The sequence below is a fragment of the Pseudochaenichthys georgianus genome, chromosome 14, assembly GCF_902827115.2.
Source record: "Pseudochaenichthys georgianus chromosome 14, fPseGeo1.2, whole genome shotgun sequence".
NCBI classification, from domain to species: Eukaryota; Metazoa; Chordata; class Actinopteri; order Perciformes; family Channichthyidae; genus Pseudochaenichthys; species Pseudochaenichthys georgianus.
In genome coordinates, this window is record NC_047516.1 from 26275861 (window position 1) to 26347949 (window position 72089).

The 72089-nt window shown below is 40.6% G+C and overlaps 4 protein-coding genes across 7 annotated transcripts in view; 1 reads left to right on the forward strand and 3 right to left on the reverse strand.

Moving 5' to 3' along the window:
- The window catches only part of LOC117458997 (trichohyalin-like), a 5576-nt gene extending 1747 nt beyond the window's left edge, over window positions 1-3829 (reverse strand). For both annotated transcript variants that reach the window (XM_034099807.1, XM_034099806.1), the window contains exons 1-9: window positions 3592-3829; window positions 2983-3141; window positions 2760-2844; window positions 2154-2189; window positions 1930-2001; window positions 1770-1826; window positions 1577-1636; window positions 1447-1493; window positions 1190-1238 (exon numbers count right to left, since the gene is read on the reverse strand). In XM_034099807.1, coding sequence (XP_033955698.1) covers window positions 1190-1238; window positions 1447-1493; window positions 1577-1636; window positions 1770-1826; window positions 1930-2001; window positions 2154-2189; window positions 2760-2844; window positions 2983-3141; window positions 3592-3689 — 663 coding nt within the window. In that variant the 5' untranslated portion in view covers window positions 3690-3829. The remainder of the gene's footprint in view (window positions 1-1189; window positions 1239-1446; window positions 1494-1576; window positions 1637-1769; window positions 1827-1929; window positions 2002-2153; window positions 2190-2759; window positions 2845-2982; window positions 3142-3591) is intronic.
- A 14442-nt stretch (window positions 3830-18271) lies between these two features.
- Window positions 18272-24446, forward strand: rnft1 (ring finger protein, transmembrane 1). The gene is made up of 9 exons (XM_034098414.2): window positions 18272-18444; window positions 19052-19491; window positions 20166-20242; window positions 20334-20434; window positions 20637-20790; window positions 21911-22069; window positions 22153-22218; window positions 22304-22405; window positions 23095-24446. Exons 1-9 carry the CDS (start codon window positions 18419-18421, stop codon window positions 23227-23229), a joined length of 1260 nt encoding a protein of 419 aa, XP_033954305.1. The 5' UTR covers window positions 18272-18418; the 3' UTR covers window positions 23230-24446.
- A 386-nt stretch (window positions 24447-24832) lies between these two features.
- rps6kb1a (ribosomal protein S6 kinase b, polypeptide 1a) lies at window positions 24833-42014 on the reverse strand. Its single transcript, XM_034098412.2, has 15 exons — window positions 41776-42014; window positions 40743-40786; window positions 40404-40524; window positions 39915-39983; window positions 32602-32749; window positions 32378-32435; window positions 31111-31211; window positions 30904-30994; window positions 29445-29535; window positions 29210-29317; window positions 29067-29129; window positions 28836-28913; window positions 28643-28750; window positions 28062-28174; window positions 24833-27422 (listed from the first exon to the last, which is right to left on the reverse strand). Exons 1-15 carry the CDS (start codon window positions 41845-41847, stop codon window positions 27182-27184), a joined length of 1506 nt encoding a protein of 501 aa, XP_033954303.1. The 5' UTR covers window positions 41848-42014; the 3' UTR covers window positions 24833-27181.
- Window positions 42015-53318: 11304 nt separating this feature from the next.
- LOC117458586 (vacuole membrane protein 1-like) overlaps window positions 53319-72089 on the reverse strand; it is a 75950-nt gene continuing 57179 nt past the window's right edge. For 2 of the 3 annotated variants that reach the window (XM_034099171.2, XM_034099170.1), the window contains exons 10-11: window positions 71973-72034; window positions 56152-56606 (exon numbers count right to left, since the gene is read on the reverse strand). In XM_034099171.2, coding sequence (XP_033955062.1) covers window positions 56357-56606; window positions 71973-72034 — 312 coding nt within the window. In that variant the 3' untranslated portion in view covers window positions 56152-56356. Of the gene's footprint in view, window positions 55357-56151; window positions 56607-71972; window positions 72035-72089 lie in introns of those variants that run through there. The other variant, XM_034099172.2, reaches the window with a different exon arrangement.

The following is a 72089-nucleotide window of genomic DNA, read 5'->3' on the forward strand; positions in this document are numbered from 1 at the left end:
ACATGTGTGAGTACATATAAGTGTGTGTTTATATGTTTATAAATGTGTGTGTATATATATATATAAAACAGTATCATTAAATAATGCTGTGTGTGTATAAATGAATGAATACATCTGTGTATATTTATGAATAAATACATGTGTGAGTACATATAAGTGTGTGTGTATATGAATAAATGTATATAAATATATATATATATATAATAGTATCATTAAATAATGCTGTCAGATAAATGAAGTACACAGTAATAGTCAAGGTTATATTCAATATTCTGCACTTACACCAGCTGATAAGATATTTAAAACGTCTTTTGTTTGTCCTGAAAACGACATTTGAGAATACACACAGGCTATTTATAGATGATAAAACACCAGTAATACAATCTCAGGACTCTTCGATATGGCTTTGATTACAGGATCGTTTACTTTCAGTCAACAAATCCTTTGGAAAGACAAAAAACAACTATTCAATATCCTGCTCATCTTGCTTTACTGCGACCGCTATCTGCCGAAGAAGAAGTATATGACGCTATCGCGTAGAGCTACGTTCTTGCGTAATGCGGAAGTGGGCGTGGTTAAATCTAAACTGGGTTGGAATAACGATAGACGCGTCCCGGAGCGGCGTTCTGGTGCTCTCCGTCAGAACTGCACCCCTGTCAGACAAGACATATACCACGTGATGACACGTTAGACTCGTGTTGTGTTCAAGGACCATGACCGTTGTCAGGAAAAACAGGCCCTCGCTTGTTTAATTATTTTGCAGTCTAGATTTCTTTAATTTTTTTCTTTTTTGCGTGTGTTTATAAATTACCTCGAGGGCCATACCAAATGCTCTCGCGAGCCGTATACGGAGGTTCCCCACCCCTGCTTTACACGGAAAGAGTTAGCGTTTCTCTATCCAAACATGACCTGCCTACAACGTACCTATAAAATCCAAATAAAGTCCAAATGAATAAACACATATCTAATTTGTTAAATCAGTACAAAAACTAAGGGGTATAATCGACACATTGTGCTTTAACAATGGATTTGCAATCTTTATGCTATGCTAAGCTTACCGGCTGCTGTCTCCAGTTTCAATCAAACATGGCAGTGATATCAATATTCCAAAATAACTCAACATGAAAATTAATAGCAAGTGAAAATGTTAGCCATGGCTGGTAAAAAATGGTCTGAATATTATATTGACCAGAATTAAATAGCCGAGTCGCAGCATTGTTGATGTCTTCTCTGCAGCTCTATAAAACCAAACAACACAATAATGTTAGAAAAGTCCACAGTCCACAAAGCATTTGGTCATTGTAGTTAGCTTAGCTTGAAATTGGTCAACACAGAAATAATACAATGAAATGCTCTTCAGTCAGGCTAGGTTATCAAAACCTGATGATTAATGATGTACTTAAGACTGTAAACCTGTCAGCAAAACTCTGACACAGTAACACCAACCTTATATCCGCCTGTATGCCCAGCTGCTGTTTGAGTTCTTGTTGTTCCTAAAGAAGAAAGTTAAAATATCAGACAGGTACCTAAGCATGCATCAGCTAAACTAACATCATGTAGTATGTGTTATGTATACCTTGATTGTTTTGTAACAATTCTTGTTTTCTCTGCATCTTTTGTCCAGGGTCATGGATTTCTGCCAGACTCAAAGGCACTCAGATTAAGTGACATTTGTATACCACCAACAACTCGGATGTAAAAAAGAAAATGGAGCCAGTAGACCCCTCACAAAGTGATATCATGAAAATATATGATAAAGGTGTTCATACCTGCTCTATTTCCTCATCTTTTCTACGAATGTCTTCCTCAACCTGTGCCAGTATATGCTGCAAAACATTTGATGAGTCAACATCCAGCCATAACACTATAATATCATTGCCATTTACAATTTACATTTTTTTATAACAATTCATCAATTTAACAGGGTACCTGCAATTCCTGTGCATCTTTTTCCAGCCCTTGTTTTTGATCCTGATGTTTCTCTCCTGAGAATTGTTCCAACTGAAAGAGAAGCAGCTTTTTTTTTATAGTTGTGTTTTGTTCTACAAAGTGGTTTTAAAATGTATCCAACTATGAAATGCTTATAATTGATTTCAAAGACCACATTTTTGCTGTAGAATTGTGAAAGACATAAGCATATGGCGAAGGCATACCTTAATTCCCCTCTTGAGCCTTTTATTCTCCTTTTCCTGCACAAAACAGAGGAGAAATAGGAAATTAGTTAATAGTGTACGCGGAGATGGTTGGTTGATTGGCTAAAGACTATGCCACCCATCATTTTAAAGTCCTGTTTTCTCTTGCTTTAATAATAAATAAATAAATAATCGTTATATTTATTATAGCGCTTTATCAAAGACTCTCAAAGCGCTTTACAAATACACATTACATAATGGTAATGGTCATCTACTGTGGACAATACCCACAGGAGCAAATTCGGGTGAAGTGTCTTGCCCAAGGACACAACGGCTTGACGCAGTGGGGCAGGAGCGGGTTGCGAACTGGAGTTCCCCAACGCCCCCTTGATCTGATGATCAAACGCACAGACCACTGCGCCACCCGTCCCCTTTAGTTGTGTTGTTAACTAAATCGGTTTTCAAATGTTATGCTAATACAGCAGCACTCGGCTAGATGACAATGGTCAATACTCCTGACATTGTCAGCGTATTGCCCCCACCTGTAATTTGATTTAATACATCTATTCTTATCCTATTTCAAGAGGAGTAAATTCCCGTCTTCCTTTTGTGGATCTATTTACTCACAAGCTCAATTGTTTCATCCTCAGCCATAAGCTCCCGCTGCAGATCCTCTTTCCTTATTTTTCTTACATTTTCCAGATGCTGTAACCTGAATACAAAATAATTGTGTTGGTATGAGATTTACAAACTTTATAGACTGTGCATTTTGGAGTTTAGCTGATTCAATGACCAGTCTTTGAGATGATGAAATAAAATAGTTTTTAGTGTGGATATTTAAGTGTCATACTCGTTCCCTTTGTTGGTAAGGGCCTCATTCTCAGCTTCCATCTCTTGTATTGAGGACTGAAGGTGCATTCCCTGCGTTAAATATTGCTCATGGAGCTGCTCCTTCACTTGGAGTCTCAGTTCAGCTTGACGAATGCGTCTCCTCAGATCCTCTCGTTCCCTAAACACAAGTTTTCATATTGACATGTGACTTCAACTCATTATTGCACTAAAAGACTGAGATGGGCAATCTATATTTTGCCTTGAGAAAGTATCTTTACTTAATTTAAGCAGACAAAATATCTTTACATGCTGAGATTTGGCATGCTAAGATTGTTACAGAGTAGAACTAATGCCAAAATATTAATAGAAGAGGTTAAATATGAGACCAAAAGGACTCAAGACATTACCAAGCTGTTTGTGACTTGATGATTTGACTCTGACAACCCTCATTTAAAACTGGCATGGGACCTGTGTTTAAGTCTATCATGCAGGTTATTAATAATACAAAATCATTTTTGCAGTCTCTGTATGCACCTAGATTCAAAGCCTAAATGGATCTAAGATTGTAATTTTTGTATAACCAAAACAAACTTAGAACATATGGTAAGCAGTATTTTGTATATCTTACCACTCTTGCTCCTCAGATTCTTTCATAACTTCTTCCAGATCTATGACTTGCAGAGCCTCTGCCATGTCTCCTCTGAAGTTTTCACGTTGGTCAGACATGATGACCTGCCTAAAATGATGCGTGATCCAATATAGCTATTGTTAAACAAATAAAATGTTTTACCCAACTAGCTGTCACTGAACTAGCAGTAAAGTCAACCTAACCTAACCTAACCATAGCTTGGTTAGTTGTGAACTAAACCAATACCTAGTAACTGTGTGCATCAGGAAACATTCCACTGTCTCTAGGTGATCCATCTGGATTCCATAACAGAATGGTGCCACATTTTGAAATATAAAGCATGACCAATACACTTTGATAAGAGACAATGTTTGCAAGTAGTATTACTTCAATTAAGTCATGTGGCAACATGTGGCAAGCATTCATTTTCACAAACATCTCTCACCTGCGGCTAGAATTGCAAAAAGTATATTAAGGCCTCATGAGAGTTTACTTTAAGATGGCATTAAAGGTGGAGTATGTAATTTTGGAGAAACCAGCTCGAGTGCGCTAGAATTTGAAAATACACAACCGGAAAAAATCTGCCACTTTCTTACAGAGCCCTTCCTCCAACACATACGAATGTGCACATGACCAATGAGGGCACGAGATAAGTTTGTGCACAGATGGAAGGCTGACAGGCAGGTAGGCCATCCAGTTATTTTAGCCGGGTCGGCTGAAATGATTGGTCGTCTTTTTACAGCGCTACGGCTTCCACAGATTACATTTTTGAATGTATATATTGTCAAAGCATTTAATATATTCATTGCTATCGGGATGTTAAGAGCATTCCATGGAATATAACAACAAGTGTTTCTGAAATAAATTACTATTATTAAGTTGTTTTTATATGCTAAAATGGTAGGTATTACCATCTATTGTACACAAAGCCCATATGCCACGCTCATGCAGTCCGCATACAAATATAGGAGCTTTTATGTAGTATATGAGGGGCCCATTTTGCTCATGTTTTTTGTTTGAATGCAATAAAACAAACGTTACAAAGGGGTAAAGCTTGGCAAGATTAAATAATTAGTTTGGTTCCTATGTAAAAGACATATGCATTGATTATGATTTTCTTATTTTAGTTTTTTCAAAGATATGATGTCAGATAATAAAGAATTCCTAAAGTTAATAAGGTTGAACTTCTGCAATACCAACATTTGGCATTCATATTAGACTCTTTCTAACTGAAGACAGACATGGTGACAGAGACTTGGTAGTAGTGTAACTGACCGCTACGTTATTTTAATATGCATGGTTAGGGGCGGGCGTAGGTATGGGTGTGACCCATAGACTGTATATATAAGGTGTGACCTTTATATATACAGTCTATGGGTGTGACGCTGCGAACCCCGGAATCATAACTGATTTAAACTGTTCCCAGGCAACGAGGTCTAGCCTGTGCTACGGACCTCTCAAACATACATGTAAGTTACTGAATTGCCACGAACATTGTGTTATATAATCGGTTTATATAGGTTTTAATTGAAACTGTGTGTGTTGTTCCTTGGCTCAACTGTTCATAGTGCCAAGTGATATATTAAGATAAGGACTGCCATGCCTGACGTCGCACATATTGCACCCTCGGTGAGCGGAGCGAGGTACGTTACAGGGACTGTATTAAAAGTGTTTGTTTGATCCGTGAATATATATTTGTGATTTAATCAATGTTTTGTATTTGTTCTATGTCTGTATATATTTTAGTTTTCACGATGATTGAAAGATCATTAAAGAAACTACATCCGTCGAGACTCTGCTGTGATTATTGCCGAGGGCAGCTACAAGTAGGCCTCCAATTTATTGCAAGTCCACTATCATCAAAACAAGACGCACAGAGGCAAGGTCCAACACATTCATTATATACCACAAAAGTAGACATTTTCTGGGTATAAAGTTTGTACTTTGATAGCCATTTTATCAAACATGATTGTCACAAATCTATTTGGGCGGGAATGTTTCTTGATTCTTTTTCAACATGTTCAACGTCATCATTTTAAGGCCAGGCTTGGTATCCCCAGAACTCATCCACCCATCACAGTCCTTATTTTATGCGTTTTAAAAAGTGCACTCAAATGACATGAAAAATACATTCAGTACAGCATGTGGGAAGTTAAGATGGAAAGATTATTTCTGCTAGTTATACACTTGGACCAACTAGGTGGAGAGAGAGGGTAAAATGGTGTTGCATGAACAACTTGGGCGTCCAAGTCTCAGAAGGGAGTGCAGTTTGTCTATCAGTCAAAATGTATGCAGCATATCTTGCTATGCTGCATAGCAAGATACTTATTTACCATCATGATTATAACATAGGTACATTTGGCTGGTTGAAATAAAAAAAACGTTGTCGTCACAAACTTGAGTGGGTAAATGCTCACCTTTGATGTTGTCTGGCACTTAAGATGTTCCTTCACAGATGAATCCTGTATGTGACCAATAACTGAATATCTGGGGCCCAAGTGATGGAAACTCCTTCAGTGAATGATAAGTGTCTTATTTTGAGATAAAACATTTATATAGTGGCCTTTTTGACAGTAGCCATTTGAACATGTCATTGTAGGGTTAGCACAGGTTCAATTTATTAAAATACCATCGAGTGCGTGACAGCCTTTACTGTGAGTCAGCACGCACATTACCTTAAATGTTTGAATAGAGTTTTTTCTCCAATAAGTACTCTTAGTCCTAATACTTTAGGAGTAAAAGTACTAATTATACTTAATCAGAAACAGGTTTATTACCAGGTAGGTTTACACGTACGAGGAATTTGACTTGGTGTCGTGGTGCATAAAAAGCGAGTAAAACTCTAACACAGAAAATAGCTCCCCAAAATGCCTCGTTGGATATACGTCATTGTCCATTTGATTCTTCCGGGTACGCATGATGTCATCCGTACTCGGAACGAAATGGACCAATCCGTGGAGCCGTTACGTTACGTCCGCGGAGCTGTTACGTTAAGCCCCCGCTGATTGGTCCAAATTGACCAATCCACGGACTTCCTCACACACTCAGTGCAGGCAGCTCTGCTGATTTCTCCTCCCTGGCTGCAGGCTGATAACAGACAGTTGGGATCGCGGCGGAATTCTCTCTGCAGACCCATTCTCACAGAGTTTATCAACCTTTTTCTTACTCAATATCAAGCCACACTTATTGTTTTTACTTCGGCTGTGACTTTGTGTGTGCTCAGGATGAGTTTGGCTGTGTTTGGCTGTGTATCGCTAAACAAGGAAATCACACCTCCACGGAGCTCAGCGCGATTCACAACGTCCCGACCAATCGGAGCACACTGGGCTCACAGGGAGGGGGGGGGCAAGAGCTGCAACGAGCCGTTTACAGATATGCTGAATGCGAAACCAATGTGAGTTTGGAAAATTGCACAGTATAAATCTATTCTATCCTCAACAATGGAATTATGATCAGTGGAAATGGCCTCTCACAGATGACAGAGCTGATTATTGTCATGCCCTTAAGTGATTTATTTTGTATTTTAAAGGTGGGGTAGGTAATTTTGGAGAAACCAGCTCGAGTGCGCTATTATTTGAAAATACACAGCCAGAAAAAATCTGCCACTTCCTTACAGAGCCCCTCCTCCAACACACACACATGACATGCACATGACCAATGAGGGCACGAGATAAGTTTGTGCAGAGATGGAAGGCTGACAGGCAGGTAGGCCATCCAGTTATTTTAACCGGGCCGGCTAAAATGATTGGTCGTGCTTTTTACAGTACTACGGCTTCCACAGATGACATTTTTGTATGGATTTGTTGTCAAAGCACACCTGTTAAACCCCGAGCCTATTTTTCAGGTTTCAGGCTCGAAAATGACATTCCCAGAATAAATGACCATATCTTCCCTTCTAAAAAGGGTTAAATTAATAATCTTTTTTCTCAAAGTAATGATAAACCTGTGAGTTGGATGTAGAAAAGTCAGAATCAATATAGATGTTTTTTATTTTAGATAAATGCACGTTTTGTTCAGCCGGATAATATCCACGTCTACCCTACTTTTATTATTTTCGAATCATAAATCTAATCGATAGATTTATGATTGATAGATTTATGATTAGCATAAGTTCGTTCATGATGGCTCACTTCAGTGATAGTGATGACATCGTTGCGAAATTATTAACCGAGTCATTTTCAAGATTGAGTTACAATGATAAACTGGACTGGCAAAGGATCAGCTGCTGTGAAGTGTCTCTACTGTAGGCTATTTTTTATTATATGTAGCCTACAGCAATTTGGCTCGACCAAAAATCGTTTATAATGGCGCGTTTCCACTGCTCGCTTTAAGCGTGCCGAGCCGTGCAGGGCCCGTTTTTGGTTGCGCTTCCACTTGGCCTAGTTTTGGCCCGGGGCGACTTTTTCACCTTTTTTCTGGCCCGACTAAATCGTGGTTCTAGGGCCAGGAACAACCAGGCTGAGTCGGGCTGAGTATGCTAAACTAGAGAGAGAATCGCTGGCAAGGGGGCTACAACTACAACAAGATGAACATATTTGACCGTGATTTAATTGTAATACACGTTTCAAAATGATGCCGAAGTAACAACATACTGATACCGGTTAGTAAAAACCATGAATTAATGCTTTGACAAGTCTGCAGACAGACGGCAGGCGAAAAACCCTTTTAAAATGCGTGTTTTCTAAATGGAGCTTGGCTAAGCTAACGTTATATATGCTCCGACCGTCCACACTCACAACTAGGGTTGCCAACCGTCCCGTATTAGCCGGGACGCCCCGTATTTGAGCCAAAAGGGGCGTGTCCCGTACGGCACTTCATTTGTCCCGGACTCCCGTGTAAAGGGAAAAATAAAAAATATGTTTCTGTTTGCGTGCAATGCAGTGTGTCTGGCTGCGTGCCTTTGTGTGTGTGTGCTGTATGCGAAGGGCGCTAGGACCGCTCAGTTGACAGGGCAGGCACAATGCTCGCGTGTGTGAGATTTTCTCCGGTGGGCGTGTGTGTGTGTGTGTGTGTGTGTGTGTGTGTGTGTGTGTGTGTGTGTGTGTGTGTGTGTGTGTGTGTGTGTGTGTGTGTGTGTGTGTGTGTGTGTGTGTGTGTGTGTGTGTGTGTGTGTGTGTGTGTGTGTGTGAGTGAGTCAGCTGATTGATGGGGAAATGCTGGGGAAATGGTTGGTTGAAGGATAACATTAAGTCTAATAATGATGTACGGTGCAAGTTCACATCATGTATACTTTGCATTACACTTAATAACATTTTTCAAATATTTTATTTTTTAACATTTTGGACAAAATAGCCAATTGTACATCGAGGTGCCCAGATGTCCCTAGTGCCCACCTATCCGATTTGAACATGCTGATGTGCAATGTGATGTCGTAGCTTAATGCAGGTGTAAGACCATTGTGTTTGTATTTTGTTGTAGGTATGCATAGTTTTCTATGCATTTTGAGGGTTTTGGGGGGTTTGACCCCCAAAAACATTTTCGAACCCTAGGGGCTGGCTCCCCCAAAATAATTAAATAACATAACCCTAACCTAACCCTAACCCTAAAACCGAAATAAAGTAACACAAAAATGGCCTAGGTATAAAAGTCACGGCTCGCCACTGTTTGTACTTATAGTGGAAAACTAACCTTGGATGATGGGTTAGTAGATTAAAAGCTTTAGGAATCCAAAGTACAATAAGTACCCTGTATCAAGATTGATGCAAAACAAGTGATATTTGACCTTTTTAGACAGATTTAGCAAAAAAAAAACCTCTTCTGGGGCCATTTGGGTGGATTTTCCATATCTCTGGCCCCCCTTGCTGGATTTTGACATATCTTTCTAACCGTCAGAGCCAATGGAATCGAGGGGAACTCACACATAGTCCTTATTTGGTAATGTGTGTGTGTTAGACTGCCGCATAGCCAAGACCGGAAGCAGCAGCCACTCTGGTTGGTGGCTACCATTAGCAGCTAACTTTTGCTCTGCGATTTTTACATAAAAATGGAATTATGGATTATAAATGAAATAATTTTTTTATACAGAGACATTAAAAACCTATGGATTAACCGATTCAGCCGCGTTTGTTCTCGTTTTAATGCCAGTGAACACGTCTTTTGATCAGATTGACAGCTATGGTGAGACGATCGCCCTAGAAGCTCCGTAAAGGTACGTGTTGTGATCATAGACTGTATAATATAAATGGACGTAGGGTCCGTGACGTCACTGTTACGACCCGCCTCCCTACTCAATAGTAGTGGCTCGTGAGGCAGTCCGCAACATAAAACAAAAATACACAACACGTAGGCACTAAACTGTGATCGTACATTTATTGCCACAATCATAAAACATTACACTGGAGGACAGGTAAAACAAACAAAAAGACGGAGGGGACTTGGGCCAACCACACCACGGGCCGTAAGATCCAGAGCCTTCCTCCGCTACCCAAAATCACACAGAACCTAACGGGAGAAATAAAGCCGCGAAAACCTAACTCTAACACGTCCTCCAGGAAACCCAACAAAATGCAAAAGAGCTCTGCCACAGCAGAGACATCCGGAGTAGTGATCGGCCTCCTCCTTCTCCTTCAGTCTCCTCTTTTATGCTCGGCTGATTGGCAACTGGGAACACCTGCACCAAGCTCGGCTGAGTGACAACTGGGAACACCTGGGGAAGGCGGAGCCAGGTGTACCTGCACAGCAGCGAGAACAAAGAGGACAACAAAAGGGGGGGAGTACGTAACACCCCCACCATGAGTTAGTGATTTTTATTTTTTTAAAACAAAACAATCACAACAATCAACCTTAGTTGACAGACGTGCTCACCACCACTCATTCCACACACCAGACAGGTTAACAACACACAATAACTGCTATATTATAAGCGCGACAATGCATCAGCCAACACATTATCCTTGCCACGAATGTGTTTGACCTCAACATTGAAGGCTTGCATGAAAATACTCCACCGCATCACCCTTTGATTTGTGTCACGCATTCTCCGCAGAAACACAAGGGGGTTGTGATCGGTGAAAATAGTGACAGGAATGTTTGATGACCCCACGTATACCTCAAAATGGTTCAAAGCCAGAACCATAGCCAGTGCCTCCTTTTCGATGGTGGAATACACCCGCTGGTGTCGATCAAATCTCCCGGAGCGGTACGACACAGAGCGATCCACCTCACGATCAACTCCAGTACATCTGCCCGCTGCGCGTCAGGCAAGTGTGCCAAATAAGACTCAACCTTCACCAGAGTCTCCGCAGCGATCGGGGCCTCCGAGGTGACAGGGGGGTCACTTTCAGCACTGGACCGCGCCACCACACCGGCAGCGACAGATTTACGAACAGCCCCGGGGCTTATCGTACCTGTTTTCCCACCCTCACACCATAATGGCGGGTCCCTGATCGGTCCGTCCAACTCCGTAGCCGTAAAACTGTCAGACAGATCACCATCACTAACGTCAACTCCACTCTTTGACTTTGCGCGGGTGACTGCAGCCGTATTCACCCCCGGTTTAACGAGCACTCTGCCACCGGCTAAGTCATTCCCCAAGATCAAATCTACCCCCTCAATAGGAAAACATGACCGAACCCCGACAATCACCGGCCCTGTAACCAGATCTGACTCGAGGTGAATATAATGCAACGGTGAATCTACATACTGCATCCCAAACCCCCTCACAAGAACACCAGAATTAACAGCCGACTCATCCGAGAGGGGCAACACACCAGTCACGATAAAAGATTGTGATGCCGCTGTATCCCTCAAAATTGTCACTGGAATCCTGTTGTCCTTCCCAAGCGAAGACACTACTCCCTGCATAAGAAACGGAGCAAACACTTCCAGTTCTGACTTGAGTGGTCCCGGTCGAGAAGTATTCACCAAAGCGACCGTCTTTACAGGCTTCTCCTCATCCCGCAAAGAATAACAATTCGCAGCAATATGACCTCTTTTCTTGCAGTAATGACACACTGGCCTATCCGTAGATCCCCAATTCACCTCTCCCGGTTTTTCCTCAGCAACTCTTGGCCTACTGGACTGCCATGGCACTTTAGTGAAGACTGGGGTTTCTCTGATATTATTGTCCACAAACCCGGCCTGTGCCCTAGGATCCAGAGCCTTCCTCCGCTACCCAAAATCACACAGAACCTAACGGGAGAAATAAAGCCGCGAAAACCTAACTCTAACACGTCCTCCAGGAAACCCAACAAAAAGCAAAAGAGCTCTGCCACAGCAGAGACATCCGGAGTAGTGATCGGCCTCCTCCTTCTCCCTCAGTCTCCTCTTTTATGCTCGGCTGATTGGCAACTGGGAACACCTGCGCCAAGCTCGGCTGAGTGACAACTGGGAACACCTGGGGAAGGCGGAGCCAGGTGTACCTGCACAGCAGAGAGAACAAAGAGGACAACAAAAGGGGGGGAGTACGTAACAGTCACCCATAGGATTCTGCAGAGTTGCCGAGAAGCCCTTAGTAGGCGGAGTCGGCCACTAACGGCTCGACAGTGACGTCAGAGTTCAACTCCCGCCTGCTCCAAATAAGGGCAAAGAGGCGGAGCCGAGGCGGGACCTCCTGCCACCGAGCTGGAAGTTCCAGAGCTAGCTGAAGCTAACAAGCTAAGCTAACATGCTCCCCGACCCCATCTGCACACTGCCGTCGCATTTTACGTTTCTAAGGTAAGCGGACATGAAACTATTCAGCAAAACTATAAATAATAATCTAAGTTATTGAGTTTTTAGCATAATAATCTTCAGAATCTTAAAACCCCTTAACGTTTGTATGCAATTGTACTAAATTCAACAAATATTAATATGTTTGCATGACATTAGTTATTTATATTTTGATATCACTTAATTACACGTTTAATACATTTAAGTCAAGCTAAGTTACATGTGATGGTAGCTAGTTAGTGCTCTTACATGTGATGCCTCCTACTAACAGCATAATAACCAGACTGTATCATTAAAACTAAGTACCAGTTCTAGATCCTTGACTTTAGACAAACAATTCAAAAGACAAAATATATTTAAAGACCAATCTTTATTTGAATGTGCCTCCTGAGATATTAGTTATACAGTAATAGTATTGACAATCTAAAAAAACTGAGCAACTCAACAGTCAGCTTTATATTTCTTATTGTCCAAAGCATTTATTATTTTCATTTTTCCCCTCTCATATTCAGTGTGGACGGATTGAGACAGCCTGGCGTCCAGAGAGCTGCAGAGACTTCAGGGAGAAACCTCCATGTGATGGACGTCCAGTCTGTTGGTTTGGAGAGGACTGAGGGTCTTTCCTCAGCGAGGAGGACCAGGCCTGATGGAGGAGCCCATGCTGGGCATAGCTGATACCAACTGCACAGGCCTAGTCGGTCACTTTATTTGACTAAATGTGTTTACTTATACATTTAATAGGTTTACACCTTCTGTCCATATGTGCTTTTTATTTAAAACATTTGATTAACTTTTGGTTCACATTTCAATACATTGTATTTGTATTTGCAATCCTTTTGTCCATTATTCTTACTGAAAATGTTAGATTACACATTCACATCTGACTGAAGATTGGCCCCATTTATTTGTGACGTTGCAAACTCTGCGGTTCAAGGCACAAGCGATGTGAAGCTCATAAAGTGAGGCGAATAGAAATAATCAGCTGATGGAGTGTAGATGTGGAAATAGCTGCATTCGATCAGCTGACTGTTTTCACAATAAAAGTAGTTTCTTAGTGAATGTCCTGTACTGGTCTTAAAATCTCATAGCATCAGCTTTTAATGTTCCTCTTGGATGTTCTTCTTGACCCTCAGAGAAGGAGAAAATGTTGTGTCTTTCAGGCATGTCCTTTCCTAACAAAAATGACAGGAAACATAAAACATATTATTGCAGAACAAGTGTGTTATTTATGAAAGTGGTGTGTTTGTGTGTTTAGGGGCTGTAGATAAAATTATTTTGTAATTGTAATGATTTTTTTTATTTCAACAGTGAGCTACAAAGACGGTCAGATTATGAATGAACAGTATGAAGCTCATCAACATTGAAATATATGTTATTATCAAAATAATATTTAACTGTTATCAAAACGTAGTGCAACTGTAGAAGCTTGCTCTGTTGTCTCACTGAAATAATCACTTTTACAACGTTTTTTACAGACAATATTGAGAGATAAATAGTAGCAGTTCTCACTATGTGTTAAATATCTTTGCCTTCAATACATTAAATTAGAAAGCTGACAAAATCATAGTGCTTGTTAACATCTAAATGTAACTTTTTGCATGGAAAAACCCCTCAACTTAACTGATGTGTAGGTGATCTAGTATTTAGTATTGTTTAATGGAATGTATATCAGTGTATTCAAGTCAATACTTCATTTATTTAAACAAATATCTTTCTTGATTCTTTGTACAGTATGAAAAATAGAGTCTTTGTACCTGTGCTGAAGTTTGCTGTGAGGAGTCCAGTTCTGTCTCTCACTCTCTGGTCCAGCCTGTCTGCTGCATCACCTGGACACCTTAAACAAACAGATATATATATGTAAAGAACCATGTGTACAAACAATATAACTGATTCTCTTCTGTTGAACATGTTGGATTGTGTATTGTCCGAGTTAGGGTCCTTTTTATTTTACTGTAACTTTGGAAGTTGTGTTACCAATGCTTACTGTTTATTTGATACCCATTTAGTAATGCAATTAATAAAAACAACAAGGTTTGGGTTCGTTCTTCAGATGACTGTGATGTTAACGTGTAAGCTCGATAATGAACTCCAGCTCAACCAACCATATCTAACCTAATCATCTTGAAATATGACATTATTATTTGTAATATACACACATCTTATTGTGAGGTTGATTTCACATACACTACTTCGACATGAGCTTGTCTACATACTTGAGCATAGCCAATTTAAATTAACCTTAGCGATGCATACAGTTCCTACCTACATAATAAAATATCTCTAAGTTACAAGGATGACCTTATTTTATCAACCTCAAACAGAAGCCGTTTGTTCTACAGTATGAGTAAGAGATAACCACAAAGCGATATTTAACTGAAAATACTAGGGAAATGTTTATTCAGAATTTTTCTTCCACACTTGCCCCTGCTAACATCTCAGTAAATGAGCTAGTAGATCATTTTAATTCAAAAATTAAAAATTGTATAGATGCCATTGCTCCAACTAAGGTAAAGTTAGTGTCTGGCAAGAAAATATCTCCATGGAGAAAGGCCATGACCGTGAAAACAGAAAAAAGAGAATGTCGAAAAGCTGAACGCAGGTGGCGAAAAACAAATCTCCAGGTTCACTTTGAAATCTATAAAGAGAGACTTGGCCTTTATAATTTGGAATTGAAAAACGCACGACAATCGTTATTCTCTGACATCATTACCAAAAACAAAAACAACGCACGTGCCTTGTTTGCTACCGTCGACAGACTAACTAACCCCCCAGTGTCAGTAGCCTCTGAATTTCTATCCAGCAGGGTGTGCAATGATTTTGCCTCCTTTTTCACTGACAAAATTCAGAAAATCAGACAAGCAGTCAGTGCCTCTGCATCAGGAACAGCAAATGTGTTGTCTCTGTGTCCACTTAACATCAATTCAAACACCATGACACAATTCCATCAGATTAATGATAAAAACCTAGAGGACATTATACAACTCCTGAAATCCTCCTCCTGCTGCCTTGATATTATTCCAACAGGATTTTTCAAAGATGTTTTGCCTTGCATGGCCTCAGATCTACTTCACATAGTAAACAAATCTCTTCACTCAGGTATTTTTCCAGAGGCCCTGAAAACTGCAGTCATTAAACCGCTCTTAAAAAAGAATAAACTAGATGCTTCAGTAATGAACAATTACAGGCCCATATCAAACCTCCCATTTCTAGGTAAAATCATTGAAAAAGTTGTTTTTCAACAGTTGAGTAATTTCTTGCATTTAAATAACTGTTTCGATGTGTTCCAGTCAGGCTTTCGTCCAAACCACAGCACTGAGACTGCTCTTGTAAAGGTCTTTAATGACATCCACTTAAACACAGACAGTGGCAGAACTTCAGTGTTAGTATTATTAGATCTCAGTGCTGCGTTTGACACTGTTGACCACAGCATATTACTAGACCGACTGGAAAACTGGGTGGGACTTTCGGAAACAGTTCTAAATTGGTTTGAATCCTACTTAAAGGACAGAAACAACTTTGTTTCTATAGGTAAATAGACATCTGAGTTGACAAATATGACATGTGGGGTTCCTCAAGGCTCCATCTTGGGGCCTCTTCTCTTTAACATCTATATGCTACCACTGGCTCAGATAATGAAAAACAACAAAATAAGTTACCATAGCTATGCAGATGACACACAAATTTACGTAACAATTTCACCAGGAGACTATGCTCTAATTCAAACACTGAGTAAGTGCATTGAACAAATCAATGACTGGATGTGTCAGAACTTTCTCCAATTAAACAAAGATAAAACTGAGGTAATGGTTTTTGGAGCCAAGTCAGAACGTATAAAAGTTAGCACTGAGCTTCAGCCTGCAATGTTCAAAACAACAGATAAAGCCAGAAATCTAGGTGTAGTCATGGACTCTGATCTGAGTTTCAACAGTCACATTAAAACAGTTACTAAATCAGCCTAGTATCACCTAAAGAATATATCTAGGATTAAAAGACTAATGTCACAGCAGGATTTGGAAAAACTTGTCCATGCTTTTATCTTCAGTAGACTGGACTACTGCAATGGTGTCTTCACAGGTCTCACTAAAAAATCTATTAGAAGGCTGCAGCTGATTCAGAACGCTGCTGCTCGAGTCCTCACTAACACTAAGAAAGTGGATCACATCACTCCTGTTCTGAAGTCTTTACACTGGCTTCCTGTGTGTCAAAGAATAGATTTCAAAATACTGCTGCTGGTTTATAAAGCACTGAATGGTTTAGGCCCAAAATACATTTCTGACCTCCTGCTAAATTATGAACCATCCAGATCTCTCAGGTCAGAACTAAACATGGTAAAGCAGCGTTCAGTTATTATGCTCCAAATATCTGGAACAAACTCCCAGAAACCTGCAGGTCCGCTGCAACTCTGACTACTTTTAAATCCAGGCTGAAGACTTTTCTTTTTGTCGCTGCTTTTAATTGAACTATTCATATCTTAGACTGCACTGTAACTTTTAGCCATGTATTTTTTCTTTTAATGTTTATTTTATTAGCTTTTCTTTTTAATGACTGATTTTAAATGCCTTTTTCTTAATGTCTTTCATTTTTTGTAAAGCACTTTGAATTGCCTTGTGTTGAAAAGTGCTATATAAATAAACTTGCCTTGCCTTGCCCCACTTAACGCTTGTCTATTTCGTTTTAACCTTTATATATACAGTCTATGATTTTAACTTGGAGACTACGATTAGCATCGTTAGCACCGATGTAGCTACCACTCACTTACATGCTAACCCAAGCATTAACATTAATTACATAGCTGATTAAAATCATTAACACACAAATAAAGCACTCGAATTTCACTTACCGCAAAAACCGCATTCATACATCGTCTGTTTCAACCACAGAGCGAGTCACAATAGTCCGATATATATAGCATGAAGAACAAACAAACACGGCCGGCTTCAAGTTGTGTTCCCTGGATGAGCTGAGCAGGCAGAGTCCCTGTAGCTAGCTTCATGGAGCAGCTAGCAGAGAGACAAGAAGCTAGCAGCAGCAGTCACTTGACAGAGCTGTCACTCAATGTGACCACGCCCTAATATATGCATAACTTTAAGGCTTAATATTAATTAAACAGATGAGTTGAGAAAAAAATGCACCCCCCACACAGTAGTCATGAAAGGGGAATCTAACTATACAGAGAATATGGTTTTTTTGAACCACGATGTAAACATGTTTATTTCTGCTGTAAAGTTCGGCATTTTAACATGGGGGTCTATGGAAATTGCTCCCTTCTGCAGACTGCTCCTACTGGCCACTAGATGAACTGCAGTGTGTGGCACTTCCGTATTGGCGTCCCGGCTCTTCCCCAGAGTTTGCCGCTTGGTTGTGATGTCTGTGTTTGCTTCCCCTGTCGCGAGTTCGGATCACTCAGTGATGATACTATATACCTAAATAATCTGTGGAACCTCAGCTTTAATCGGATATCTTGTATGTGTAGCTACGATAAGTAATAAGGGTACTTTTATCTTGAGTTCTGTGCCAATGTCCGTTAGCATTTTTCGCTAAGGGGGCATTTAGATGCTTCTTATGAGACTTGTGTTTTGTTTTGGTAAAAATGGTTTGTGTCGTCAGTTAGCTGAGATTATTCCCATTAATCTGGTATAACACATTAATAGGTTCTTAAATATTAAGATCCCCTGAGACACAGTGTCGTGAAAAAAACAAACAGGGGTTGGGGTTTAACAGGTTAAGATATTCATTGTTATCGGGATGTTAAGAGCATTCCATGGAATATAACAACAAGTGTATCTCGAGCCGGTTTCTCAAACTTACCTACCCCACCTTTAAGTACCATTATTGATGCAGTACTTTTAATTTAAATTGAATATTTGTACTGTGTGGTATTAGTACCACTGGTCATGTATGTATTAAGTTCATTTCTATACTGATTTAAACTTGTTGAGGGTAGTTGAACCATGTTCCAGTAGGTGGCGGCATTGCAGCATTCTACATCCGACACGCCGCAAAAACTTCAGAAGAAGAAGTTTGCGACGTCGGCTGTCGTAAACAGCGTCAATATGTCTGAACGAGCAGCGTATGGCTTAGCCTGAAAGATAACAGCTTAGTTTTCCTTTTGGTTTATTTTGCTTTTGTTTCGTTTGGCGACTTGGACTTTATATTAAATGGAGACCAATAGCTTACTATGAAACTCCGGGATCAGAATGACAGGTGAGCTGAAGCTTTTAACAGTAGCCTGATGGATACATCTGTTAGCTGCTAATGCTAACGGCACAGCAGGATACGGTCAGCTGTCTATTTATCTGTCTGTCACTACATTTGGTTTGATTGTCTGTGAATTAATAATGAATAGTTCTGCTGACGTTACTCAGCTTTCAAAAACATTTAGCTTATAGCCCTGGGGAGACGTTCAATGCAACACTGACTGCTAGCCAATGTAAGTTAGCAACTAAACTCTTGCTAACTTGATGATTACCACTTACACAAAATACTGACGTCTTCTTGTTTTGGTGTGTCAGCTTTTAGAAATTACACAATACATGTTAATTGTTACTGCTTCCACAATTTAACCCTATTCCTATCATAACAAACTTAACTTATTTACACTCTAACCTAGTCGTTTTTGAACAGAGAGCCCTCTGTTCAAAGATAAATGCAGGAGCTTGCAGAAAATCATTATGCTAAACAGTAATATCTTAGATTAACTGACAACTGTGGAATTTATGAAGTATTATACAAGTTGTCAATACAGCAGTGATCTCAGTTAATGCCACACATTGTGACTGTTGCTATAAAAGTTTTTTTTTTAATGTGTTAGGCCTGATTCCAGAAGAGCACTGAAACTGAGGTATTCCCCTGCTGTAATGCAGCCTAATTCAAGTGAAGGAAATGGTTTATCCTTGAACCTGCAGCCAGAGCCCACCAGGCCTCCAGCCCCCGGGGCGGCTGCTGCCAGCCCTGAGAGCAACGAGGTGCGGGTAAATATGACCAGCAAGCCGGGAGAGAGCGGTGGAGGCGCGTCATCCAGGAGGTCTAGGGTCAACTCCTACAGCCACACACACTCTCAGCCGCACTCACACAACCGGGGACCGCACCACTCCAATCCAGAGTCCGAGTTGGACCCGCCGGACTCTGATTTGGACTCAGGAGAACCCAGCTCCTCCTTTTCTGAGCTCCGGTGTCTCTTCCGCTGGCTTCAAAAGAGTCTTCCTTTTCTCGTCATCATTTGTGCTAAACTGGTCGTCCAACATGCTCTTGGTGAGTTTGAGTTAAGGCTACTGTTGGTTACTTTTTTCAACAATAACTTTGTCAGATTCACTATATCCTGGAAATATTATATTAGACAGTTGAAGTGCAAAATAGCATCCTGTTCCTCCCTCTCCCACATGCTATTTGAAAGATTCCACTATGCCAAAGGGAAACAACCAATAAGATCCAAGGAATTTCCTATGAACTGTCAAACTAGGCAGCACTGATCAAATAGGAATCAAGATGCTCTTACTTTATTGCCTATTTCTTGCTTCAAAAGGTTACGATTTAGCTATGAAAAGAGGAGGTTTGGAGCAGAGAGGTGGCGCTTGAATTTGGCTCTCAACATGACGGCCTCATTTTACAGCCTAATAGGCAAAACGGTCATAAAAACTTGATTCACATTTGATCAGCGCTGCCTAGATTGTCAGTTTGATTGGACTGACACCTCAGCTCTGAATGTTTTGTTATAATTCAGGTGAGGTTGCCATTAGAAACACTGGGCAGATGCAGAGAAACATTATCTTTTCCAGAGTTTATCCATCTCGGGCACTACTGTCAGGATATAGTGGCCGTTTTTAGCAAACATGACAAAGTTATATTAAATATTATCACAAACTGTAAGCCATTATCGCAACTGTTGGCACAAAACATCATATTAAACTATGTTCTCCATTTCACAGGGCTAGCAGTTGGGGTTGGACTCTTCACAACTTTTCTATATGTGAATAAAAACATTCAAACTCAAGTATTTCTTCAGGTAAGTTCAGAACAGAAAAACACATTTTTTAATTCCTTATACTTTTTTGTCAATACATCCATAACCATGTGTTTTCTGTGTGTTCCCTCAGGATCGCCACTCCAAGCTGCAGTGTGTCTGGCTGCTAGTGTTCCTGACCTCCTCCACCCTCCTGCTTTACTACACCTTTCTCAGTGAGACACTCCACTATTGGTAAGAGTGAATGCATCACTTCAAAATACTCAGATTGCTTTATTGTCCATTGGATTTGTATAAAATGAGTAATGTAAAATGGACCGCACATTACGGTACACAACAATTATGCGTAATAAAAACTTAACATGCCAAAGTTGGAGGAATAAAAGTGTGTGCATTGAACTGAAAAGATTTGACCTGAATGTCCTCCTCCCTCCAGCCTCATCTTCCTCAGCCCCACCATCGAGCCGCTGGGTTTCTGGGAGGTTCTGTGGACCGTCGGCATCACCAACTTCATAATAAAGTTTCTCTTTATGGGGATGAAGTGCCTTATCCTGCTGATACCGTCCTCACTGGTGAACTATAAAACCCAGGTGAGTGCAGCGAAGGTTTTATCCCTAAAGTATTATCACTAAATGTGAGTGCCAGATGGAAGAATATTTAATACATTTCTGTCAAAAATAAAAAAGGTAATTGAAATAAACAGATGGAGGGATAGCGGCGGTGACCTAGCTATGGAAGGTACACAAATACACTAATAATCCATTTGTTATCATAGTAAAATATCTGTATTTGAACCAAAATTCGAATCAATACATCACAAAACAGTTTAAATTGTGTAAGGAGGAAGAGAAAACTTAGCTGAGGGTCCAAGAAGGCCCGGGGAAGATCACAGGTGGTGTTGGAGAGGAGTTGTTTTACCCCACCAGCTCCTAGGTTCAGTGATGGTCAAAAGAAAGCCCGGATGATCAGAAAAGGTCACAAAATAACTGGGTCAGACTTCCATTCCTGTTGTCTTTCTGCAGTTGAGTGAGATGCCCTTCCTCCTAACCTCACAGGTGTGACTCATCATCTTGATTGGCTTCCTCCAGCTCTCAGGTGTGGCTCCTTTAGCCACTCCCCTTTTAATCAGGGAGGAATATATTTTCTGGAATGGCCCCTTGGATTGTTGGTTAATTAAAAAAAAATACCACTCAAATGTTATGTCTTGGCTATGAGGGCTTGTTAAACTCAATGCAGTTAAAAAATAAATAATAATAAGTAATGGAAACAAGGGATATTGTGAGAAGAAAACTCAGAGAATGAAGTCTCAAATTTCCGAGATTCAGTCATACAATTCGTACATTTGCAAGATAAATAACTTTTTTGAAGGAACCAAATCACACCACGGACACCTAACAGGGAATCCATATGCACATCAGTAAGGAGCTGCCCCAATATAAAACATTGATGTCTCAATTGAGTTGCAGTTCCTGATTGACAAAAGCTACTGCCTCACAACAATGTATCTTCCAAGTCTGTTAGCTTATAATAAAATGGTTAGTCTGGGCAGAAATCAGCAGTGTTTCCTTAATGCTGAATCTGATTGCAATGTAGAATTTGATCAGCTCATCCATTGCAGGCATAATGGTATACACCATGCGGTGGCCCCGCAGATGTTGTACATGGCGGCTCTTGTTCAGAAGTTCTTATTCAGCGTGTGTGCGTCTGCAGGGCCGGTGGGTGATGCTGAGCGAGGAGCTGGGTCAGGCCCACCAGGCCACGGCTCCTGTCCCGCTGTGGTTCCGCTACCTGGTCACCTACCAGGAGGTGGACGGCACCCCCGGCCTCACACTGGGAGTCCTGCTGGCTTTGCTCTACCTCATAATGAAGGTGTGATCCGTCAAACTAACCAGATATACTTGTTTTTATTATTAATGTTTCTGAACTGAAAGCCATTTTTCTCCCTACTTTAGCTTTTAGGATTGTACGGACAGTGGACGTCCATACTGAAAACTGTGAGGGTCTTTCTAAATGGCGAGGTCAGTGGGGAATCCTCTTAGTTAAATATTGAAAGGTCACATTGAGTAACCAGCTGTGTTGAGGTGTTGGGTTTTTGTGTCTCAGCATACAGGCACAGCAGCCACTAGGAGTCAGTGCAGCGAGACCGGAGACGTGTGTCCCATCTGTCAGGGCGAGTACCGGGACCCCCGGGTGCTGCTCTGTCAGGTAATACTTCTGCTTAGGATCTAGCATTATACTTGTAAAATGTTAAATTTGAGTTATTGATGAGCTTTTTCTGCTTAAACAGACAGATATATATCGTTTAGGCATCTGTCACATACTGTATATCCTTCTATGTTATTATTACTTCACTTTTATAAACTTTACAGCAGTTGTGGAATTCATGTGCTTTAGATCACAAATGTATAATCAATGAGCAGGCGCAGAATTACTTAGGAACTAATTATTTAAAAAATATAAACTTATATCAGACATTGGTCATTTTAATAATAACTAAGGCTGTCAATTTGAACCCTCGATATTAATCTGGACACCTAAACACTTCCAAAAAAATAAAGTGAATTGACTCAAACTTCCTCCTGTAATTCCAGCGCAGATTTTGTGGTTACATGGCAAACAAAGTTAACACAATGACGGTGGAGATATGCCCCCCCCCTGTGTGTAGAACAGAAAAGTCTGTTTTAAAAAGCTTCCAGATGAAAGAAAAAAAATCATGATTAATGACATTATAATTGTCATTACATTAATGACATTCTTAAGTGATTACCACTAATAAGGACCCATGTTGTTCTTTTGAAATGATTCTAATCCCATCCTGTGTTCCTGAACAAGCTGTGTATCTTAAGTCATGCATAATGAGTGCAGGACATGCTGACGTGTGTTTCTGTGTGCAGCACATCTTCTGTGATGACTGCATCGCGCTGTGGTTCAACCGGGAGAAGAGCTGCCCTCTGTGCCGCACCGTCATCACTGAGAAGGTCTACAAGTGGAGGGACGGAGCCACATCTCCACACCTGCAGATTTATTAAGTATTAAGGTATAGGTGGGGGGGGATCTAGGGTTTTGGGCTTGTATTTATAATGTGATTTTGTTTTTCTCCATAACCCTCTGTCCAGTGAAGTTAACACACTGTTTCTTTAACGGGCTAAGGGCCACCAGTTGCACCTACAGTTATTATGTTTCTGATCTATTCCTCACTCTCACAGATGACAGAGCTGATTATTGTCATGCCCTTAAGTGATTCATTTTGTATTTTAAAGGTGGGATATGTAATTTTGGAGAAACCAGCTCGAGTGCGCTAGAATTTGAAAATACACTGCCGGAAAAAATCTGCCACTTCCTGACAGAGCCCCTCCTCCAACAAACACGAATGCGCACATGACCAATGAGGGCACGAGATAAGTTCGTGCCCAGATGGAAGGCTGACAGACAGGTAGGCCATCCAGTTATTTTAGCCGGGCCGGCTCAGATGATTGGTCGTTCTTTTTACAGTACTACGGCTTCCACAGATGCATTTTTTTTATGGATTTGTTGTCAAAGCACTTAAGATATTCATTGCTATCGGGATGTTAAGAGCATTCCATGGAATATAACAAAGTGTATCTCGAGCCGGTTTCTCAAACTTACCTACCCCACCTTTAAGTTGTTTCCTTTTGTGATGTGTTGCTTTTATTCACCTTAAATCTCAATATAATCGTTCCTATTGTAGCAGGAAATTATTCTACTTTGACAGTTTCTTCTACTTGTAAATACGACAGAGAAAAATATATAAAGTATTTTAAAGATCTTTTTTCCTCAACAACGCGTTTGAACAAACATGCAACACATGGGACCCTCCGTTTCTGAATTTGTAGCAGACGTGTTATTTGTAACAGCTCAGGAGGGCCTGCTGAATTCTGCTTTATCTCTGAGCTCCTACGGCACTGTGAAGGCTTTGAGGAAGCCCGGTGCATCACATGGTCCGAGAGTGACCCGTCATCCTGCATCCTGGCACTGAAAACATACATGGCAGGCTTAAACATTTCTTTACGTGATGGATAAACAGTTTGCCTTTTGCTTTCAGCGATTATTTTTTCCACAAATGATAAAAAGGATGCAACTGAGATTTATTTACAAACTATTTTTCTATAGAGGCTACAGAGCCTCGTTTTTGTAAAAACATCTATTTTATTATGTACACAAATCATTTCACTGAGTTGTTATTTTATCCATTTAGATGATTCTGAATAAAGATCTACAATTTAAATGTTTGACTTGTCTTATGTTGCAAAAAGACTAAACATTTGCTGATGCTTTAAACTAAAGCAATTGTCAATTAGTGCATGAGTCCACTCTGATTGGTCAACTGCTTAGAGATGTCCCACCCCTTATCACGTACAATGTGTTGGAGCGCTAGTTACATAGTGAAGTTACTATGTCGAGGAATTTAATAAAAGACTAAGTTCTAGCAGTGTGTGGGAGAGAAACTCGCTTTGGAAGGAACTTTGGGATTTTAGCTTTTGCAGACCACATGCACACAAACCTACCTTGCCACGGCTCAGACCATTTATTTTATTTGACTTCATGTACATATTACAACTTATCAATCCCCATGTGAAGCGGCAGATCTAGAGAAGAACAAGCAACATCATGTTATTTCATTCCCACTGGTGATTTTATTCAAAATGTGTGTTTCCCACCTGAAGTAAGCCGTTACATCATCTGTGTGGAGGACACTCGGGTATACCTGCACAGCAACAGTGCATCCTTGTTCATTTCCCAAACTCTTTCATACAATCTACTCGCACACACAAACGATCCCACTCAGGTGAACATCCTCGGTTTTGCATCAGTGTTTTTCTTGCTTTAAGCACTGCAAAAATAAAAAGTTCAAGTCTTCAGCAGGAAAGTTTTAAGACATTGTGTCCCCCCTATTATACAATAAATACCTATAGGAATAGGTCACTGTCCTATATGTTGGAATGAAAATAAAACAGTTTTAAGCATGTTCTGTGGAAATAAAATCGACAGCTTTAAGCGTGTTCTGTGGAAATAAAATCGACAGCTTTAAGCATGTTCTGTGGAAATAAAATCATACTTTACATGCTTATGGGTAAAGTATAAAGCCAGAAGTCAAATGTCTGACAAAATGCCAAATCAATCACACAATCTGCTGCCTTATCTAAATACTACTACATAATAAATACATAGTTTGCATAGTGTGAACAATGCAGTGGAAACAACATGGCACTTAAAAATAAATATCACAAGTAAAGGAAGTTAGTAGAGTTAAAAGTGGAGTGACTGGTGAAAGAATAAAAACCAATAGACACTGAATGACCCAATCTAGAAACTGGATCTATGCTATCATCAGCGAGGTTACACACTCGCATACAAATACAAAATAAACTGCTTTTGTGAGCATCAACATGGAAATAAATCTGATCCAATATGAGTGTGAGCTTTGATCTCATTTCAAAATCATTTGGTTCATTGTAACAGTGCTTTTGGTCAATCACTAAAGTATTTGGATAACACAGGGAGCCATTCAAACACAGGGAGCCATTCAAAAACTGAAGCCAGTGTTCATCCACTACATCTTCCTCTTGGGAATCTGCAGAGAAGCTTTGAACAGCAAGAAGCTCTACTCTAGCAGATATTACACCTCAGGGGTTAATAGATGGTCTGCTCCCTAAATCAGAGTTAATCCCCCTACCACCAAAGAATAGGGCTGTACCGAATGTTGTTGATAGGAAGCAATTTTTTCGACAGACGAGTGTCAAGCGAATGCAATTACATAATATGACCCTTTACAGTAATCTAGTATAATAGTGTTTGGGCAGAAATCAATTTGTTATTGTGGTTATATAAATGCAATGTTAGACAACATGTTTTATAGATACTGCAATACATTTTGACTTGTGTAGTTATTTGGAATGTTTAGATCAGTCAAGATACATCCGACCCAGCCACAACTGGCATCTGCCAATGGTACAATACTAATAACATTAATTTAGTCTAATCTTTATGTGCAAAACTACTGTTTTTAAACAGGATGAATGGAATAAAAAATACAAAAGATACTGAATGTTGCTTTTTCATGCCTACGTTTTCAATGCTTCGGTACAGCCCTAACAGAAAGCAAACATTTAACACCCGGAGCACATGAACATGAAGACAGCCTGAATCGATAAAACTCGGTGATATCAGTTTGCCTTCGCCTATTTCTGGGTCCAACTGACGGAATAGATCAATTAAAACATAATGCTGCAGGCGTCATTCGAACTAAGGGCAGGTCATTAATGCAGAAAGGCATTTAGAGTTTGTTAACATTCAAAACAACAGAAACTGAACCGTGCTTCTGGTCAGGCCTCAGCGGAAAGCTTTCCAGTCAGAGGACTAAAGCAGCGCCAGCATTGATTGGGGTGGAAGTGATGTTTCCAGCTGACATTTCACTCGTCTTTTTATAGCTGCTTTTCTGTTATACGTGCTCCGCCTACTGCTGACCACATGCTCCAGAGCAAAGGCATTGTGATTGTTTTCCTCAAACAAAAGGAATAGTGTGTTCAGTGAGGAATCGGTATCTGAAGATTACTCTACCTACAGATAGTGCAACCTGCAAGTGATGACTGCTAAAAAAAAAGAAGCCTATTAAGGGAGAGAAAAAGCCCCTTCTTACTAAATTCTCTAGAGACAATGAGTCGTTAACACTAAGAGTAACTTTGTCCAGACTTAAGGATAAAAGAGTACCAGTAAATCATATGATAACGCCCCCTCAGCACTCATCAGCAGGCATTACCCAGCCAACTCTCACACAACTTCCCCGACTGACCACTCATCTTCAGCTGTAGATGATCAGGCGGAGGCAGGAGGACAGGAAGGCGCTAGTGGAAGAGCTGGTGATCAGCACAGACAGTGTCAGTCAATTAAAAAAAGAAATTCTACAAGTCTCTCTGAACAAATCAACAAAAGGGAAGAGGAAGTCCGTAGGAGAGCCGTGCGTCATAGGTTCATCCGTAGGTGTTCGGGCCGTTTGGAGTTCATGGGGTAGGTCTGCTTTTTGTATGGCCCTGCGTTGAGGCCTGAAGGCTGCCTGATGGGAAGCGGCGCAGACACCTCGGAGGAGCCACCGCTGCACGTGTCCATCTGCTCCGCTGCTGACTCCTCCATGGGCTGCTCCACAGGGCGGCCGCTCAGCGGGGGGTCCCGGGGCCAGCAGTCCCCTCCCACAAACTTCAACGGACTGTGGAAGAGGTGAGAAATCATGGTCTGTGGTGCAGCAGCTCTTATATGTAAGGTTAGAGGTCAAGCCATCTGTGTTAGGGCTGCACGATTAAGAAAAAAATAACAGGATTATTTTTAAGTGATACTGCATTTGCGATATGATTCATAATACTGTAGTGAATTATCATTTGTAATCAAAATTCAAAGATATTTTGTAAAAGAGTTTGTGGAATACACGTTTGAAATCATACCTAGAAAAAAAAAGGGAGGCCAAACATTTAGTTGTAGGTGAAATAAATGGTAATCCTGACGTTATTCTCTTTTTTTCATATATTAAATCGCTGTTTAGAAGTGTAGTAGTATTGATAAAATCCTAACGCATCCCTAAGTAGGTTTTCTTCTCTAAACAAACCCCATTAAATAAAGTTCAACTGAAGATATAATAAACCGATCCCTACTTATGGACAAACTGTTTACTGCTGCGTATTTGGAAAGAAACTGTTATTTAACCGTCTAATGAGGGCTCTATTTGGATAAAGCTGGCTGCGTTTACAAAGTCAGAAAATGAGTAATCAATGTGAGAAAGAATTTCTGCTGGTAAAGTCTGAAAATACAGATTCAATGCAACCAGAAAGATTTGTTTTTAAAACGCCGTTACCTCACAGGTGTTCGGGGGCTTCCTGGGAACTTCCTTGGCGAGCGCACCTTTGGCTCGAAAGAGAACTTCTCTTTGACATGTTCCAGCACAGATGGAGCTACGTACGTGAAACCCTGGGGAGGGGGACAAAAAAAGAGAGGTCTGAGCCCACCTCTTCAAAGAACAGCTTTCCAAAAAAACAACCCACAGCTGATGATGAGCAATGAAACGCGGAGTAAACCGTATCATGCAATGTGGTGGAAGAGTGAGTTAAGCTTCCAGGAAAGCCAACAGAACTTCACCAGATGGCATGCATCAACAGATTCTCGTAAGACATAACTGTTGGAAAGAAAATAATAAACCACGTCCAGAGTTCTGTTTTTTTGATTGTTTGCTGACAAAACAGAAATAGTAAGGGGCAAGGGTAAAACCCAATGTTCTATTAAACACCCTCCGTCTTCAGATGCTCAATCCAAAAGGATGTTTTCATTAGAGATTATTCAATCCACGATTTGTTATTAAATTAGTAAAAACTCTGCAAACACTGACAGAAACACAGGAAGAGTTGCAGTTTGCTGAGAGCCACGACAGTAAGCACTCACCAGGAAGGCTTGATTTGCGCTTTCGCTGAGCGTGGAGTCGTCGGGGCTGTCCACCGGAGTCTGGCTGGTGAACTTGGAGTCAAACTGGCTGACATCATCTGCCGATTGCTGCCAAAAGAAGCAGGTCAGTAAATTGATGGCATGGGTAGTAATCATGTCACTGAGGATGTTGATGCATTGAAAATACCCTTACCAGGTAGGGTTTGAATGGAGGCTCTACTTTGCGAGCGAGAAGATCGTCCCAGTTTATTTGCCGGAAGAATGGGTGGGCCTTGGAAATACAATGTAAGCAGCAGAGATTTTATACTTCATGATTAGGACAAGGTTAACACGGAAGCATTTCTTCTTACAGATTAATTATATCGTCGGTGTTAACAACCTTCATGCATACAATTCAAACTTCACTTTCAAAGGATGTATTTACCTGGACTTCAGCAGCATCTCCCTGTCCAGCCCCAAGTCGCAACGAGGCATTTCGTTTTAGCAGCTGAAGGAGAAAGAGACTTATTTATCTGCTACTCCAAAATGTTAAAAACGGAGAAGAGTAAGCCAGTTTATGTTGCTCACCTTTTTCAGCAGGTCCCTGGCTTCTTGTGTGAGGTAAGGTGGAAGGCTGAGCTTGCATTTTAAGATTTTGTCTATGGTCTTCTTTCGGTTTTCACCAGTGAATGGAGGCTGTGAGAAAGTAGCAGGACAGAAACAACAGTAAGCATAAGTAGCCAATGCTTCTTGACTTAATGAACAGCTTTGAGTGTGCATTTCTTCAGCGGTGATGCTACGGGATGGATCAGTGTGCACTTACTGCTCCTGTCAGCATGTCATACATAAGAGCGCCTAAACTCCACCAGTCCACTGCTCGGTTGTGTCCGCTCCTCATCAGGATCTCTGGAGCCCTGAGGACGGAGAAGAGAATGAGCACATTCACTACACTGTAGGAATGAGGAAATATGACTAAATGTACATCTGTCTGCAGACATTAATCTACAGAATCAGCATGATGACTAGGGTTGGGTACCGAGAACCGGTTCCAGTTCAGAACCGGTTCCAACATTTCGATTCCAACGGCATCATTTAGAAATGTGAATTTCGGTTCCGCTTTTCGATGCCTGAGGAAATGTTTCTCGCCGCTCTCCGTAGCCTACTGTATGACTGCGGCGGGGCGGGAAATGTAGCGTTGTACCTACACTTCCTACAGCGTAACCTGAGACCAGGGCCGGCCAGGGCGCCAGATCTGTTGAGGCGCTGCGCTGACAGCTCTGGGAGGGAAAACAAATGTTTTGACCGTTGGTGCTCATCCTAATTGTCAGCCTTGATGTAACAACATTCATAATTAAGTAAATGTAACACCCTTTTTCACCCCGGTTACACGTTTCATTTGCCCTGTACGATGGGCGCTGTAAGTGATGAAAATGGGGGATGTTGGCTTATCTGGCACCCGCAGCTCACAGCCAAAGTGCGAGTGAGCGAGGGAGAAAGGGAGGGTGCACTGGAACCGGCGCTGTTGTTATTAGCATCTGGTGCTAGCTGCTCTAACGGAAGAAGAAGATGTTTCTACAATGATGTGGAGGGAGAGTCCTCTCCAGTCAGACTGAGGCTGATAACTACAGCTCAGTGAGGTAAAGGACTCTGAGTGTTTAGATACTAGATAGTTCACTTTAGTCTAAGTTATCTCAGTGGGTCTCAAACATTTTGATCACAATTTATGTAAACACATATTTCCAAGGCACTCCTTTATAATTATTGGGATAAAACGGGTTTGAAATCATTCCAATGTATACTATAGGACAGTAAACCAGACATATCCTTTTAAACTGGAGAGATAAAAAAATATGCATAAATAAAATAGTAAAATAAGATATGAATGAACAACAAAAATAAAATACGTTAGGCCTACATGTATTTGTTATTGGCTATGGGTTATTGGTTATGCTCACATACTTATTTAATTATTCAAATGTCAACCGATCTTTTTCACATGGGTGTTTAGAGTTGTACCCCCTATATCTAGTCTCTAGTAATTCTGCTTAAAGTGCACCAGATTGAAGCATCTTGCTTTAAAATGTTCAAACATTTCTTCCTGGTATGCCTGAGAAGGCAGATATGCTTGTTTTTCTCAACAAGAACTTAATCTTTTTTTTTACCCTGCCCCTCAAAGAATCGGAATTGAGAACCGTTAAGAACCGGAATCGAAAAGTAGAATTGGAATCAGAATCGTGGAAATTCAAACGATACCCAACCCTAATGATGACTGTGTGACATACATGTACTCAATAGTGCCGCAGAAGGTGTGGGTGACTGTCCCGTCATGGATGGACTCTTTGCATAGACCAAAGTCTGTCAACTTCACGTGTCCTACAGGGAAACAGAGCAAACGTAAGATGGAGATATTGGAGAAAGAATTCCTAAGTGGGAAGGACATTTATCTAGGAGCAAGTTTTTCTAATTTGTTGTGAGTGATCCTTGTGTACCGTTGTTGTTGAGCATGATGTTCTCAGGCTTCAGGTCTCTGTAGATGATGCCTTTCTGGTGCAAGTGACCCATCGCCATGGAAATCTCAGCCAGGTAGAAACTGTAAATACAATTATTTTTTATTTTTTTTAAATTGAAAACAGGTTATTCAAATTTATTTTACTCTGACCACTGACTATGTATATTTGGAAATGGTCTGAATACTCCACACTGATCTGCAGTTAAAGTGTTATTCTCAATGTATAGGAATATCACACACCCTTATTTGTTCAGCAGCTTGGTTCATGTAATCACCAGTTCCACCTACAGGCTGTGTTTATACACAACAGTAGACACTGCAGGTGTTTTGTCCCGACTCCAAGTGACCTTCACACTCCCTAACAAACTCCATGCTTTCCACTACAAATCTCCTTAACATAAGTTGATTGCAACTGTGAATCAGCCAGACACCACAGATCACACTGATCATTTCAGACATCAACTGGCATATCTTTGAGCACCTGGAAAAGCGCTTTGAAATAAATGTATTATTATATCGGACATAACTTGTTCCGTAAAAGTCACTGCGTACATGCATGTTTTTTTTAACAGTGAAAGCTTACTGTTAAATAGGTTTTTGTGCATGTTAATAGTCTGCAAAGGCTAAAACCCAGAAGTTCCCTCCAGAAGGAGTTTCTCTCCCACACTCTCCACCCTGCCTGATACGCCTCCATTAGACTCCTTTGTTTTTCCTCAGAGAAAACATGACATCACTATTTATCAAAATACAAACATGAACCTGATGAACATAATGAATCCAAAGCTGATCAAACCGTGACTACTACAAAGTCATTTGTCCTGGGAATAGAAGCTGTTTGCGACATTTCCCACTAGTGATAAAAGCCAGATGTTAGTGGGTGTTAGTGGTTCGTGGCTTTGAGTCCGATGGGAAAGGGGCTTAAGAGACAGATAGCACACTGGGTGTTTGTGAGGATGTCCTTACTCTTGCCATTTTTAAATGGTTTAATATTGAAAATAATGTGGGTTGCCTTTAAAATATTGATACAAACACAGGACGTGAATGGAAAGAGGATGAAAAGATTCCGATAGATTTTGATATGACAGGTTTAGACATAACATCCTGATAAAGGACACTTTAAAAAGAACTCAATCATGCTTTAATTTTCTCGGGGTAAACTCTCTTTGACCACCAGAGATGCTGAGTCAAAGAAAAAAAGAAGGCTGCTGTAATTTATGTCTGTACTAGTGACAGACAAAATAACTCACCATGCTGTGTCTTCCATGAAGATGCCCTCTCTTTCCAGCTGCATAAACAGCTCCCCTCCTGCAGTCAACACATACAAAGTCAGACACACATTTGCACTTTATAGGAAAAAAACCCATCTAATGTCTGGCACACACACTCAGATTTCCAAACTTATAAAAAGATGGAATATATTTATGACAAAGTGTAGGCAGCCGTGTGTTGGATATGGTGTCACTCTGCTCACCGCTCAGATACTCCAGGATAAGGTAGAGCTTTCCACCCGTCTGGAAGGCATAGATGAGGTCCACAATGAACGGGTGCTTCACCTCCTCCAGAATGTTCCTTTCAGCTTTAGTGTGTGCCGTGTCCTTTGCATTACGCACAATCATTGCCTGGTAGGGGACAGCAAAGTACAGGATATGAGAAACTATTCAGGTAAAATCTTTAGCCCCATTAGCTTTTGCAAAGCTTCAACATCAGGTGCAGAGTTCGAGCAAAAAAACAGGACACCAGGTAGGTAGCTACAGTCAAGTCTCATTCAGCCAATAAACAGTGTCTTTATCAGAAACCCCAGGCTTCAGGGAATATGGGCAGAGTCTGGCACCGGCTCTGTCAGCTGCAGAGAGGAGGCCGAGGTGAACAGAAGCAGCAGACGGGAAAATGCATCTGCCCTTAGCTTCTGGCTTTACATGCACCAGTATGTCACCAGAAAAGAAACAGTTAAAGGCATAGTTTGTATTCTTTGAAGTGGGGTTGTGTGAGGTATTTCTCCATAGTCCATGTTATTGTGTGACTTTGGAGAATCCAAACTAAACAAAGTCACACAATAACCCAAATAAACAAACCAATAGAGATGAGGTAGACCATCAACTCTCATGTTCTTCTGTTTTCACTCAATGGAGCATGGGAAACGGCTTCAGTTACCCATTGCAAAGGGCTGTCTGACAGCAAGGTAAAGTGGGTAAAATATTTTAAATATAGGGTAAACAGCTTTGATTACATTTTTGGTGGCAAAAAAACGTTTACTACTGCCCCCATCCACAGCAGTACACTACTTAGCTTCTAACTTGGAGCCTGCAGACCATCATCTTCTGTAGATTATAAACCAACTATGGATAAGTACCTCATCCTACCCCAATTAAAAAATGTAAAACTATTCCTTTGAAATTGCATTGTGCCTGGGAGTCAATAGAGTATTGAGTTTATGGATTAGATAATGCAGATGCTATTCCTCTCATACTACACCTCATTATTCTGTATGTACATTATAGGGCAGTTAGTCGCAGCTTTAATTAGGGCAAATGAGCATAGCTGTGTAAACCCTCAAACAATTTTATAAAACGGACAAGTCAAATCAAGCAATCTGATTGGTTCTTAGCCGTAATATACTGAGCGTATACCACGGGTAGAATTGTAAGTTACTTTTCACAACAAGTCAGTATCCCTCCGCGTCTGAGAAAAACAGTATACCGTTGGGCTGAAAAGCTTTTCATACTGGAACAAGAAAGCAGCGGAGAAGTAACGGGGCAGAAACCCTCCTTTTTACGCAGCGGTCCAGACATAGACATCAAACGGCAAAACATATTCAGTGTGCAGTTCCTTTGGCATTAGGGCAGGGATATCTAGATACTTTCCAAGGTTTGACATAATGAATTGTGCTACTTTTAAAGCAAGCAACGATGTTTTCAAATCTGTAATAAAAGAGGTCCGCAAAAACACTATCGGCCAATCAGATTGCTTGATTTGACTTGTCAGTTTTATAAATATATTTACATTTCTTCCGTTACGGAACAAACTTACAAAGCATAAGATGGAAACATTTAAGATTAACTTCGACCTCCGCGGGGGGGTCTTACTATGGAGGAGTGGATTGAGCAGTGCCTATCTCCAGAAAAAAAATCACCTAAACGACGACATGCAGAGCTACGTGAAGAGCAGGTAGACCAACTGGAAAAGTATCACCATTTAAAAGCTTTCTGATGGGGTCTTGAAACAAAGCAGAGAAATTATGACCGTTAGTGGCCACAGGTGCGAAAGCTCTCTCTAGAGCTACTGTAAGTCGAATCTCGGGGACCGGAGAAAGTGGTGCATTATTCTCACCACGCCAAGCAACAGCCTAGAACAGGGCTATTCAACTGGCGGCCCGCGGGCCAAATCCGGCACCCGGGTGATATTTACTGGCCCTTTGAGTATAATGTTAAAAAGTTTAAAAATAAATAAATAATTAATTTAATTTTTTTGGACCTGAGTGCCTTTATTCCTGAGAGGGTGTTACATTGAGAGATAGAGGGGAAGATATTGCCTGAAAACTTTGGCGGGCTCGGGTTTCGAACCCACCTACTACCAACTCCTGTCATTTATTGCGTCTCTGCGCACGTTTTCACGGCTCGCGCTGCCCTTCACTACAAGCTCGCGCACCTTCGCCGGTTTCGCGCCAATGGAACGATTAATCAAACCTGGTCCGCATAGTTGGATATCAAAATGTCTCTTTCTACGTTAAAAAAATGAAAGGTTGACACCGAAAACCGGCAATTCAACAGCGAGTGGAAAGAGAAGTACTTGTTTGTAAATGTCAGTGGGAGGCCTGTGTGTTTAATCTGTGTTTAATGAGTGTTTATCGGCGTGTAAAGAGTACAACTTGAGAAGGCATTTTAAGACAGCTCACGCCAACTTTGACGCCACTTTTCCAGCGAGCTATGATGCTCGCCGCCAGGAGATTTTGGGGCTAACTTCGTGCTATGACCAAAGACGTAGATCCCTGTTTCGGGCTTGCACTGACCAAGAGAGAGCTACCGCAGCGTCCCTACGAGTGGCCTGGATATTAGGCAAAAAGAAAAGGCCTTTTACGGACGCAGAGACAGTCAAAGAGTGTATGCTTGCATCAATTGAGGAAGTGGTTGCAGATGAGAAAATCAGAAAAAGCGTTATTGACTCAATTAAGAACATTCCGATTTCTGACACGTCAACATCAAGGAGAGTGGAGACCCTTGCATCGGACGTTTTTGAGATTCTCTTGGACAAACTGTGAAAGGCGGAGGTTATGTCGCTAGCTATTGATGAATCCACTGACAGCAGCGATGTTGCACAGCTGTGCCTCTATGTTAGATTATTTGATGGCGAGTGCTTTCGGGAGGATCTACTTGGATCAATTCCTTTGGATGGACACACGACCGGTGAGGTGATGTTTCACAAAGTGGTTTCGTTTTTCAAGGAGCACAAGTTGGGATTGGATCGTATTAACATGCTTGTAACGGATGTTACTGCGATGTCGGGCCGAATACAGGGACTGTCCGCTAGGCTGGCAGATGTGGCTCCACAGCTGAGATCGCTGCATTGCCTCATCCACCAAAGCCTCCTGTGCGCAAAACTGAGTGGTGAGTTAAAAAACACAATGGACTCTGTCATGGCGATTATTAACTTTATTCGTTGTAACTCCAGTTTACAGCACCGCCTTTTCCGCCAGATGTTGTCAGACATGTCAGCTCAATATAATGATTTGCTCATGCACAGTGCCTGTGGCTAAGCAAAGCAAACGTCTTGAAACGATTTTGTGAACTTAAGGAGGAGATCATGGCGTTTCTCTGCAATTCAAAACATAAAAAAGCCAACGCCTTTCTGTGTCTGATAGAGAATGATGAGTTTTACGCTGCCGTTTGCTTTTTGAGCAACATTTTCCAACATCTGAACCAACTCAATTTGGAGCTGCAGGGCAGAGATAAAATGGTTACACAACTTGTGGAGAGACTCCATGCGTTTCAAAAAAAGCTCACTTTTTTTTGCGGATTTATGTCCAGGCAAAATGCTCCATTTTCCAACACTGCAGGTTTACAAATCACCGAGGTGATGACTGGATTTATGGACGCATTGAAAACCAACTTTGCCACGAGGTTTGAACATTTCAGTCTCCCGACTGAAGTGATGAGATTTGTGAGGGACCCTTTCTCTGTGAATGTAGAGGGGGAGTTTGCACTGAAAGCAAAGGAGCTGATTGTGACATTAAATGAGGCGTCTTTACAACTTTAACTCATTGACATTCAGTCATCAGATGACCTGCGACAGTCATTTTAGCTGGCAGGTTCTGAAAAGTTCTGGACTCATGAAGTCAGCCACGAGAAATTCTCTCATTCAAGGGGTCTTGCACTTTTTGTCCTCACAATGTTCGGCTCGACTTACACGTGCAAATCGGCATTCTCACACATGAATGCCATAAAAACTAATAATCGCGCATCCCTCTCCGACCAGCATCTGCATCACTGTATGCGTATTGCCATGACAACGTATACTCCCGACTTCCCTGCTCTTGCTAAATCGAAAAAATGCCATTTCTCTCATTAGATGGCACATATCTGCCAAGTTGGTTGCATACAGTTATCACTATGTTAATCAAAAAAGGTTTGAGTTTTAAAAGGCGGTAGGGGTGTAACGGTACACGTACCGAAATTATTCGGTACGGGCCCTTCGGTTCGGTACACATGTGTACCGAAGTGTACCGAACGCATATAACTTTAAACGTAAAAAATTGAGAACGTGAACAACGTGAACAATGCGTCGCAGCATTCAGAGTAATTTGCACCCATTGTGATCAACGCGTCATAGAGCGAGCAAGTCATTTCATTGGACGAGCTGGTCAGAGGGATGCGTTCAAATGTAATCAGTAATTTGAGGAACTGTCGAAATGGCGAACGCAGATAAAGTTGAGCTCGAAAATCCTCCAGCATCATTGAAGTCTCCGGTTTGGGAACATTTTGGTTTCGCAGTTACGTACAAGGATGACGGACAAAGACAGGTGGACCGAACCAAAGCTGTTTGTCGGCATTGTTCAACTAACATTGGTTACGCGGCTGGCAATACATCAAACTTGCCCACTCATTTGAAAAGGCATCACCCGAACGTGAATATCACCGGTACCAAAAGACTGAAGTGCAAACCCAACTCCCACTAGCATTTAAGCCTCCACCACTCGCAAAAACTTCAGACCGAGCCAAAGCTATTACAAACGGCAAATATCCTTATGTTGCCATGTTAGCAAAGCGCTACCTGGCTGTATCTGCTACTACCTCTGTCCCTAGCGAGAGGGTGTTCTCCACGGCAGGAGACATTGCTAGTGCCAGCAGATCTGCCCTTTCGGCAAGCAATGTGGTAAATTTTTCTTTAAAAAAACATGAAAATACAATGACAAGCAAGTCATAATGTCAAACTGGCTGCTTGGGTACTAGTACAGTACAGTTCAAATACAGATTATTTCAGTTCATCGAAAAGCTGCACCTTAATGTTTATTTTATTATATTTTATATTTATTTAAGTGAATATTCATAGTTTAATAATAATTAAAAACCCTAAACTAATAGTTTATGTTTTGTGAGTACTAGTACAGTAAAGTTGAAATACAGATTATTTCAGTTTATCGAAATGCTGCACCTTAATGTTTATTTTATTATATTTTGTATTTATTTGAGTGAATACATTATTCACAGTTTAATAATAATTAAAAAAAAATATGTTATGTTTTGTGATAATTTTTTCTGCTGTACCGAAAACGTACCGAACCGTGACCTAAAAACCGAGGTACGTACCGAACCGAAATGTTTGTGAACCGTTACACCCCTAAAAGGCGGTGTGTTGTGGTTTGGTAATTAATACAAGTCTTTTGACAATTGTTTTTGCTTTTAATTAAGCAATTGATGTGGTATGGCTCACTTGTCTTTATTGTTATTATACCATAATATGCACTGTTGTTTGTGTATGGCCCTAAATTGCTATTTTGCGTGAATTATTAGATAATTTAATCTAAATCTAATGATGTTGATGGTTATATTAGCTTCACATGTACCGAGTTCTGAACTTGCCATTTATAAAAGCCTTGGGGCTATGTTTGATTTAATTAAAGGTCACATGTCATGGTCCTTTCTACTGATCATAATACCATTGTTAAGGGATATTACAATAGAAAAATACTGTGCAATTTTCCAAACTCACATTGTTTCGCATACAGCATCTCTGTAAACTACGTGTATTCACTCTCTCCACTAAACGGCTCGTTGGAGCTTTTGCCCCCCTCCCTGTGAGCCCAGTGTGCTCCGATTGACCAATCCACAGACTTCCTCACACACACACACACACACACGCAGCTCAGCTGATGTCTCCTCCGGGCTGCTGCTGATAACAGACAGTTGCGATCGCGGCGAAATTCTCTCTGCAGACCCATTCTCACAGCGTTTATCAACCTTTTTCTTCTCAATATCAAGCCACACTTATTGTTTTTACTTCGGCTGAGACTTTGTGTGTGCTCGCCCGGGGTGATTCACAACGTCCGATTGTTTCACGTTGTGAATCGCGCTGAGCTCCGTGGAGGTGTGATTTCCTTGTTTAGCGATACACAGCGAAACACAGCCAAACTCACCCTGAGCACACACAAAGTCACAGCCGAAGTAAAAACAATAAGTGTGGCTTGATATTGAGAAGAAAAAGGTTGATAAACGCTGTGAGAATGGGTCTGCAGAGAATTTCACCACGATCCCAACTGTCTGTTATCAGCAGCAGCCCGGAGGAGACATCAGCTGAGCTGCGTGTGTGTGTGAGGAAGTCCGTGGATTGATCAATTTGGACCAATCAGCGGGGGCTTAACGTAACGGCTCCGCGGACTTAACGTAACGGCTTCACGGATTGGTCCATTTCGTTCCGGTTACAACATGACGTCCTGATGTACCCGGAAGAATCAAATGGATGATGACGTTTCACCAACGAGGCGTTTTGGGGAGTTCTTCTCTGTGTTAGAGTTTTACTCGCTACAGGGTGTACTTTGAGGGTTTTGACTCTGCACACCGTTTACATGCATAAAAACCTTCATAAAACACAAGGGGACGGGTAATAACCGGAAAAGCATGACATGTCACCTTTAAACAAAATATATGCACTCCACTATGCTGTTGTAGTCATTTAATTTAATTTCAAACCTTTATTTATGCAGGTGAATCCCATTGAGATCATTGATCTCTTTTTCAAGGGTGACCTGCTGTAGTATTTACTGTATCTGAAGCTCTTAATATGATTGCTCATATTTCAAGTCATTTTTTTCCCGGCCCCTTGCTTTGGATCATTTTCATCAACCGGACCCCATTCCAAACTACTTGAATAGCCCTGGCCTAGAACAACCTCAACAAGTAACCACGTAAGCCATTCTACTGATGCTGGACAGTTTTTCAGTGGGTGCAACATACAAATGAATGTAAATAAATAGCCAAATAATGGATCAACGCTCTCTGTCTAATATGTTCACTAGCTGTTAGTGTTGTTGCATAGCAACCACCTATGTTTCGTGCAGAAGGCAACGGAGGGACTATTTTATTTTGAACATCATTATTTACTAATAAAAACTATTTAAATTAGAGTGTGTATTTTTTTTTCATATTGCCACACTTTGTAACCGTTTTATAAAAGCAATAGCTCACTTCAGTGATATAATGAGCATATACCACGGCCTGTCGTGAGCTATTGCTTAAATATACAATTGAACCCTTCAGCCAAAGCTGAAACAAACATATTCACACACACACTCACCTTCTTCAAAACCTTCATGGCAAATATCTTTCCGGAGGTGGCACCCGATACCTTCCGAACCTGAAACACCTGTAAAAATGTACATTGCACTTGAGTATGAAGGAACATATGATGGGAAACCAGAAGTATACATTTTGCCTACGATTGTTGATTATAGCACTTTTTTCCGGATAAGCCACAGAAAATGGAAGAAGAAACTTTAAAAACTGTATAAAAAAAAAGATTAAGCACCCTCCTGCTTGAACAATTCACTACTTTTCCATACCTTCTAAAGCTTTTTCAAATATACTAAATTCAATGTTTAAGACTTTTCAAAATCCAAAAGATAATCTAGAAATAAATATTGGCATCATAGACCAGACATTTTCATGAAATATTATGTGCAATTATTACCCAAATTAACCCTTCGATTAGAGCCATGTTACATTGTAAGAGGAACATTTAGTGTTAAGTTTGTACGTTGTCATGCCAGGAAATAAGATGCCTTACCTTTCCATAGCCACCCTTTCCCAACACTTTTAACAGCTCAAAGCACTCAGGCCTGATCTGCTCTGTTCCCTTGTTTACGCTGTTCTCTGAAATTTCAAACTTCTCACAGTCATCCATGTTACTGGCAAAACAAAGAAATTAAGAAAAGAAGAGGGGGTCACATTTCGAAAACATTTACTCGACATTATTTCAGTGAGACACACAGTAAACAACACTGATCCACAACAGTATCTACCAGAAAAAGTTGCTATCTAAGCACTAACATTTATTCAAAACTCCTGAGGATCATTTTCCAGTCAGCCAAATTACATGGTACGCACTTTTACTTGTAGTACTTACAATTCAAAGCCACTGCACTGGTCCATGTATTCGCTGAGCTGGCCCTGAAAACAAGAGATCGGACATGTAATGTCAAATACAAGAAGTTATACACAGGTTTTTAATGAAGTGAGTTTATTTCAAAGCCAAATATTTAGCGAGTTGTGAGTTAATGCGGATTAAGTTAATAGGTTGTTACTAGGCTGGCTAAATAGTCACGCATTTCTCCTTAAATAACAACCTTATTAAAATACTCCCATGTTGGAACCAATAGCTAATAAACGAATGCCCAATTAGGCTAACTAGTGACTTAGCGTTAAGTGGTACATCTAACAGTGTACTCATGTAAGCTACAGTTCCGCTAGCATTAGTATGATTTCAGATTGTTGTTGCAGTGAGTTCATATGTGAATTCACTACTCATACGTATAAACTGTGTCAAAGAAGTTTACAAAACTAAACATGTGTAATTCATGCTACTAACTAATCAACAGCCCATTATGCTACTGTACATCCTTACAACCAACGAATGCCTATGCAGATGATAGTAAAACCACTCACCCCATTGTCGGACATGTAATTAGCTAAGCCCGAGGAAATGTAACGTATAACTTTAGCCAATGTATGATTCGCTTCTATTTGGCTTTGGTTATGGACATTTCCTGGCGTTATTGGCTATTTTTTCCTGACAACTCATTGCGAACATGGTTGGTAGTTTCACTGCGTTAACGTTATGTGCGGTGACCATAATCCGAGACACACACCAACTTGTCCACCGTCAACACTTTTAACGTTACTTATTCGGGGATGTGGTTTGACTGTTGTCGGTTATAAAAGCTGAACTTTGCTCAGCTATCATTTTTAGAAAATGCAATGTTAATATATTTAAATACATTGTAGTGACTTTGTAATGGAGCACAGCCAGATTCCGCGGGAAAGGGGTGAATGAGGACATGTCCGATAACGGATCCCTGGTTTTAGCATCGCAGGCCTTGTAGCTGCTAGCTAACTAGCTAACGGCGGCGGTGTTAGCCTCAACGTTATAGTAAACTCACCCCGTCCTCAAGTTCGTCGTCAGAGACGTTCTCATCCGGTTGATCCAAATCGATGTCGAAAACCCCTGCCATGGCCGCGGTACTTCCTTTGACGTTTAATCCCAAAACAGAGTCCCGGTCCACCGCCTCATGGGAGAGTCATCACCGTTACAACCGGCTAGGGCAGAAAGCATGGGCTATTGGGCTAACATCCAGCTAACCAAAACAAGACGAGGACCCAGCGGCAGATAAAGCCTCTAGTGTCGGCCACCGGGATTTACGGGTCGGGTGGCTTGGAGACCAAAAACATGAGTGGAGAATTGACAACTTGCAATTTCTAAAGAAGGGACATTTGATCTTAAAATGATTCAAAAGCATATATGTCTAATATTTGTAATATGTAATGTAAATCCATTTGAGCACTTGGAAAAGTGCTCTAATAAAAATGTATTATTATTATTATTATTATTATGTAAATCAGTTGCCCTTTAATACAAATAAAAAAATGACCTTTCCTCACTCAGAAAATAAACTCTGTTGTTTTCAGAGCAAGTCAAACTTGTACCAGATGAGTTTCATGTCATAAACTACATTTTGTACACACAAACCTGGAGCTCCTTACATATGTGGTTCCTAAATCCTTTAATAGAGGAATCATTTAAAGTTATTCATAAACTACTCATAATCTGATTTCAGTTGTCTAAACGTGCTACTGTTGTTATTAAATCCCCAATTGATTTTTTGACATTGGCAATTACATTTTTAACAGAATAAATGATGAATGATTGTTAGTCACAGGACTAAAATGGTGTGTCAACAACCAGTTTCTCCAGTTCAGTGTTGGAATGAGGAATGGTACAGCTAATCTGAAATCTGGGGGGTATACTGCGAAGCAGGATTTTCGCTTAGCCGGCTAAATTCAGGGAAAACTCCGGCTTTCCGGTCATCCGAAGCTGGTTCTCTTTTTAGCAGGCTAGATCTCCATGGTAATATATGCTAAGCAGCTAACCTGGTCGGGACCAGGTTAGGTTGCAGGCTAAGAGCTCAACTCAGTGAAAGCACCGCCTGCTGACCAATCAGAGCTCAGTGTGCGGAGTTTAAAGCGATCAAGTCATATTACAGGAGAAAGGAAATACAGAAAAACTGCCGTCGCAGGAAAGACGGCCGACAAAAATCACCGACTGTGTGAACGTGAACATTAATAGAATATCACCTCCATCTTCAGAGCAATCTGACTATTATAACATTAGCGTTAAGAAAGCTTACTTAAATATCGGCCACAACATAAGTAACCGGATCAGAGTAGGCTACATTAAGTACAGTCCGCGGCATATCACTTCATAATGTATCATATATCTCCTTATCTGAGTCAGCTGAGCCGTATCTGGCCGTGCAACACTCACTGTGTCACATACTGTATGCAGAAGTATTATTTTAAGCAACACATAAGTTGACGAAACACTCGAGACAAATGTAATTGTAGTCAGATCGTGTTTTAGACGGGGCAGTGATATCATAAACCTGTTAATGTACGCATTCAAACACTTTTTCTTTTACCAGCTGTATTCACCTTGCAGGTGCAGCTATGTGGCTTTTATCCTGGATAAAGTGTTTAAGTCATGGATGTTTAAAGTTTAACTTCTTCATTTTTGACTAGTATTAAAGTTCACTTTTCATTCAGGAAGTATGACGCTGTGCTGTCAGTATACGCTTCTCCATGTTTGTGATTGGTCGAATGCTCCAAATACCACCCCTTTCATGTGAACGCGCACCTAACTAGATAGGACACGGCTGGCTTGAGCGATCCACTTGATAACCAGCGTCGTAGTACAGTTTAGCGAGAGCGCGTATGTTTTGGATTAGGCCAACCGGCTAACTCAAACATATCCAGGTTAGGTTGAACCAGGTTCGCAGTATAGGCCCCTGGTGTCACAATGATTAACTGTGGATAACAAGACTTTATAAATAAAGCACAGATTATGCAACATGTTACTAAATGACTGCAGTGTGTGTACCTGCAGAAATGCAAGTACACACACTAGCAAAGTGTGTATACAATATTTATTTATTCTGTAGTGTGTTCATTTGGTTAAATCCTTATTGTTGTGTCTATATTTCTAACACAGAGCGGTGATCACTGACATACAAAGCAGGAACACCATAAAATATTTTAATTATGGTATTTTTTTGTTACAATGAACATTTTTGAGAAGATTATACAAAACTCTTCATATCTCATTGGTTTGAACAGATGTTTTAGAACTTATCTAAGATGCAGCTGAATTTATTGGCTGCTGAGAGGATGCACAACAGGCCTTCTTCACGAAGGTCATCTAGACATGTCACAGTAGGACACATATAAATAACAACATGAACGATTGATGCAATGTTTTCCCTGTCTGTGTCATGATCTTGCTATTACACATGCTGGCTCATTCACATGAGAGCTTCTTGGGACACATGAATATAGCCATCATTTATGTTTGTACCTGTGCTTTCCTAACTGTGACAGGTCAAAACGGCTGTAATAAAATGAAATGATATTTGGCTTTACACTATCAGAGGTTAAGTGTCACGGTGTTGTATGTTCCGGCCAATAAAAGTCACATTTATGTAGTTCACTGCAGGGTCTGTCTACGACAGCCTTTACTCACCAGTAGGGGGCAGCGAGGAAAAGGAAATCCTCTCCAGGGAGTGAAACTTTTTTATTTTTTACTATATCTGCTGATAGCTTCACTTTTTTCATCTTGATGCAGAATGGGTATTTCCAATCCTCATCAATTTCTCTTTTTCTTCTTTTGAGAGAAATATCAAAGTGTGATAAGGTTGACTCATTCTTTTATTTGTTCTCAATGTCCAAACATGAATGATGTTATTTTTTATAGCCAATATGTTTTTTGGGGGGAAAGGGAGGTACACATCAGAAATAGATTGTTTAAGCCTAGTAATGCAATTTGCTTTCATATTGTATAACAATTTGTTTTTAATGTGTTGGCATTTAGATGCTTATATACTTTTAAAAATATTCAATTGCCATTTTTAACAGAGGGAACAGAGCACTTTAAAAAACATTTTATTATAAAAAAGTATGTTTATTCAGGTTAATTCACCCCAGCTGACTCCCAACAACAAATGTAATATATATCAGTCACAATTTGATCCCTTTTCATCTACTTAAAAACATTCATATATATTTTTGTTGTTAATGTTGTAGGAAACATACAAAAATTAACTAGTTAAAAACATCCGTTCCTTTGAATACAAAACCATAAAGTTAAACTGCTGAACCCAACATGTTTCCTCCTTAACTGTAGTCCTTTCCCTTAGTATGAAGGTATTTTTTGTAAACTTTAAATGTGCAAACTTCTCAGACATGTATTCAACATAATGAGTCTGAAAGTTTCAGTTTTCCACATCACACACTAAATTGCACATCCACGATTGGCTTACAACTTGTGATGTCACAAAACCCTTCTCCTTGTTTAAAGTGAGCAACATGAAACATTCCCCTTTCTAGATCAAGTATACCTTTATCTAACCTAGAAAGGGGGAAGTTTCTCGGGGAAAGTTTCTGGAAGAATATTTCAAAAGCTGTGTCACACTCTGCACATACACTCCTGTGCACAAGTCAAGTTAAAATATCAAAGTTAGGTATAAACATATTTTTGAGTGAAGGGATAGACTTTAAAGTTAATTCAGTACAGAAAAGACACAGTCATATGACTCATATCACATTACAGTAGATGACTTGGTGTTGCAGGGTAGCAATACGTATTTATATTTTAAATATCACAGAATTAGTTGGATTTTTACAATGATGTGAGGGAAACTGTTTCTCTCTTTAGGTCAGTTGTTTCAAGGGTATGATTACTCATAATGATAATGGGGTAAACAGGAAAACATTAGTGCGTTTTAAATCAGTTTAATCTTCAAGATCCCACCTCTTGCTTCCCTTTATAGAGCTGTTGTATAAGCAGTCAGCAGGGTGTCCGAGCCGCAGCATCACTTGATTAGAATGTTCTTAAAAGACTCTTTAACCTTATTTGATCTCCACCGTAATTCAGTAAAAGTGATAATGATTATAAATTGAACTCCATGGTGGAGGAGCTAGCTGGTCAAACTGGAACTTAGCTTATTTTTCCACCTGGAGCTAATTGATTAACCCCTTTAAATGCCTTTTTAATTTAAATGCCTTTTTAATAATGTATTTATGCTGTATTTGTTCTTAAATGTCTTTTGCTTTTAATCTGTAAAGCACTTTGAATCGCCACGTGCTGAAAAGTGCTATATAAATAAAATTGCCTTGCCTTGATTAAAAAAAACACAATTAGTAGCACTTACAAGGTTTAGCCTATTTGAAGCTAATGCACTGGCACTTACGATGAAGTGAATGTATACCTGCACGTTTCTTGCTGTTCTGAGTTTGTGTGGTTAATTGCTCTTACCTGTATTGTAAGTATCTTTGGATAAAAGCGTAAACTACATACAATCTAATGTTATGTAATGTAATATTGTGGGGGTCTGCCTGAAACATCCTCCCTCCCTGCAAGGCAGCGTTACTTTGAACGCTGCCTCAATTCCATCTGATAGTTTGTTGTCCTTCATTGCCCTGTGATCAAAACCAGCTGCAGCGGGTAAGAAAATAGGTTTTCTGTGTATGTTCTCTGTTTTGTTTAGCTCTGTTTATGTTGACAAAAGAACAGACTCACTGTTAGAGAGCTTTGTTGTGGGTCTGTGTGATGACTTGAGGTCACTATTGTGATCATTCAACATCACTTTGCATTTCAACTCGCTGCGCTGTGCTCTTATGTTTGGACTTTGTCAATATAGAAGGTCATTCATTTAAATATGAGGTTGAAAGCTATCAGCATCTTTATTTTTTCTTTGTTTTGTTTTTTAATGCATGCGCCTGGTGTTTACCACAGGACACAAACATACATAATGTCGATGTTCTTTGTGGGGACAAAAAGTACAGAACAGTGTCATATCTGTTTGTATGGTGCCCTGTAAATGCTACAAAACTTTTGAAATGGCAGGTGTTGTACAGCAGTCTGTCATTGACACAAATTATCGCAATAGATGAGTAAGCAAAGTACGTTTTAAAAGCCATATATCTTAGCATAAATTAGTCCCTGTCACCCCTGAATAATATATATACTTGTGGAAAGCTCAGCCATCGCATAAACATTATGTCAGCTGTACTGGATTATGGCGATTTTAACCTAAATGTCTGAACCAACAAACTACCGAACAATGGGGTAACTGGAACTGAAGTTCTGTTGCATAACCATACATATCAATGTATATCTTTTTGAGTTCAAATCAAAGTTACTGGTGTTTGGAATTACGCAATGAGCTTAAAAAGTTATTTTAAAGATGGTGTCTAGGTTTGCAGGGATTTCTGAGTGCTTCTAATTTATTTGTTGTTTTGTCTGTCTGACTGTTTGTCTGACTGCCTTTTGTTTTTGTTTGTTTGTACTCCTGTTTTCTTTGTAAAGCGACCTTGGGTCCCATGAAAGGCGCTATACAAATCAAAGCTATTATTATTATTATTATTTAATGACTGCTGATAATAGGTCCAACAGACAAAAGGAAAGGCTCAAACTAAAATGTGAGTCATGATTAAAATCAATTGGAAAAAAACTAAAATATTAATGATGAGCCAGAAACATTTACTTACTATGCATTTATTTATTTAATGTTCCAAAATGTTCTGGCAGCAATGGGCTTCCGTACCATTGACTATTGCATAATAGAGTAGGTGGATTTCCTTCAAAAAACGTAATTTCCCTCAAGATACTCGAATTTGATTGGATTAGGAAAGAGTCAACTGATGTATCTATTTAATTGAGGACTTCCGGAAAGATAACAAAAAAAAGAATGGGACATATATGTCTGCAGAGTCCATTTTAGGTATTGAAAGGATGAATGTCTGTGGGTGTAAATGATAGACACAGATATAATCACAGATGCTGCTCATCTGTTGAATGCAATTAAAGATGTGACATATAAAGTGTAGGGTATGAAGTATTTCTGGTAAAAGTCCTTACGTGGAAGACGAGTGCTGAAGAGCCTGGAGCACAGTGTGTTTGTTGTGCAGGGTGGCAGGGATGCGTCTGGTTGTGTTTGCTCTCTGTGGTTGTGTGCAGCACGTTAATGGGCACGCTCATACAACCGCGCTGCGTGTGGTAAACAGACCTCATGCAGAGTATGTGGACCGGACTAAAATTAGCTCAGATTTCGATGCCATAAAGGCTGAGAGCTTAAATTGGTAATAGTAATGTTATATGTTTTTGAAGCGGGTATATAGACACAGAGGATACTGCGGTGTGTGTATTTTGGTTAACATCTGAGCAAAATGGTAAAAAAATTCTTTGCTATAAATGTCAAACATGGTCCATTAACATGTGCTTTAAAATGCTAACATCCTGCCCATTATGGGGCACCCCCCCCTTGACTTTTTCTTTTGTGTAGCTATGAGATTGAGAGTTTTGTTTTGAATGAAAATTCTCAAACTGTGTGCTATACAGAAGAAGAATCAAGCTGTTTAAGAAACGGTGTTTGCTGTATATTTTAGAATTGACTTTAAAGTTATTTTACTTGTTGATAAAGCTTTAAAGGACCTCCCTACATCAGAGATCTTGTTTCTTTTTGTTTTACAGCTAGAACACTAAGCTCTCCCACTGCTTTTGTTTTAACTCTTGCTCATGTGACCCATGAAAGTAGCTATGAGTTCTGTTTTACGCCTCTGAACTGGAGCTCACTCTGCTGCCTCTGGTTATCAGAATGGCAAACTGTATTTAAAAAAAAAGGAAATCGAAGAACAATCTTTTTAATCTGGCTTTTAATTATACTATGAATAAATCGTATATAGACTTAGTTTTAAATGTTATTTCTTACTGATGGATTTTTCTATACTTATTTATTTTCAACATTTTATTGTCTTATTTTGAAGGAATAGTATGTTATATACCTTTCTTTTGCAAGTAAATGGTCTGCAAAGGCTACAATCCCAAAGCTTCTCTCTCACACAGTCCATCCACCACCTGCATTTGCATTTATGTTTGCTGTTTGCAGTGCTCAATTTGCATGTGCAACAGAATAAGGCAGACCACACTTTCCCTGCATTGGAAGCTGCTTGGAAGGCAGAGTGAAGCATTCTTGAATCTTGAGTAATATTTCAGAGATGGCATCATGTCATGACACAGAGGCCTGCGTTGACATGTGTGCTGTGCTTAAGCTGCACTCAGCGCCTCAGGATCAAATGTACTGCGGAGGAGTCCATACTGTCAGGTTAAAGTATTCCAAAAGTTTACTCAGTTCCATCCTCTCACATCAAAGGGATCTCTCTGACTGTGTGTGTTGGAGTGTAGGTACATTTCTAGAATTGCACGCCCACTCCACTCTCAGGCAGGCTGCTGCTGTGTGAGCTTTACAGCTTCACGACAGCAGTTTCCTCCCCTGCGTGTTTACGACACACCTGAATGACGCAGTTTCCTTTTCAAACCTTTAGGGACGCCAAGTGTAGGGAGAAGCATGACTAGCCATTATGCAGGTTTATGATTCCTAGGTCTTGTTTTGACATGTAGTCGCATAAAGAGAAAAAGATTCAGAGCCCATTTCTGACTGAAGCACAGAACAAAATGATTTTAAATGGCAGAGCTCTTCCACTTTTAAATTATGATATACTGCAAAATATTCAATTCTTCAAAGTAGAGTGTAATATTCTTTTATTTTGAGAAATGTATTTACTTTATATTTTTGTATATTTACATTTCTTTATTTTTTTTACAAGTTCTATATTTGCAACTTTTTTCCCAACTTAATTCCTCTTACTGTGTTTATATGCACCATTTTACACCAGAGCAAATTCCTTCAAACTGTAAATATACTCACCAATAAACCTGATTCCGAGTTGTTTGTGACAACTTTGGACAACATATTCCCTGATCTTTTCCTTTGTAAGCATTTTTCATTCAAACAATCAATGCCAGACAAAACATAAATGCTTTCGTAGAATTCTCCATTTCTAAAGTACATCTTCAAACCTGACTTGGATCGTAGTGTTGACTTTTTGGGAAAAGAGTAGGCGGAAGATCTTCAGATGTGCATGTTTTGTCCCGGTGTTACCACCTGGCAGCAGGCCTTCGGTGGCCTCCATGTTGGCACGGTGTGGGCGGCAGCAGCAGCAGATGATCCTCTGTTGAAATATCCACACATCTTTTATTGGGACACACTGCAGGGACATGTGTTCTGATGTGTCCAATTCACTCTGAGAAGCAATACATCTTTAGACAGCAGTGCTTTGAATGATACGGTTGTATAAATCACACAGGAACAGAGTCAAGCCAAGATCCTGTTGCTACGTTTAGTTAGACACTCTATCTAGTGATGTGCTTCACATGAGAGCAGTAATAAGTCTCCTCTCAGATGGAGTGATTTATGAAGAGTCTTAGGTGCTGATAAGCTCGTTTGATCTTAGCATGCCAAAGCCACAATAAAGGAAACAAAGGCTTTTGGAGCCAGGGCTTTACAGTAACCACAGTTATGATGAGGGTGTGCGTATTAAAGCATGTGAGATATCCACACACAGAAAGCTGACAAGGATTTTAGTTTGCCCCTCTTGGGCTCATGGTTTGGCCAATCTAGTTTAAAGCGTTTTTTTGGTAATGGTTAATACATGAAATAAAAGTAAAAGGTATGTGACTGAAGTATAATAAAAGTGTAATACACACTTTCGTACAGTGACTGCTGACTGATTTACCTCACCTACTCTGTGTTAACAAACTTTATAATCTGCCTTATTCTTATTTATGCCATGGATGTGTATTATTTGATTTAGTTAACATGTGCTTGCCTCCTTATTTAATATGTTAGCATATTTATTGTATTTGCCATTTTATCTGCACTGTGCCTATGATTTAACAATGTAATATTCCCATTGTTAGACGTATAAAAGGATTTCTGATACTAAATGTAAACTATTAAATTGGCTATATGAAATGAAAACATGGTCCTATTTTTTTGTGATTAAAATACCAAGGAAAAATAGTGAGTTTCTTTTTATATTATACAGAACTACTGTATAGTGAAAAGTTATCATGATGATTTTGAATTTTGGAGTAAAAAATAAATCCTATTAAAACAAACATTTCATTTAACAGAACAGAATCCTTAGGTGCAGGGTGTTTTTGTCAGAGTCCAGTTTGTTAATCTCATTAAATGAGGCGTAGAAACCACGGTATTCAAATAGTATCAATGCGATTTATTACATTACTGTATCATCTCTCATTCTCAATAAGTTGTGGTATAACAAATAAATAAAAGAAGAGGGTTATTCTGGGTGATGTATCCATAAAGTCTCTTTCCTTTAGTAAGCATATTTCTCTGTACCATTCCCATGTCTCCCTGAAGTCTATACCCACAAAAACAATGGACATTAATGTGATTTTGAATAATAAAAAAAGAGAGGATAATAATCCACTTGGTCAGCATAATTTAATGAGACAGAGTGTGAAAGGAACTAAGTGGATAACCAAACGCAGAGTGGATGGTGGATGGAGTCAGTGATATTTCAGCTTCCCTGGGTGGTAAGGGAGGGTGACAGTGAGGGGGGTGGTGTGTGTGTGTGTGTATGGGGGGGGGTGAGAGGGTCAGTAATTAAACCAGCGCCACCAGATTTAACTAGTATATGTAAAGCATATGGAGAGATCAGAGAGAAAGAGAGGAAGGACACAAAGCAGCGTCATTATTTTAATATCAGTCCCCCAGCCTGTTTGGACAGGCAGGATTTGCAAGATGGGTTTTTCAGCCGGAGGCCGGGGGCAGGGTGGGGTGGGGTGGAAATAGTCGACTTCGTGGTACTCAGGGTGTGGCTGCTCTGGGAACAGTTCTCCTTTCAACAGGGGAAATCTCAGCACAGGTCACATCCGACCTCAGGACACCAGATGAAACTGCATGTCAGCTTCCTGTTGTCTTCATTTACTTCATGATCAGCGACCTGAACTAAGGTCACAGATACCTGAGCCATACCATCATAAGAACAACGTAAACCAATGTATAAATTGTTTAATGATTTCTATAAATGATTATAAATGACACTTATAAAACACATTTTTTAAATATTATTTAGTTGAAATGATTCATTATACTTTATGAATATTAAGTATGTTTTTCACTTATTATGCAATAATAGGTTAGGGTTAGTTTTTCATAGATATTTGTTGTATAGTTGTATTAGATTTTCTGTATATTTGTATTTCTTGTAAATATTTAATTGTTTTTCATTAATTTCATATTTGCTGCTTTATACCTCTTACTGCGTTTATGTATGCATCATTATACTCCAAACTAGTTCCTTTTATGTGAACACTTATTTGTCATACAAACTGTTTCTGTTTATTATTTTTTGGAAAATGTTCCAATGGAAGAAACATTTTGCACAAAACACACCAATAAGAAAATGTCCATGTTATAATTACTTACTAATACAAATTCTAGTTTATGGTCAAAGTGTTGACTTTAATTTCATCTTTAATTTGTCACATGAGCATAGCTAAATCCACAACTCACAGCAAATGCTTAACTTGGAATCTGAAATGGAGATGATGTCAGTGTGGAGAGAGCAAATTAGTAACGTGATAAGCGTTGGAAGTGAAACATTAGACGTGGAATCGGAGTTGTGATGGACCCAGAATCCTGACTGACCCTGCTTCTCGGCTGACATGTGAGATTCTTCGGAGGCCTGAGGGTCAACACCGGCCCAGCGTGGTCAAGACTGATCACATAATGAACACAACACCAATCCTATTTTCATCAGACTTTATTTATATTGAAAGCACATGAAAGAAACATTACATACAAACCTTTTAAATAACTCAGTTTCAGCGATTAATTAGTTTGGAAAGAGAGGCACACACACGGAGATATAAACAGAATATCTAGACAAATGCACAAACACATTCAGAAAGGCAAGCCAAAAAGGGGGGCTCCCTTATGGAACAGGACATTCTGAAACTGCCAAGAAAAACACTCTTCGAGCCAGAAGCCGCTCCAGCCTTATCAAATGATTTAGTTTTTATGACCAGGAAAAAGTGATTTTGCTTTGTTCTAGAAAAAAAGAAAACTGAGGCTTTGCGGCAAAAGTGTCCGCTGGTCAAGCAAAGATTTTCAGCTTCGTGGAATTACCAATTTGTGGCCCTTAGAAAAAGAGGCTCAAAGGAGTTGTTCCAATAAAACAGCAGCCTCCTACAAAAAAAAAGTGTGTGTGTTGAGCAACAGAAGAAAGTTCTCAGTTAGAGAGAAGAGGGAAGTGTAAAAGGGAAGGGGAGGGCACTGCGTGTACCATACCAAGAGCTGGGTGTCACAATGTGATGTGTTGCAATAAGGTGTGTACTGTCTGGATTCTCTGGAAATTCAAGAGGACAGAGCCAACACACACACACACACACACACACACACACACACACACACACACACACACACACACACACACACACACACACACACACACACACACACACACACACACACACACACACACACACACACACACACACCACACACACACACACACACACACACACACACACACACACACACACACACACACACGCATATGTAGAGAAGTACACCATTGACATCACTACATCTGCATTTGCAAACATGCCAAAACACAGTTCCCCACATAAAAACCCTCACGGACGTCAGCATGGAGGAAATAAACACTAGACCCACGTTTTCTGACAAGCGGTTGGGATAAAAAAAGGGAAGCGACATTGCAGCGCACACCTCTAAATGGGAACTGATGCTAACTGATAAATGACAATAACAGAAGGAGGACAAAAACAGGATGCTGGTCAGATGAAAGAGCCCGAAATGTCAGACAGCCTACAGACTGTTGTCGCCTTGCAACGTTAACAGCCAACACCAGTCTGATAAGCTATCTGACAGGCCGGGAGAGTGACTGAGACGGACGCATGTACAGAAACCACAATGAAAAAAATAAATCCTGATCCGACTTACCATAACAGGAGAAAAGAGGAGATGTGAGTGGAGCTGGTGCAGAGCGCAGGGTTCAGCCTGCTCAACAGTGCCCCTCTGTTTTGAATCTACGCAAGTGATTCGTCTCCTGGCGCTGTGACTGGAGCGGTGCAACGAGTTCATTCGAAGGTTCAGCTGAGGTAACGGCACAGACGCTTTTCACTGTGCGCTTGAGTTTTTTTTTTCTTCCTCTCCCTCCTGCTTGCTCTAGCGCCCACTGTGCTCAGTCCAGCGTAGCACAGCAGCGGCACAGAGACAGAGGAGTGAAAAGCACATTTCTCCGGCAATTACAAAAAAAAAGAAGGAGGTGAATAAATGGGAGAGCCAGCTGTATTATCCGACAAGCAAATAAACATAAAAATGCTATCGAGATGCTCTTGAGTTGTCAAACATGAGCTCGCTGTCCACATCGAGGTAAAAAGGATTTAAAGGAAAGCTGGAGACAAAGAAAAACACTCACCCTGACACACACTGTCTCTAAGTTAAAGGAGCAGCCGCTATCTGCTATAGGAAGACTTCCAGGCAGACACAGTCTATTAGTGGAGCGCAATCTGCTTTAATCCATAAAAGATAAAAGGGAGAGCAACAAATGTGGCAGCCACGCAAACGCCTATCTCTCTCTCTCTTAACCCCCCCCCCCTCGGTTCCCCGTCTCACACACAGGCACGCGCACATAGTGGCAGATCTGATTCAATATATGAATGCATCTGGTGAAGTGGCCCCCGGGCTGACTCATGTGCTCTCTTCCTGGAAGCAGAACAATAACGGCAGACAAAGAGACCAGCAGGGGGATTCAGGGCCGATTTATCATTCCTCGTCCAAAAGTACCTTGGTGGGCTTTACTGCGCGGACAATAGAAGAGGTGGTCCTCCAAAGAACCGTGAAACATTGGTTAACATCTCTACAATACATTGACTTAGAGCTCTAAAATATGACACCATCATAAAGTCTTATCTTACCACGGATAATACTGTATAACAACTCTACAGTACTCTTCCTAATAATCAGATAACACATCATTATCTTATTGAACAAAAAAAGTAGCGCTGAATTTACAGAACATTCACGGCGCAACAAAAGAAAGCTTACTCAAAAAATAGGAATTAAGAGACTCCATGGACAAATAATGTTCTTCTAGTGCAGCTTAAGGCCTCACTGGGAAATGACTGCCTACTTCTCACGTGCTCAAAGTGCCGACATGAACTACTCACGACAAGAAAACCTACCTTACAACTGCTGAAACACTACCAAAAGCAAAGCCTGGAAAAACGAGTCCAAGATCAACATGTTGCTACAGCAACACCACAGGAACTAGATGCAGCGCCTCAGATAATGGTGGCTTGTCAGCTGAAATGAGTCGGGGGGTTTGGGGAGAGCTTCTGAAGTTGATGCTTGGCAGTGATGGCTATCTGGCCTTCACTCCGTCTTGCCCTCCGAGTGTTTCCCCGGCTGCCTGCGCTGGCTGTAGCTCTGGGCCATGGAGTTGACAATGGAGCAGACAAAGAAGCATACCATGATGACCACAACCTTCTCGAAGAGCCACGGCAGCCAGCTCTCCTCCTGCCAGGAAACACAGCGAGAACAGAGAGAGAGAGAGAGAGGAGCTCGGTCAGTAAGTTTAGTGCCCCCCCCTCTTCACCCCACACCCTGCTATCCCCTCTGCTCCTGATGCTGTAGGCTAGGTGGGGATCCAGCTCCATGTGCAGGACAGATAGAGATCAGGGGTAATAAAACACGCGGCAGCCCCCCCCCCCCCCCCCGTCCTCCCTCCCAACGCCCCCGCTGACCCCATCCTGCAGCCTGCCTCCACCAAGTTAAATTGCCTCGCTTCACTCCTGTAACTGCAGCGGGCTCAAGTTACAAGGAAAAAGGAACATTGTTCTAAAAAATGCCTTAATCTGTCCTTGTGCAACTCAAAGTTGATCCTGTTTTGTTTTCCTTTCTTCTTCTTAGTAAGTGATTAAAAAAAGAAAAAGAGAATTTTCAATGAATAAAGAGACAAAGAGCGAGTGAGGAATGGAGGAAAACGCTTTGATAGAGAAACAGGCTACAGCTACAACTGGCGCTTTTTGTTCTAGACAGGGGGTTTTGATGGATTGTCAGTGGCGGAGGGGAGGGGGGCCCCCGCCCCGGTCTACAGTCAGTGCTGAGTTCAGGCGGGGCATTGAGTGCAAGTGTGTGTGTGTGTGTGACACATAGGGGAGTGACCACACAGCACACACACTCCCAATTGGTAAGATGGAGCATGAGTCAGCACGCCCCGCGCTACAGTAGTACAGTTCAATACAGCGAGTGGAGCCAGACCCCACGCTGGCCCCTCTTCCTACCCCCTCCCCCCCTCCCCTCCAGCCCGCCCAGTGCAGCGCTAACCTACTCTGTTATTCTGGCCCTAAACAAGCCCCTGTAATCTACTCTAGCACTACAGGGTATAGTCAAGCCTACAACATTTCTCTTATTAATAAAAAAAGAAAGAAATGAAACTGATTAAAAAGCAAGTGGTACAGGTAGAGAGGGTGAGAACATGAGAGAGGGAATATGGGTCAGAGATATAAAGGGAGGCTCAGATAAAGAGAAGAAAGGGACAGAAAAAAAAGTGGAGGGAGAAGGAGTGAAAGAGGCAAAAGTAAGGGGGCCGCATTCTTGTCTTGGCGCGCGCACGTGAATGAATAGGGGCCGTGAGCTGGGGGGTCGAGGCCCCTGTACTTACAGTCGGGAACCCCTCTCCGGCATGATGGTGCAGCTTGGCCTTCTGGGTCTCCAAGTACTCCCTGAAGGGCTTCTGCAGTGCCGCACCCAGCAGTGGAAATGTTCTGCCTCCACCAACACACAGAGACAGAGAGGGTGGGAAGAAGAGAGGAAAAGGAGGGAAAGGAAGAAGAGAGAAAGAGAGAGAGAGGGTAGAAGGGGAGGAAGGGGGGGAGGCACAAATCACGTCACGTCATTGTTACTCACCAGCTCAAGGGCAGCAACAAAGGGAGACATGCTGTCCTGTACAGTGTCGCTCCCCCCTGCTTCCTCTCTCGGAGAAGAGAGAGAGAGAGAGCGAGAGAGAGAGGGGGCAACGAGTGCAATCCCGTCACTGCTCATCCCCACACACACACATCCCCACACACACACTCACACACACACACACACACACACACACACACACACACACACACACACTCACACTCACACTCACACTCACACTCACACACACACACACACACACACACACACACACACACACACACACACACACACACACACACACACACACACACACACACACACACACACACACACACACACACACACACACACACACACACACACACACACACACACACACACACACAGTAAAACACAGACTATACCACAGCTCTAGAAAACAGTGCTGCTGAAAAACAAAAAGAGGAAAAAATGAAATAAAGATAAATAAAGTTGTCCGGTCCTCTAACAGCAGCGGTAGTCAGCCACATTCTCCCGCTCTGTTCTGTTCTGTTCTGTTCTCCTCTCCTCTCCTCTCCTCTCCTCTCACACACACACACACACATACTCGGCTTCCTCTCACTCACACACACGCACCGCGGTGAACCCGTTCAACTCCCCTGCAGTGCCTCCTCTGCCGCTGCAGCGGGGAGAAATGAATGACTTCTCAGAACTCTCACATTTATCACAGGCGGTTCCTGTAAGAACTGGTTTCAGCCAATTAATGAGGAAGTGAGTCGTACCCGAGCTGTGTCATCACTGGCTAAGACCTGGGGGGGATGGCCCACAGAGGGAGGGAGCTCCTGTAAGACAGCCCATATTAGGAAACCCATACAAGATTTAGGCACCAACTACAAGCATACTACTAACCCCCCCCCCATCCTCTCACACACACACACACACACACACACACACACACACACACACACACACACACACACACACACACACACACACACACACACACACACACACACACACACACACACACACACACACACACACACACACACACACACACACACACACACACACAAAAAAGACGCGAGAGAATGCCCTGGAATAGCGAATGAGCGGCCCATCCCTTGGCTGGAGTTAGTGATTAATCACTGAACAAATACATACTAAAGACCTTCACTTATTCTCTTTTGTGGCTATACACACTCAATTACATCCCGAGCCATTGTTTAAAAACCTTCCTCATGTTCCTACTCTTTTGTTTAAGTTGGGGAGGCATCATCAAAGCTCGGAGACACATCAAAGATTTGAAAGCAGCTTTGCGTGGGCAGTGGTGTCACACACGGTTGAGTTTATAGCTGATAACTTTCTCCGAGGGAGGCAAGTCATTTCCGTCCCTCCACACCTCCGCACACACACCTATGTTAAATGATTTGAGTTTACAACAAGGAAGCCGTTTAGTAATCATTAACTTCATATCAGGTAATGCATTCTACATGTGAGAGCCGACAGGAAGTGTAACAGATAGATCACGCTTTATATGACACAATAGAAAATGGTATCAAAAATCAAGTTGTTTTTTTTTGGAGGGAAACTAAGCCTCTCCTTTTCCCATCCCCCACTTTTTAAAATTCCTAACATTTAAACACTCTGAAACTCACCAAACTCATTTAAAAAAGATACATAACCTGGATGAAATGCTGAATAACAGTTTGCTCATGACAAAAAGATCAGAAAACACATGTGGAAATATACCAGTTCAGCAGATACAAGTAAACAGGCGAGGACAAAGAGTAAGGGAAAGAGTTTTCAGAAATGGCGGGCGAATCATCTCCTACACGATGAGCAATACTGAGTCATGAGCCCGGGCAAATCCACCAACAAAGCAGCTCCAAGCCATGAGTCTAAAACACATTTTAATGCCTGAGAGTCACAGCACCTCACCGGCTTTACAATAAAAACTGCTGATTTTGTGCTTTTTTTTGGGATATATCGTTACTTTCTTCAGAAGGTGTTATGAAATTGAGGATTTAAGAATTTCTACTGTAAGTGTGTTCATGATTTACCTGCAAGTACCTGTGCTGAACATTTTAACTTGAAAGAGGTTCACAATATTGTCATTTCATGTACTTCTGATTAGGATTAAATAAGGAATGTGCATGCTTTAAATATATGTAATCCATAATAATGTGTACAGTAACTGCTTTAAGTTTGGAAAATCACATTTTCTAAGTTCTTTCTTTGTTGAGTAAAGGCGAGAGAGGGAAAAACCAGAAGCTGAACTTTACAACAGCCATAAGATGTAATTTGGCAAACAGTAAACCTGAGCTATTTACTCAGGAGCCACTGAACATACATTAACAAAGGGTTTGGTAAAATCCTGAGATTTCAGTGAAACAGAAAAGTCCTCTCTTTTTCTCGGTAATCACTTTGTTGAGTCAGAAGAGACATACATTTGAACGAAAGTATTTACAGCACTTTTTAAAAAGCAGAACATCTGTGTGCTTTAACTCTAAATGCTCCATAACAATGTCTGTTTGAACTTTAAAGGCTTATTCATGAAAACAATCATGTCTCAATTGATGGTGATCATTACTAGGTACAAAATGTAGATTAACTAGATGAGCATGCATCATATCATTTAGTTTCAAATTAAATATAAAGATGCAGGAATACTCATTAAGAAAATAAAAAGAGTCTCTATTTTAATCGGCTGAAAACAGCAGTGACATAAATGTGCATTATATTATTATTATAAAGTAATTTATTGTCCTTGTCTTCAAACTGTTTCTAAGCATTTTGTAAGGCATTAAAGGACAGAAACTGGATTTGAACTTGATTCAATGCTGGATATCAATACAAAAAAAGTATAAACAGTAAAAATGGTTCTATGTATTTCTTATTACAATTCTCATTTCTGTGGGTGTGTATCAAAAAAATATAAATTGACATGTATTACCAAGTGTTTCAAACATTGCAGTTACTCCGAACTGATCTATAAGATATGACTCTACTCACATTCTTCCCCCAAAGAGAAAATGTTATGGGCTATTTGAAATGGATAATAATAAAGAAAGAATGAAAAGTCTTAAAAAGTAGCTGCTTTTACAACTAAAAACTATAAAGCCTGCATGTGTAGATCCTATCACACTTTATAACAGTTGTTCTCAAATTGATCAAATTACTTCCAGAAGTTGTTCAGAAAAGGACACGCTTCACTTTCCTGGGTTACGAAAAAGATGATCAGTAAATATGTGTGGCTTATTATCAATTTAACATGTGTAATTATTATACCCGAACATATTTTCAAACACCTCAGTGTCTGTACTGTTACTAATAAAAACATGAATCTATGTAAATGTAGGCTTCTACATATGAAGAGGCAATGATCAGAGTGATCTTCATTTAGTAACATCATTTATTTCATCTTTAAAAATGTGTGACATGTTGCAGTCCATCTCTAAAAGACAAATTCAATTCAATTGTATTTATGAATTGATCCAATGTAAACAAGCAAACATTGTAATGAAAATATTTAGAGGAATGAACCTGTTTGTAAATATCTGACATGATTAGACTTCATGTGTGAAGAGAGTTTAGTTGTAGCAGATATAAAACCTGGATGTATGATGATTTCAAATAAAACAGAAAATACAAATAAATTGACATTGCCCGTCTGTACAAACTCTTGTTGAACAGTGTTTGTAATACGGCGCCATTGAGGTATGCAAAATGACTGTGTTGAGAGGGGAATACCACTTCATCTGAGAATGAATGCAAAGTGAACCGATGCAGTTGATTAATATTTCTGACAATAAACATATTTTACTCGGAGATACAGATGGAAAACACAGTCCCATCCTACACTGTCTTTAAACTCAGGACTTTTCTTTTTTTTCAAAATCACTGATGAATACAAAAGGTTTTGACAAATTGTATCAGTGTGTCAGTGAAATTCAACAAGGCAGTCAGTGGACTTCACATTTCTTTTAACCTGTTAAAATGGTATATGTTGTTGTTATGCTGCATGTATCTGAAAAGGTCTTAACATCTGATCTGAGGGGAATTTCTTGTGGTTTATTTTTAACTTATGTGTCATGTGTGCCATTTTGCCACTTTAAGCTGCACGTGCTGTATGAAAAGTGCTATATAAATAAAACATTTTATTATTATTATTATTATCAAAGTTATTATAATTAGAGCATTATATAACAGATGCACTTATTTCTTTACGTAAAACAGCTATTGTGTTGTCATTATCAAACTGTGAAATATAAATATGAAATTATATATTTGTACAAAAACAAACAATTAGGGGTTATTAAAGATTTATAAAAGCGACTCATCTCTCTGCTAGGGAAAAAAACCTGAATATAAAATATTTCCCGTCTCCCTGTGAACTACACAGAGGAAATCTTTACAATTACAGTTGACAAACAGATATTTCTTTACAGTCACTTAAGTTTACCTAATTTTTAAAACTAAGAAAAATAAGCAAATACAGTATTTGGATCTTTCGGAGTTCACTGCTGGGCTGCAGGTAAAAAACAGCATCCTCTGCTCGAAATGTATAACTTCAAAAAATAAAATGAGGGAACAAAAGCTACACATCTAGTCTCATGACAGAGGAAATATAATGCACACATGTTGCACTGAAGCTATTCCAGCATTGGGTACAAATGATAGACCTTTCACCAGCAGTGTCACAAATCAGGAAAAGAAGCTTAAAAAAGAAATCTAAATCAATCATCAGGAAAGAAATGAGCTTGAGGGATAAACTGACAAATCAATGAAAAATGGAGGGAAAACCCCACATCCTGTACTTCCTGCAGCCTTTCTATTGCAGTGAAGGGTTAATTCATGAGTACGATGTCCGCTTCTCATTTTTTAATGAACTATCATTTCCTGCTGAGTGTGAAGCGTGTTTAGGCATCCTGTGTTCCTTTTGTGAACATTCCAAAGGCTGTGAGTCAGAGAAGACCTTTGACCTGTCTGCCCCTTCTGAAGGCTGCCACCTCCTATAGCTTCCAACACATACACTCGTAAAATGCACAATTTCGAGTCCTTTATGGTAATGGCTCCCACAAGTAAACACACACACTTGTGCCCCGATGAAAGAGAACAAGGGCTCACATGACAGCCAAACCCTGGCCAGGTCCAACTTGTTACGACATCATCACAACAACTGGCTTAGGCAATCTGGAGTGTTACCCAACGCTGCACCGGGCCACAGTTCACACCTAACATAACAGCACAGACACCGCAAGGCGCACACTGTGGTCTGTGTGACCTTAGGTACTGAAACTCTGACCTCGGTACTATCTCTGAGCAAAACACCGACGCTCTCACTCCTTTCCTTTTATCAGCTCAGGGCCTCATAAATCACGACTGCTCCACATTGGTTTGATCAGGTCTTAGGATACTGGAATCATGGGAGGAGAAGTGTGTTTTATTTTATTGCAAGGAACATTTGGATTCACGTGTGTATGTTGTAAGGTAATATCTCTGTGTGTGTGTGTGTGTGTGTGTGTGTGTGTGTGTGTGTGTGTGTGTGTGTGTGTGTGTGTGCGTGTGTGTTCCTCCTCCAGTTCAACCAGGCTTTTTCCTGGTGACTTCACCACTAAAGCATGGAGCCCACTCCTGAGTGGAGATCCCCCTTGCCCAGTGTGTTTATCACATCTCCGCTCCACAGCCGACACACACACACACACACACACACACACACACACACACACACACACACACACACACACACACACACACACACACACACACACACACACACACACACACACACACACACACACACACACACACACACACACACACACACACACACACACACACACACACACACACACGTTCAAAAGCTCGGACACATGCTATCCTCTCGGGTGCCCGCAGTGCTGCCAGGAAATCAGGGGGCACCAATTATAGCAGTCTATTATTCCTCTCGCTTCCCAGACAGCCACATAAAGCAGCCCTCCAACCCCCAGGTTCAGGTCGGCATGACCACAGAGACCCTGTTGGTCTGGGGGTGGAGGTGAGTGGAGTAGCTGGGTCACTGTGTAACAGGCCTTCAGCCTTCCAATGGTGAGAGGTTTGTTCAATGAGTCAGATGTGGCTGGAGACACATCCAGACATGTTATATGGGATCTATGGTGACATTGTTTCCTGTTTTGTAATAAACACCTCAAGACAAGACTCCTATTTGCACTTTATTAGTCCCTAATGGGAACATGAGCAGAAAAAAAGCAGAAAACTAAATCAAACCAGAGCAGATACATTAATATGCAAGAGTTTTATTGCCATCCATAAGGGAAATAAATCAGAGGTGGGAGATATTCTTAAGAGGGCAATAAAGTTAAAATGTTGAGAATAAAATTGTAATACTTGGGATAAATGTGAAATACCATTTAGAGAATAAAGTTGAAATGTCAAGAATAAATGTCAAACTTTAAAAAATAAATCAAAGTACTATTGTTATTGCATATACTGAAAGTCCTTCTTTATTCTTGACATTTCACCTATATTCTTGAAACACTAAATAACAACATGTCTCCTATTTTCCCCCTTATGCCTGGACCTACAGTAATTCACCTTCATAGATGAAACACTTAATGATATATTAAATAAAGGGGGAAACACACCCAAGAAACCAGGTTACAGGGTGGAGAATAAATGTTATTGGAATAAATCAGAACTTGAGACCAATTGAAGCCCTGTAAACTAAATGTATGCCACTAATCCAACACAACAGGGTAGCTAGTGGCACAACATTGAATGTGAAGGACTTTACAGTAGACTGTGGGAATGTATACAGTCTGTGTGGTTCATATACACTGTGTCAGGCTGCGAAGACAACCACATAGGTTACTACGCATCTGTCAAAAGCCACAAACCCTGTATATCTTCCGCTTCAAAACTCTATCTTCTGCTACGGCTGCTCTATAAGTGACTGCCCCACAAAACAAAGGGCAAGATTCAGCAGGATCAGTTTTTCAAATGTAAACAAAGTATGTGAGAAGCAAAACGTAGTCAAATAGTCAAAAGGGATTGTAGCTTTCTGATTTACTTTTCTAAATCATACGGTACATGCATTCAGTATACGCCTTGCATTGAGTTTACATGCTGCAGAGCTTGTGGTTTGGAGCAACCGAAGGCAGATAGGTGAACGTTTCTGACGTCTGCGCGACAGTTAGCTTTGTGCTGAAACACCGATTTAATCAAAGAATCTGGCAAAAAAACATTATTTCCCAGTTGTGTCAATGTGATTTAAAATCGCATAGCAGTTTAGTCCTAACATTAAATAAAAGTAATACAATTGTGTTTCCAGCGGTAAATCTCCGAAGTTTGACACAAAATAAAATAATAAGCTAAGGATTAATGTATGTGGGGAAAAAACATAGCCTCTTTTTAATTCAGATTGCACTGGTTTTCAGAATGTGGCCTAACACGGATGATCTACAATAACAGGCGCATTTAAAGGAAAGATGATCATAAACAACCCTCTTCTCTGTACGCATGGGCTGATGGGGGACAACATGTGTGTGCTTTGACTGAGGTGTGGCGGGGAGGGGCTGCCCGGCTGGCCTCTGAGTCAGGTCCTGGCTGGGATGACTCCTCTCACACTACACAGACAAAGACACACAAACTCATGACAACTGGTGAGATTACAGCGCACATTACACATTTCATGGGATTCACGGACAATGCTCTTCAGTGGATGCTGCTGATCAAGAGCTCAAGGTCAGGTTGTGCTCCCCTGATAAATGAGCTGCTCTAAAAAAGAATCAATGGCGTACTGTTTCCTAAAACGACATACAAGCCGTCCACCATCCTACATTAGTAATGTCATAGCCTTGGCCTGAGCATTGGTAGAAATGATTTGATGAGCGAGCAGCATGTAAAGACAAATGAATCAGGGATGAATAAAGCAGGAAGTCCACACACTGTACCCCGGAGGCACATAATACGACACCAGACCATGGAACACGTATCTGACCTCTCCCTCTCTTTGTGTCTCTCTGACACACATACACAATTACTCATCAAAGATACAATTACATTCAGATCTTTGTGTATCTTTGTTTGAGTCCTGCATTCTGCTATTACCTGCAGAAATAGAACTACAGTAGCCGATTTCATAAGTCTACTTAAACGATTAAATAAAATGTATTTTGGATCAGAGTCAAAGCTCTCTGTCCGTTAATGCCTCTGTGTTTCTGTCAGAGCTTCAGGGCCAAGGTAATCAGAATGGAAGTGGGGTAGATGAGAAAATGGATGCCCCGCCGGGCAACGCATTAAACTTAATGACGCTGTATAAAAAAGGGAGTCAGCCACTCAAACCCTCACTCCCACTGTCTCACCCAGTTTGCCTCTGATCCCGTCAGCCTAATGTAAGTGAGGCGTCTGACTGTGTGAGCAGAGAAGGGCAGGTCGTGGAAGGACTGATCAATGCCATCTTTGTCAGGCTGCTTCTCAGGTGACCCGAGCACACGGTGACTAATAGTATAGAAAATACTCCCTTCTGGCAGATTGGGTTAACGGGAACACGTTGCTCATATGGCTCATAGAGGGCTATTTATAGAAGCAGTATACATGGTTAAAGAAATACTTTGACATTTTTAGATTTTTTTATCACTTCACCATTAATCCAGCACATGTAAAATGACCTAAGGCATGGGTGTCCAACATTAGCAAAATCAATGAAATACAGGTCAATAGACTTGATACTTGAATATGCTTTAGGAAAAAATTTATTTTGTTACAAAAGGTGTTGCAGCTCATTCCTTAAAACAGCCTCAGATTGCTTCTAAGGAAAAATATGAAGGGTATAATTCGAGCTTGTTATACACGTTTTCAGATTTGTTAGAACATGTTTTCGACTTTAATTGACACACTTTATTGTAAAAGAGTGCTTATTACCAGATGAATACTGTGTAATGTATTGTTACATATACATTTAAGAAGTACAATATAAGAAAGCACAAGTTTCATGCTGGGCCATATTCCATTATACTTTCACTAAAATGAATATTTGTGCATCAAAACTATTTATACGGACAGCATTGCTTATTTAAGACAGTTGGACCACAGTTGGACCACATCGGTTTTGTATGTTGACTTCACAAAAATACTGATGGATCAAGGAAAATAGATGCATTTTTCTTTAATTTTGGGGAGACATGAGGAACATAAAAAAAATCCTTCACTGCAGTGACTCTCAACTGTTACAAGGCCACAGTTACCTTCAACCCAGCCTCACATTCAGTATGAAACCACACAAACCTAGTTTCTATATGAGCAGGGGGGGTGTTAAAGATGGGTGAAATTCAGTGGAAATAAGCAGTAACAGACTTTTTTTCCTTTCTTTAGTTCTTTTACATGTACACAAATAACTGTGCTACCGTGAAAACCCAGAATAGTTCATGGTTCTCAGCAATTTCACTTCTCCAGAAACCCAACTTTACTTGAGTTGTTTGATACTTTAACGTCAGGAAAAGCCTGTGGTGACCTCCAGGTTAGTTAGAAATAAGAACATTGAAAACATAAAGGAATAAATTCACAATAGTTTCAAAGTGTCCTTGAAAAAGTCCACTTCAATCCCAAAAGCAAGTCAAAATAAATTGGGAGCAGTGTTTTCCAACAGCATTGGGCACAATTTGTCTTTAATCATTCACCTTAATTCTTCAACTTCTGCATGCCTCCAACCAGGAAACACTAACGTAATAATACAATATAAATTCTGATGTTGATTCAGATAGTTCCAGTGATAGTTCCAATGATCCAGCATTGTGAACGTACTGCCCCCGGCTGCCCTGCCCTGAGGCTCTGCCCTGGCGTCCCTCTGAGCGGGGCGTCCTGCTGTGAGGCTCTAATGCCGACAGCCGTGTGTGGCAGGAACAGCCATCTGCAGGCCCATTGTGCTGGTAATGGACTCCCGCCTTGGAGATGGACTCGCATGGAAATGGGTGCATTCTCATGGAGACGTGCACCGGTTTCGACCGGAGGACCTTTTCAGGTCTCAACTCTTCCTCTCTGCATCTCAATGGCTTCCTCCCCGAGAGCCCAGCAGCGATAGGCTTTGCTTGACACACAAGTCTGAAGGATTTGTGGAGCTCAATGCAAGACAGAGCGAGTGGCTGACTCAATCAAGAGGATGGATTACTGAGAACAGTCATCTTAAGTGCAAAGCCAGATGATGGGAAGATGGAACTGTAAAAGTGTCTCTCTTGTTGTCTCTTCTCTTTTCAACATTCTCACAAGCTTACCCAGCACCATACTCTTCCTCACACTTTGTGCTTTCCTAGACCTCTAATCCCAGTCACACCAGAGTCACCGCTGACAAGGTGTAAACACCCTGGACTCCTGCAGACAGTGAATCACCAGCAACACAATCATCACTAGAGCTGCTCTCATAATTAGACTTTTTAGATTTTTTTCCCGCTTCACATATGGCTTCTGAAAAAGTGGCAGGAATCAGACAAAGTAATTTAGTCTAAACAGAGCGACTCACAACAGATCAAAGGTGGAGACTGGTTGTCCAGACGGCATGTCAAACACAGGAAAGCTCCCTGTTCCATTACTGCATGCGAAGGCTGATTTTGAAGCTCTTCCTGCATTCCATCACCACCTCACTGGCGTAGAAACCCCGTGCAGCTGAGATAAGACAAGGGAGGACAGGGAGGACTGGGCAGAGGAAAATATGAATCTGTGGCCCTGAAGTTATATTGAGCACCAAAGCAAAGATTGTTTGTTCTCTGAAGTCCTTTGGGCTTTTTGACCTCGCTTGCACATTAAATTGAAGGGAACTCAAGAGTAGAAAATGAGCATGAGGTGGAATAAGACAAGACATTAATCATGATTGTTTCTCAGGGTGTGAAGTGTTTAGTGAGAGCTCCTTAGAGAGAGGGTATAAGTAAACATCTGGGTGAATGAAAATGTTATTTAGCAGTTTAAGTTTTCATCCTAAATGTGTTTTATCAAATCTCACAATTGAAAGGAAAGATGGGAATTATGTGCAGGGTTTTTCTTTATATCTGAAAAATGAAAAAAAGTTCCAAAATGAACCCTTAAATAAATAACAGCATGAAACCTCTTGATCAAAGCCTTAATCAATGTGAGTTAGCAGATTGTTCTTCCTTCTTAACAATGACTGTACACGCACGACTGGCCTTGAAGAGGAGACATCTGTACGTTAGTCACAGGACATAAGAGAAGCCCAACAAGTCTGATCACACACAGCTCCCGACCTGCTTATCAGTTCCTATTATCAGCCTGAGAGGCATCCAAGCAGGGTTTTATTGTGACTTTGTGGCAGTTCAAAGCTAAAATTATCTTTATTATTATCCCACCACTGCTGACAGAAGCTCATATATTTAACCTTAAATGCTTTGCCCGGCAGGAAAACAAGAGCGAAACTCATCTGCCAGAGATATAAGAGTCTGTTTCCACAATACACTCCAACAAGTCATATATCAAGTTTGAAATGCCTGACATTTGTAACAGACAGTAATTAGAAAAACAGTGGAACAGGGAATAACAAGATTGAACAACTGTGAAGGGACAGAACTTATGTTTCCACAAAACCTTTTTTTTCTCCCAGTCTTGCTTACTCAATAAACATCAGACAGTCTTAAATGTATAATGTAAAGTTGAAGTCACTTATGTTCAACTTTTCTATATTTGATTTCCAGTTGTTGAAAAAATAGCTCCTGGGTTGGTCAGTTTTGTTAGGAGAGGTGATGAAAATGGCTGATGAGAGTTGTGGAGCCTGATGACATTTGAGCCTCGGATCCAAAGCTCTCTTGTGAAACAGAATTTCACTCACACACTTTCCGTTTGTCATTCACAGAAAAACTCCTTTCCTGAGTCAACCGCCGATGAAAAAAAGGAAAAACCTTGAGGAATATCCCCAAGAAATTCCCACATTTGGATATGAAATAAAATGAATTGGTTAAGACATAAATACTACGACTAGATGATGATACACACTTTTGTGCAATACACAGTGATTTCTTAATGAAACTTGAGTAAGAACATATCATCATTTGTACAGCAATGTTGGCCAAATGAAACATTTATCTATAATGCTGCACTGAACTGCGGATATTATTTGTTAAAAATCACAATACATCGTCCAGCCAGCAGCCAGGGTTTAAGTGTTTTCTTTTTTATCCTATCAGCAAAGGCCTGATTAAGGCAAAGCATTTATTGCGTTCTTATCACCCAAACTGTTTGTGTTGACTAATTTTAACACTTGGGTTACAATACAAAATGCATTTCACAGAATTCACCAGATAAAATAACTCCTGTTTGTGTACATTTTGAGTAATGATTAACTCATAGTGAAATATGTTCTCGTGTGGTTTGTCTGTCTGTAAGCTGAAAAGAGGTTTCGATTTCATGATTTTAAAATGTAATTAAAGCAACAATGATAACAATTCTGTAATAAAATAGAAAAACAACAGTGTCAGGATAAATCTTCAGTGTTCAGTACATTTTCTGTGTGTGGTTATTTGAAATGTTTTCAGTCCAAACATTACACAGGCTCCGTGACATGACAGCTTCTCTGTGTGTGTGTGTGTGTGTGTGTGTGTGTGTGTGTGTGTGTGTGTGTGTGTGTGTGTGTGTGTGTGTGTGTGTGTGTGTGTGTGTGTGTGTGTGTGTGTGTGTGTGTGCCAACTAACTAAAAATGTCTTTATTTTTTACATTTAAAATGGCTTTAAAATATTTAGCAGTATACTAAAAAAAAGTGAAGGCATAACTGTATATATACATTATCAATATTTTCCTCATATTGTGCAGCCTTCGTATGTCATGTGAGAATGAGAATGGCCAAAGTCCAACAGCGACTTCAGTCACCAACAAAAACTACTCCTTCAGTTTACTAAAACCATAGCCAAATAATTACTACAAACTGAGCCTAAATAATAAAGTTCCTCACACAATTTATTACAATAATTATATATTTGTTGTCGTTATGCTGAATTACTTTTACACACTTTGTGTCTTTGTTTAATCATCAAGAAAAAATGGGAGAAAAATATAGCACATGATGCACAAGCTGCTTACATGCTACATGGGTTAACCAAAAACACCTCAGATGCTATTAAGCTATCTGACCACTCAACAAATTAATTATTAATGTAAGAACTTTCCAAGGCATAATGATCAAACATATATTTCCTTTTGTTATGAATTTGTATTGGAGTAAATGAGTTGCCTGCATCTGGCTGAGGTGACAAGAAAATGCACAAAAAATCAAAAGGTTGATAATTAGTATAACTGACTTTAGAGAAAACATTCATAAATAGGAAAAATGTGAACGGCGTATCAACTGTAGGTGCCTGCATTAAAATGTGTGTAAAGGTGTAAGCTTATTTCAAGCACACGCATAGTTAACACTGACACAGTTAGAGCCTAAAGAGTGAAACTGAAAGGCTGTCACCCATTCATAAGGTGATGTGTGATTGAGAGTGAGAGTGAAGGTGGAAAGGCCTCTGAGAGGAAGGAAGAGGAAGGAAGCTGACGGTTGACACGAGGGAAACTTCCTCTAGAGAAGAAGTGGGCGGTGAGTCAGAATGAAACCTGTCAATAACCAATGATCTGTCGCCGTGAGCCTGCAGCTCAATGAACAGTGACTGACACCTCAGCCACCGAGGCAAGCGTCTGTCTGTCTTTTTCTCGAGGCCCCAGGAGTATACCAATAATACCAAGTACAATGACCTCACACACACACACACACACACACACACACACACACACACACACACACACACACACACACACACACACACACACACACACACACACACACACACACACACACACACACACACACACACACACACACACACACACACACACACACACACACACACACACACACACACACACACACACACACACACGTGCTATGTAAGCTTCATCAATTAGCCTAGATTCGATATTTATAGTTGTGGCATTAAAACAAGAACTAAAGTACTGTCTGTATAAATAATACACATGTTGCATGTTACATGGAAACAAAGCAAACGAGCCAAAACACAACATGGCAAGGACGAGAGCTGATGCAATCTCATTGTCTGTATTCAGTAAGTGTGTGTGTGTGTGTGTGTGTGTGTGTGTGTGTGTGTGTGTGTGTGTGTGTGTGTGTGTGTGTGTGTGTGTGTGTGATAAAGAGTACACCGGTGTGCAAGTGTGTATGAGTTGTGTGTGTGTGTTATAAATGGTACTCCCACCAGCAGGTGTGTGTGGGGCAGTTACCAGCTGCAACCCCTGGCATCTCTACAAGGACACCCATTATGACACCCATCAGCACCCACACCCAGCACCAAGGCTCTTTCTACTTGTTGGAATTAATTGCAAGAAGCCCAGAAGATGTGTGTGTGCGTGCGTGTGTGTGTGTGTGTGTGTGTGTGTGTGTGTGTGTGTGTGTGTGTGTGTGATTTCTACATTTTGATTGCATGGTTTTTATAAATGTTTTCCTGTTTTGTAACCAGCCTGTTTCAAATGCCTCCTGATAAATCCAGTCTTAATGCTGCTGGTGGTTAATTCAACACCACACTGATGCTGTTTCCAGGTTGGCAAACACAAATACTGGCACAAATAAATGTAATGGGGGTAATAATCATTAGCAACTCTTGCAATCGAGGTCTTAAAATCTGAAGGGCCTTAGTTTATGATAACACAAATGTTTAGATCATGGTGATCAATCTGGACACTCAAAAGAGGCCCTCTTCTTTTGTTTTGTCGGTAGCGGTAGCGACTGGTTAAAACTGCAGCAACAGTGCGTCATGCGAGATAAAGCAGAAAGGAGGTTTCAGTGAAGAGTTCATCCTTCCCTGTGAAGCAACTAGAACATGCCCATAGTCACCCAGTGGAAAAATACAAGCCATTATTCACCTTGAAGGCTATAACGGCAAACTTAGGAGCCAAAGGCAAAACAAAATGTGACCAAATAGTATTTCAAACAGGACAAGGAGACAAGACATCTTCCAAAATTCCCCATGTTTAATTCAAAGCCACCTCTGACTCTGCGTGACCTTCACATAAAGGAGGAGGCGCCATCTCCCACAAAGGGACATAAATTACTTGAATGCCACATGCCCACCTGAAAAGGTCCCTCAACCGTCAAGTTCTGCATTAACTCTTTCATGTGAGATAGCTGTACTCCAACAGGGTACTTTTGGTGAGCAAGCCATCACGTACTCACACACACACGCCCGCTGAGACTTACTCACCCGATGAGGGAGACCATCTGCTCCACTATGTGCCTGCTGAAGGTGAGGATCACGAACAGTTTCTGTATGACAAAGACAGAAAGAGCGAGTCAGTTACTGATCCATGAGGTCACCAAC

Coding starts and splice junctions, on each gene's coding strand:
- rps6kb1a (XM_034098412.2), bottom strand. CDS start 41,847: ATGGCAGGGGTTTTCGACATCGATTTGGATCAACCGGATGAGAACGTC. Junction 29,130..29,209: donor CCAGGGACCTGCTGAAAAAG/GTGAGCAACATA, acceptor TTTCTCCTTCAG/CTGCTAAAACGAAATGCCTC. Junction 28,751..28,835: donor CTCCATTCAAACCCTACCTG/GTAAGGGTATTT, acceptor TTCTTTTGGCAG/CAATCGGCAGATGATGTCAG.
- rnft1 (XM_034098414.2), top strand. CDS start 18,419: ATGAAACTCCGGGATCAGAATGACAG. Junction 19,492..20,165: donor GGTCGTCCAACATGCTCTTG/GTGAGTTTGAGT, acceptor TCCATTTCACAG/GGCTAGCAGTTGGGGTTGGA. Junction 20,791..21,910: donor TGGTGAACTATAAAACCCAG/GTGAGTGCAGCG, acceptor GTGCGTCTGCAG/GGCCGGTGGGTGATGCTGAG.